The sequence below is a fragment of the Drosophila tropicalis genome, unplaced genomic scaffold (assembly GCF_018151085.1).
Source record: "Drosophila tropicalis isolate 14030-0801.00 unplaced genomic scaffold, ASM1815108v1 contig_993, whole genome shotgun sequence".
Lineage (NCBI taxonomy): Eukaryota > Metazoa > Arthropoda > Insecta > Diptera > Drosophilidae > Drosophila > Drosophila tropicalis.
The window spans coordinates 368329-440417 of NW_027173497.1; the positions used below are offsets into that span (position 1 = coordinate 368329).

The window sequence follows — 72089 nt, forward strand, 5'->3', positions numbered from 1 at the left end:
GTCAATATAAATCGGCTGCCGGCAGCGCTGCTTGCAGCCTACTACGTCATCATCAAATCAACAGAGCACATGCATACACACACAGACGCAACCCATCATAAACTGTACGTGTATGCGTGCGTTGCTTTGCTTAGGGAATGAGGGAAGAAGAAGAACAGTAATATAAAGAGTAAAATTGTTTTGCTTGTATATTGATGAATTGAGCAGAAAACAAATTTATAACATGCAAAATTATTATTGTCAAGGACTGAAAGGGTATATAAACTTCGGCATAGCCGAAGTTAGGTTCTTTGATATTTTCTACCTTCAATCGAGTACTTGGTTAACAATAGAAAAAATAGGAAAACACAAAACAATATAAATGAATACAATGAGTACTTCTTAAAACTACATTAATTTCGACTAATTGTTTAGCTTAATTACTAATAAAGAGTTTAGATTTTCGGTTCCTACTGAACTCCGACGTTCACTAACAAGGGGAACTTCAGGTATGCGAATCACCGATTTGGATGAATTTTGGATATGTTTTAGAATACCCCGTCATTTGAAGCTGGGTGAAATATTTCGGCGCACTATTCTATATTTTCCTGAAAAATCGCGTTTAAAGTTATAGCTTTGCTGACTTATAGGTAAAACGCCGAGTGGTCTTCAAGCAACAAGGCGATGTAAGGGTTAGAGTTCCTGCCTAAAAGTGAAGAAATCCTGGTTCAACCCCTGCCCGAAACCAGCTAGTTTTGGTTTTTCATAGCATAGCATTTATTTTTCGTATTTTGCCGCTCTCGTCAAAAACGGGTGCAGTAGCGAGAGCAAATAAAAATACTACGTGTTGTTTCGTAGTAAAATCAAACCCAGATTTTAACCTTTATGCTTGCTTTCCAATAAAATAAGCACATTTCAATCTACTTTGGAGATCATCTTATTCAGGGAATTATTTTCACGTTGACGTCTGCTAATCCAAAGTGAAATTTTAAACTGTTTCACGTCGGTCAAAAATGTTCTAAATTCTATTTCTGTGTCTCAATTAGACATCTGCATGAATGTCAAAAAAGTGACATTCGGATATACTACTCTCAAATTGAGTTGAGTGAATATGAGTGCGAAATGGAATAAGTATTAGTGAGTGGATAGGCTCGCTTTATACTCGGCCGCACAATGTTAAAACAGAGAGTATAAGTGAGTATGTTTCGAATGTATCCGAATGACAGTTGCCGACACAGCATTTTTGTTGTTTTTCAACGATGCAAAGAAAATAAATACACAAAATATGTACCCTGATACTCGAATAACTCGAATGTTTTTAGATGTGTCAAATTTGCCACTCCGTTTTACTCAGTACTCAGTGTCATTCAATTTGCTTTGTATGAGTACCAAAATATACTAATACTCATACACACTCACTCATTGTGCGTCTGTCACTCACTCTATTCAATTCTATCCGAGTATACTCTATTTTACTTATTAAGTGAATGAAGTCATGCAGCTGTCTAGTCTCAATGCATCGATATCGTACATATCGTGCATCCTTAACCTTCAAACTCTCACTCTATTGCTTTCTATGTCGCTATACCCTTCGTTCTTCATCTTTTTGGCGAGCCCTTGTGCCTGTACAGTGTACACTAAACATCTGCACTCAATACAGTGTACATGCATATAACAGCGGTCCTCACGCACACACACACATTTATGTTGCTCTGGTGATTTCGAGCAATGAGATGGTAGGCTGCTGGTAGCATTCAAGTAGAGCTGATTTTTATTGACAATAACATGTGTTCTGTTTTTTTCGATCTTTTTTAAATTTGGGGATATACATACATACATATGTACATTAAAACCTATTTTAGTAATTTTGGTAAAGATACTCCCTTTGCGTTCCGGAAGCTTTTGAATGCTTTGCATTCAAATGCAGGCGTGAAGTTGTTTTCCACCGGCGGCTATATGGACTTCGATTGTTATGCTGATCAAGAATATACAATGTATATTAAACATATATATTTACACATATATGCGGTCGTTCTTTGCGTTAAAAACAACATCTGACCAATTTTAAAATAACCCCTGCACTGTTATAACAATGGTAATTATACCCTTTCAACAGCGGTATATTATAATTTTGGTCAAGAGTGTGCATCACATAGAAGCCCACATTAAATACATATTCGTCTGGATCGACGCAAAGTTACAGAGTTGAAATTTCGCATGTGAGCTATTGTTATAAAATATAAACTATTTGTCAGTTTGACATGCATAATTATGACTGTGTAATATTTGATCAATAACAGGTGACTATGTTATGAAAGCTGTCATATAAACATACGATAACTTCATTTATTTAAGTCGTCTTACCTGCTACCATGCGCCAAGTGACCAAAATGTATGTCTATTAAATTCTTTTCTCATTGCATATACTGTCTCGCTGACTCTTCCCAACACACGTCTAGCGCCGCCACTACCCTACGGCCACCTACTTATTTTCTGGGTAAGTAGAAATAAATAAGATCAATTAGTCAGTCAAACTTCATTTCGATAGTCGAATAATAAAAATTACTAATCTGCACGCATACTAAACAAATCTAAGTACTTTATTTAATGCTTCTAGTTTTCGAGAAAAACGAGAGGGGCGTGGCAAAAATTTTAAACAATTAGTGTCTGTGCGCTTACTAAACGATTATTGACACTACATGAGTCAATAAGGTTTTTAATTTATAGATACGGAAGTAAGCGTGGCAAAATTTTGTACATACCATACGAGTCTACAAACTAAATTTGTCATTTCCAGCTCTCATAGTCTCCGAAATCTACCTGTTCAAACACAGATGAACGGACGGACAAAGGGACAAGGCTGGGTGTATGATAAAAAGCATGCTACATTGGCCATATTGCCCCAGCGAAGATTGTAGGCCGTTCTTTCGGGAAAATAGACTTTTTAGATAAAACGCCTTTCGCTTTGCTGGCTTTATTATAGGGGAGACTAACAAAACAACTTGCAAGAGTATCGCTGTTAAAACACTAACCAAACACTGAGGATCTGAAAGTGTAAAATATATGTACTTATGTATTTAAGACAACAGATAGTAAGTAGTAAAGTAATTGATAAATTCTTAATACATATATACACATATAATATATCGTATAGTTTAAAACGGATTTTAAATAATAAATATTTGTTTATTTTCCTTTTTTTATGACTACGCAATCGGTCGATAATTTTGTTTACCTCGTTCAAAAACCCATAAATGCGCTTTTTATTAAAATATCAAATAACTTACAAATTGCGATTGTCAGAAAATTAACAAATATCAAATTGGTGCCCGCTTATCCGGGACGGTCGGGACCAGGGCCATCACAGAAAATCGAAAAGCCCGGTAAATCGAGAGCAAAATTTTCACGTATTTCGTACTTGAAATTTTATAAGAAAATACATATGTACATATCATTAAATCAATCCACAAACAAATGTTTTTTAGTTCTACAAACGTTTATTGATGACCATGCAACCATTCATAAAGCAATGCAACCAAAATCTAGAAATATGTTTAGCCTTTAAATTTTCGTTTGAAATCACGGATAATAGAGGTAATCACGGTTAACAGTGACAATGGAACAAACTCAACATTATCCTGGATAATAGGGGTGTCCGGTTAATGGGAGTCTGCACTGAACTGTACTTAATTATCTAAGCTCCTGTCAAATTTGAATAAAAATCATGATCATGTAGTCTTGACTATATCATATAGCCGAAATAACCTATGAAGTTGGAATTGTTTTTCGTTGATATTTTCAATTCTATTTAACTCCAACATATGTATGTACATATGTATAGTGCAAAAAAGGAATACTTATCTTGCCGTAAACAGCAAGGCCAATTCAGTTTAGAAAGAAAAAGTTGCCTATTATCTTTCGGTTTAGGTTTTATTAAAATATTTAAATTTACAAATAAGGTGATGCAAATATTTTACATGTACATACAAAGTTTCCAAAGTTTTATTAATTCATGTGACTGCACACATTCATGATAAACAAGTGGACTAATGCGTGAAAGACCATTTTACCCCTTTTTTACCCTTTTTTTTTTTTTTTTTTGCTGCACTTCCTTTAAGAATAAAAGGATTTATCTGCTGCATGCAGAGGTAAATATGTATTTGAAGTACTTAAGAATACAGTTTCCACCTGTGACACCAAAAAATATAATTTTTTCAAATGTATCTAGCAAATTTTCCCCCACTGAGTATTTTTTTTAAAATAAGCAAAAACCCAAAGTTTTCTATAATATTTTATTCGGGCGATTGTTAATCTCAATCGCGATATTACTATATTTACATTTTATAAGTAGACGCACATTTTTGATGTTGTTTCTTTCGTTCAGTGGTAAAAATTATTGTTGTTGATTGTACGATAGTATAAGGTTTTAATATTTTAGCCTACAGCTTATGTAGCTTTAATATCTGTTTCTCAATCGATTCGTTAATTCTTTTTCATCGGAAAACTAATACAGCCCACAAACCCCAAATTCAAAATTAAAATGTTGTACTCGTAGGCTTTTGAATTCAATCTTCGGCTGTAATGTATAAAATCATTTAGTAGGTTTTTGAAAATCAGAACATGAAATTAAATTATGGATGAAGGCAAAATTGTCACTTCCCATCTAAATGATTGTTAAATATAATTTATATATTTTTCATAAGACCAATTTAATGTCTTTATTATTTGTATGGGTTGATCTATATTTTATATACAGTTGTACTAATTTACACTATTTGCTTAGGTCGCTATAATTATGCAAGCTTAAATACGATTTGTGCATAAAGTACATCAAATACAATATATAGATTACCAAATATATGATATACATAAGTACTTATATTAATACAAAAAAGAAAAATTTAATAAATTAAGTTTACAAACGACAGGAACAAATTGGTAACTTAAGACGATAAAAACAATAACAACTAAATCAAAGTTCTTGTTAATTATTTTTTTTTTTAATTCCTTTTTTTTTTGGTTTCGGCTACAATTGAGTCCAAGAAGCGATGGAGGAAGGAATAGGATCTGACGTTTGGGTTGATATGTTTTGTATCCTCTCCCACGTCCTTTAAGCTATTTAATTGAATGATATCAATGATAAAACAGGAAAAAAAAAAAACTATGTATATGTATGTTAGAGTATGCTTGTTTGTGCATAAACCAACGTTAATTATAAGTTAAAGATACCACCGTCATTTTATTATAACCCAAAGCATGAATCAAGCTGCATAGAAATCGTTTTGCTTACGTCCTAGTCCGACATCCCATACTGGTCCGAATAGTGGGCTATGGCCTTGCCGGTAATCATTGTTGATTTTAATTTATTTCACTAACTCTTTCAAATTTACATTCTATAAGCTCTGATTGCATATGTTGTATGTGTTACCAAAAAAAAAAAAAAAAAACCTATCTTCATTAGTTTCAGGATTTTCATTCTCACAAAATTGCACAAAGTCATTGGCAGCGGTTGGGTCTGGTTAAGGTCCTCGTGAAAGGGAACCCGCTGCGGTCTGCGAATTGGCTTCCTTTTTGGTATAAGCGGCGTTAATTAAAATACCGAATAATCACATATAAATTATTGTCCGAAAGTGTATACCTTTCTTTGCCCAAGCTGCGAAATTTATAGTGGTCACGGCCGAAGTAGAGCCAGTTTGGGGGATTGCTGTTTCAGGTGCTGCTCGCGAAAAGCGACCAATGAACGAAACGCCGAGATTGGGGATGCCGTCGATGTATTTGAAACAGCAGACGGCTGGGGCGATGCAGAAGCCGATGAATGTCATGGATTTGCACTAAGAGATGTTACATTTACACCTGGTGAGATTTTTCCTGAATTGGAGGAAGAAGATGAAGCGGTGGAATTGCTGGAAATGGGTCCCATTAGATTTTGGGCGGACGTTTGGGCACTACTTGTCGGGATGTGGACGACATCACAGCCCATTGACGATGATGAACTAGATGCCGACGGCGACACAACCGGAGGGTGAGCCATTTGCTGTGCAGTGTTGCTCGTTGTAGTTAAGCTTAGAGGAGCAAAATGGGGACCACTTGTCGCGCCTGATACAGCGGCTTTCCACAGCAATGGATTCATGCCAAGACCATTGTGAGCTACTAAGCTAGCGCCAAAAGATCGCTGATGTTCCAAAAATTCCTGCGTCGGCGCACCTAAATGAGCCGCAGCTGGTCCGTAAAAGCCCCTGTAGAGGTCGGGTCTCACATATGGCGCATAATTGGGGATCCGAGCAGCTAATGGTGACATTATCTTACCAGGCGAAGAATGTTGACTCGGATGAGCGTAAAAACCAGGATGCGATTGTGGAAGTTCGCTGGCAGTGCTGTCTTTGGGCATAGTGACTGGTTCCTTGCTATCTTTAGATGCCATATCAGCCAGAGACCATATGCGCGGCTTAGATGTTCCTCCTACCGATGTCTGCTGCGACTGTTGATGCTGTTGCAACAGTTGCTGCTGGTGATGATGATATGCGGCAATGTCTGGTGGCGAGCCAGCCGGTGGCCGAAAGTGATGATGAAGTGCTGCTGGGTGAAACAACGGATGGGTTCCAGGTGGCATACTTCCAGGGCGGTCAAATAAGTCGGGGGATCCGTTCGGTGAACCTGGCCGAGACTCCGACCATTCACTGTTATTGCTTTCACCAGGGCGCTCAGTTAACATATCACCTAGCCTGCCACTACGGTCCTTGTCCTCATTAGATCCAAGACCTGAGTCTTTTGCATCTGCAATCAGTCCAAACAACATTTAAAATGTTAGTTCGTGGGGAAAAAATTGATAATCACATCCAAACGAAAAGGCTACATGCATTTAGGTAATTTTTAAGCAAAAAAATATATCTAACCACTAATTAAAAAATTACTGAAAATATTCGATCACTTCGATAAAAATTCAGTCTTGTTTTTCCATATTATTTACATTCTACGTATTTTTAGAACATACATATGTTTGTGTTTGTTACCTAGCAAATCGTTATCCTCAGTGTTTTTGTCATCGTCATCATCTATATTTGCCTCATCGTCGTCGACACGATTTCGTGGCTCCCAAGTCATTTTATTCTCTTTTTTCAGTCTTCTTCTCGCATTGGCAAACCAGGTTGACACCTGAGTGAGCGTCATTTTTGTGATAATGGCCAGCATTATTTTCTCTCCTTTAGTGGGATAAGGATTTTTCTTATGTTCATTTAACCAAGCTTTAAGGGTAGATGTAGTTTCGCGTGTTGCATTTTTTCTTCTAGCGCCATTTAAATCCATACCGTAACTGAAAGAAATAAAAGTTTTAACTTATTTAGAATTCATGATGCTTTCACATTGTATGAAATCCACTCCTCCCCCTCCTCTCCTCTCACGATCGCTCTATAAAATATATAAATGCAAATAAAACAAGCTCGTCTAAGAATGTTTTACAAACGGGTGAATGAACAGAACGGGAAAACAGTAAATTGCATTTACTTTCGCGAAGCAGCTGTTGTCAACCATTTAGAGTTCGTTAATATACCACCACATTGCAACTGCATACATATACGACACTATGTACGAGATATTCGAATGCATGTTGATACTTTTTGTTCTGAACAATTGTCGCAATTTGTAAAAATATTTGCGTTTTCCTGAAGTGAGCCTCATTCATAGCTTCATGGGGCTATCGTTGTGCCTCAAATTTGTTCATCATAAACGCATTTGCACGGCCTGCAATGTCCGCCTATGCGGTCTGGCACATTCGGGGTCTTTTTGCTATGGGAGCTGGAAAGCAGGCGGCTAATGAATGCATGTTTCAAGAGAGAAGAAATGGACAACAACTGTCTTTTATCGTTTTTTGTGGGAAGTTAACATATGTATGTACATACATGTGTTTGTGTCTCCATATGCACATATGTACATACATACGTACATAAATAATGAATACAAATGTATTTGTATTCGTATTATGTATGTATTTATATACATACATACATACATACCATCGCATATTTACGCCCATATATACATACATATGTAGGTACATGCATATGTTGCACTTATGTACCTGGCTCGTTTGGCTTCCAGTTAGCTGTCTGTACCACTCACGTGACGATGTCAACTGATGCTCTTGCAGTAGAATTAATTAATTTAAGTTTTCATTCTAAGTGTCACTGAGTGCGAAACACCTGCGCTGACAGCTATCATGCCTTTGATCATTTGGCAGTTGAATTAATTTTTTTAGTTTTTCACATTTGTGTATATTTGTATACATATACATATACATATACATATACATATACATATACATATACATATACATATACATATACATATACATATACATATACATATACATATACATATACATATACATATACATATACATATACATATACATATACATATACATATACATATACATATACATATACATATACATATACATATACATATACATATACATATACATATACATATACATATACATATACATATACATATACATATACATATACATATACATATACATATACATATACATATACATATACATATACATATACATATACATATACATATACATATACATATACATATACATATACATATACATATACATATACATATACATATACATATACATATACATATACATATACATATACATATATTGTGAATATTATTGATGAGTCAGGTTTCAAATATGTATTCTTTTTAGCATAAGAGTGGAAACAATAAGAAATGAATTGTAGCTGAATGAATGTACAGGTGACGTGACGGGATGTTGTCAACTGTTTAATGTTTAATCACCAATCGTGTTTGGAAATTTATGTCAGCGGCAATGGGGTACGGCGGAAGCAGCAGGTAAAGTGCACACAACCAATTACAAGTTAATAAATTTTGTGGTTAAGGAAAAAAATTCGAAAATGCACGACTGCTAAAATGTATGACTACTTCAACGCACTCTTGCAGTTGGAACGATGAAATAATGTACATGTGCATTACGCAAACTTGGTTGGCATTTGAATGCAGATTAATGCTCTGAACTGACAAGGGCTGACCATCCTGGATTAGCTCGACTGTATGGTAAACCGTGAGTAATTTGGCTCACAGCTCACGTTTCGACGCTTATGTGCCGGACAACGCCTGTCGGACCACCGTCTAAGTTTTGGATAGATGGATTCTTATTGCTTTCCAAACCATTGATTCACAATGATTAAAAATCCAGCCCTACTTATTCACATACGTATATATGTACATACATGCAAATGTATTTAAATCTTACCTATTGAACGGGTAGCCAGCGAACGCTGCGTCATATGGGTGATACATTGACGGGTAAGGCCATGGTGAAGCGCCCGCAACAAGGTTTTCCTTCAAATCTATCCCAGCCTAAAAAAAAAAAAAAAAAAAAAAACATAAGTTTTGAACATTGAAATACATATATGTACATATAACAACATTGCTTAATATTTTATTTGAACTGACCGAACAACAGTCAAGACCTTAAACCCAACATTATTAAAAATCATGTTGAACAAATCACTTATACATATTTTACGTGTTGAGTTTATTTTCGGAAGAATCGGATGTGAATTTGTTATCAATTGTCGAATGGCTTTGGTTTGGATTTTAGTTTGAGTGGGGTGTTACGTTTCAGTAGAATAGATAGATGAATTGATGATCTGAATTTGAATTTTAGTCCACTGCGACAGCAAGTGATAAGGGAGCATCGAAATGACTGGCCACTATCAGTAGGCCATGTGGCTAAGACGTGGCTTCAAACTGACGGCAATCATACGTTCTCGTCTGCATCGCCTTAAAGAATGCGTTGGTTCCATGTTCTTGGGTGCAATTGAATTGCTAATAAGCCATTATGTATGTATGTACACAATGTATGTTGGTATGTAAGCATATGTATGTGTCTCTACATTACATTTAATTAAAATCGTAAAATGAGGAAGACGCCCGGTCTTGCATACTAAAAAGAACTAATGCCGGATCATAAATAAGTAAGTATGTATGTACATATGTGCATATTCACGAATATAAATACATATGTATGTATGTATGTATAAAGAAACTTACATACATATGTACATATGTATGTACAATTGCAATATACATGAAGTTATAAACTCAAAATGTCAAATGGGTCGTGTTGATTTGCAAAACGTTGATTAAGTAAGCACAGCAATTATACATATATGTACATACATACATACATACATACGTATGCATGTATGTAAAATCATTTAGTTATTTAGTCTTGTTTAAAAAATACTTCGACAGATGTCAGCTTTTCGTTATATAGTAGTAAGTGATAATGATGGTAGATTGCACACAGAGCATTGTCTGTGAAAAAAGAAGCAGTCGTTGCAATGATAACACAATTTCACACAATAAGTACTCAGTGCTAATTGTAAGTACTATGTATGTACATATGTACATATGTATGTATGTAACGGTGCGCCGTTGATCAGCTGCCTAACTGTGGCCAAAATCTAAGACAAAATAATGCCCAGAAACCTTTCGAGGGCTTGTTAAGTTCTCTGCGCATTGTCGACCAAAACCCAAGAATCCGCAGGTAAAATTTAATCTACTTAAAGGTCAGTGTTAGTCTTAATGATGCACAACCACAATGCACTGGTAATGCCATGGTTGCTGACACCACAGGACCCTTGTTGCAATAGGTTCCGTGGAAAACAAAATCAATTGTCTGCAGTGGCCATACACATAGCGACATGGTTGTATTGATGTCTGGTAAGACTTTTGCCAAAGCGGAAATATTTTTGCGTCGCCAACAAGGGAATGTTGTTATCAAGAGGACATATCGAAAACTCGCATTCGCAGCATGGGGTAAGTGTGAGTACTGCGATAGACTGATAAACTTGGATCAGTAGAATAAGAGCCAAAGTCGATGTTAAAGCTAGTTGACATGTTCAGATCTGATGCAAACGAGAGGAAAAATAAACAGCAAACAAAAAACAACACAAAAAGTATAAGCAATCTACAGCAAAAGCAGTTCGCAGAAGTCATTTAACAAAACTTTTACAACCTTTCCGTGAGGGGAGACAATATTGAATTACAATCTTTGAATGTGTACAAGCATTGGGATTTTTATTTCTCAATGAACCCAACAGGCCGTAGTCAAACGGAACCGGTTTGCCTCTTACCTCCACAATTATCGTACGGAGCTATCAAACCAGCTTCTTTGGATATGTATACATCCATATGCATATTTGGCTAAGGATCGGGGTCGGGATCGAGTTGGAGATCAAGGTCTGTTTTCGCCAAGTGTAATTGAAACAAAAGTTTTGCTTTAAGCCTGCTGCTTGTCGTGCGTGTATGTAGCGTATGCAGAAAACAAGCAATATAAGAAGAGCCAATTGACCATAATAGACCATAAATTGTAGGTACTGCTTGGGTTTACAAGCAAAAACTTGTAAAAATTGCACCAGCACAGACACTGACATTGTCACCGAATCAAAACCTCTCTTACTGCCGCTTGCCACCGTTGTGACTGTCATTAGCACAATAAATATACCCATAGCCATTCGACCCATGGCTTGTAGCATGCCGTGGTGTTATCGGTATATGTACACCACTAGGAACATTGAACATGATCTAGACTGCTTTTGAGTTTGATATTGCGCAGAGCAGTCAATGCGCACTTCATTGATCACTTCACACCGAACTTGTTTGCAAGTTGAGTATAATTTCACCAGCAGAGATAACGCGTTTGACTGCAAAAAAGATTGCATCACTCGAACTTGCACAGGTAAGGTGAAAGATAAACCGCAAAGCAATTGGCTCATGTAAAACTATATATTTTGTTGAATCAAACTTAAATTTTTTAATAAAAAAAGAAAAAAGAAAAGGAAAAAACAATATCACTCATCTGTGCCTTGCCGATATGCTGCTGCCACTTTTAAAAAACTGCATTTCAAATTTTTTTAACGGAATATCAAACAAATTTTCCGGATCGTGATCAGCAAGTTTAAATATGATAATAAGTACATATATTATAACAAAACGTACTTTTTATATCTTTGCATTGGAATTCTATTTAAGTGACGTCTTGTCGGGTGTGTCTCAGGATAGTCATCTGATTTCAAAAGTTTAAGACATTATTTCAAATGGCCTCAACCCTTTCGAGTTTTACATGCATATCTTCTAACTAAATATAATGACCATCTAAGTAGTTTAGAGTTCTTTCTTTCTTTAAATTTTGTATTCTTGATCAGCATCAAGAGGCGAGTCGATCTAGCCTTGTCCGTCTGTCTGTATGAACACCTAGATTTCGAAAACTAGAAAGGTTCATCAAGTTTGCTTCGTAGAATCCTGTAGTACCTTCGGGAATATTTTTTTTTTTTTTTCAAATTTCTTCCGGAACTTTCGGATCCGCAATGCAAACAAAACTTATTTTCTCAGCAACTATAATGGCTAGAGACATCAAATTCGGTATTTATAAACATTTGGAACGTTTTTTAAGTAAGCCATAATAACAAGGTTTGCCGTTGGAATCTAAGCGTGTCCGTGTGCTTGTGAGAGTAAGCGCGATACATACATACAAACATACATACAAACATACATACAAATGTATGTATGTATGTATATGTACATGAATTTGATATGTTAAATTTACTTAGTGCGTTTGCCTTTTGTTTGAAGGTTCTAAAAACATGCTCCCAACAAATAATACCCCCTCAAAACATAAAATAATTTAAATTAAATTAAAACTTTGTCTTCATTTCAATGCAAATTCAAAAACTGTATACAATTCACGCCAAACGTCAATGAAGACTTATTGAACGTCGATGTCGGCTCTGGGCTAGGACTGCACAACTGTGACCGGCTCCTGTGGTCTGTTGCTTTGATACGATACAATGCGAACAATGCGTGTAATGACGGGTCGAGTTAATTAATTGCTGCTTCGATTTAAAAATAAATTCACGTTTTCACTGTGCATTCCAGCCTGTACTCAATGACTGCGGCCCCATTGCGTTGAAAATGAATCGAATCAGAATGAAAACTTAAATTGAAATCGGCAACCACGAGAACTTCGACTTCTAAAAAGAATGTGTGAAGAACCTTTCTAGTGACATGGAGAAATGAAATGAGCCTTTTTTTGTAGACTCGGTCACAGCAAAGTTTACATATGTACATATGTACATACATATGTATGTATTTACATATGTATGTAAGTATGTGTATGTAGGCATAATTCACAGCGCGATGACAATTTGTGCTCTAGATTAAAAAGTTGCGTGAATACAGTATTTCTTCTCGAGGCTGATGGTCTTACTACTGGTTGTTTGTGACTTGTTCGTTTGCGTTGCCATGACGACTAATTTGCTTGTTATAGGCAGGCATTCACACTTGCACCCTTACACAAACACCAACTCTGACGCCGTCCGTGTTCTCTGGCATTGGCTTGATACTTGCGCCTGCTAGCCTGCCTTTGTTGCTGTTATTTTTTCTCTCTCTATTATAGTTGCTGTTTATTCATGTATTTCTTTCTTTCCTTGCTCCAAAGTCATGGCCTTTTGTGTACATGCGAAAACCATATAAAAGTGCAAAATTTACTGTTAACGAACATTTTCAACTTTGCCAAAAAGCCAAACAACAACGGCAGCAACACAAAAACTTTCCATAACACTTACAGCAACAACAATGAAATTGGCAAGAGCAGTAAATGTATTTAGTACTTTGGCTAGGCTCATGGCACCACGACAGCCTGCACGAACCCATACCGGCACTTATACTCCACCCCCCATCTCTACGTTGTCCCATCAGCTTGCCATTAGAGGACCAACCCCCAAAATAATACGGCAACACTTCGACATTTTGAAAGTTGACAAATCAGTGCATGTATCCTGGTGGTTTCCACTTCTAAATTGAAAGGGTCTGGTGCGTGGTTGGGTGGTGGGTGATGGCAAAAGCGTGAGATGGGTGGGGGAGGTCAGGCATTATCGCTTTTGTCGTGAGGGTTGCTTAGTATCTAAAGTGAACGTAAGCGTAGGTGTGTGCATACATACATACATACATATGTGTATGCGAAAGTGACAGGCTCGACTTTGAGTGAATGAGTGAGTGAATCCTCCTATGCTAAGTTCATTTTTGCTACATTTTGCAGTTAACTTCCCAGCGACAGAATGTATAGTATATCTCAAAGGAAATGAACGCACATACATACATACGTGGCGGTTGCCGATTCGAATGCAACTGAGAGGCATGTTAACCTCAGTGTGTTGTTAAATGTAAAATATAGTACATATGTATAATATATAATAGGAGAGTTGTTAATAGACAAGCATCTGAACTAATCCTAAAGATAAAGGAATTAAAAACCCGTTCAAGAGGCATGTGTGTACACTAAACAATGCACACACTTATTAAAAATAAAAGTGTTCATTTAATGTCATCGATATCAGAATTTCCGCTTATGATACATTTTTATGTTTGTGTTTGTACCTTTTTGCTTTCGAAAAACCTTTTACCGTAAATTCCATATTCGGTCCTCACTCAACTGACTAATGGAATAATATTAAGGATGTAGCATATGGGTCGACTTCAATGCAAACGTCGACCCTTAGGATAAATAGATAAACGGATAGACTGCTGGCAGGCGGGTCGCAGGCGGACAGCCTGTCACTCGCGTGCTGACAAATTTATTAATAAGATATAAGGCAGCAGCCGTCAACGCCCTCAACAAAAACACCGGGCGTTGGTCTAGCCCGGCCTATTTGTTAGCGGGCGGTGCTGTTCAAATGTTCTATGCCATTCGAAATGACACCAGTGCCGCATTACGCGGTTGCACCACCATCTACTTTCAACCATCCACCATTTGCAGTCACATCCATCCATCGTTTACCATGTGCATGTGCCGAAGATCAAGAAATATATTTCAGAGTTGCGTCAATGTGACAGGCGCCTGACAAGTTGCGTCAAAGTAATGAATCTGCCGCACCGAGCAGACACTTTTACAACTCTAGTTGAATGATATTTACCGATAGATGCAAAGAAAAATTGCTCAAGTTTACGCGACACTAGCGCCGTCGGCACTCCAAAGTGACTAATTACGGCCGCCAGATGATTTATGCAGCTGTGCGGCATTTAGAAGATCCAAACTCCTACCTTTTAAATGAAGACATTAAGTACATGTTTAAAAAATTTTCCGTATGAATGCTACATACATACATACATATTATTTGTCGTATGTTGGATAAAATGCATTTTAAATGAAACTTTTTGAACTTCTGCTGAGCTACCTCAACGTATTGAAGAAATGGAGCGCGTCTAGGAAAATCGTTTTCTTTTGTGTTTTCGGCATCAGATGATAATTAGATCATGATCGAAAAGCTTATATTTGTTGTTAGGTAGAAGCAATTAGCATAAGGCATAGGCAAAAATAACTAATAGCAGCGAACACGCATCAAAAACTAGACAAAAACTCCACAAAGATTCAGCTAATCAACATAAAACAAAAAAATTAAAATGAAAATCCCTGATCTTTACGTTTTAAATACCAAGTTGTATAATTTTTTAAAAAATAAAGTCTAGATCTCGAAAATAACAGTTTCTCTATGTCTGCAAATTGCCGATTTTTTACAGGCTTTTAGATAAAAGGGAACAAAAAACCGATTCAGCCACAAAACTTATTTTTAAAATTGTTTTTGCATCTGGGTTTTTATGCGTTTAATTGTAATAATAAATAAATAAGTACATACATATACATGTATATGTATACATATACATATGTATGTATATATGTATGTACATGAACTGAACCGTGGAATATCTGTATGATCTTGGTCTGAAAAGTTTTTTCGACTTCTTTCGATGAGAGAGGAGTGCTTTGAGATATTTTCAGTGCTGGTCTGATAAAATCGGCCCAAAGTCACCGAAATTTTAAGGTGTCAAATACAAAAAAGTTACCAACAAAAAAATGCCCGCGGTTCAAATTGAGTTTTCAGGGTGACATGTCGAAAGTAATAGAGTTTAGGTGCTTCTATTGGCTGAGGTGATGACGTAGATTGACCATAACTACCATAATTTTTGGTCTTCGCTGTTTTCGGCCAAGAAATAATTTGGTAAGAAAAACCTTTTTGCCTCTAATTCGACTATCAGCAAATTAGGTATGTAATTATCTTAAGCAATAAATTAATCTATCTGGCAAGTTTGTTCAAAATCGAATAAATATATAGTAAACCTGTCATATAAACACACGGTAGACAAGCATGCTACATATAAGTGCCGAATTACTCCACCCCCAGATTGAAGGGCGGTCTGTCGCAGAAGTTTGGCCGTTTAGGCGGACGGACGGACAAACATGTCCATGTGTTGTATCGTCGTGCTGATCAATAATATATACATATACATATATATTTTTTTGGTCGGAGATGCTTCCTTCTATGAGTTGCATACTTCTGACCAAAATCAATATACCCGATTTTGCAAGGGTGTTAAAATGTATATAATTCTGTAATTAGTAAGCAAGAAACCATAAAAAACCAATCTCTATTTCTTTAAATATCAATGGTAAATTCAAACACCCAACTGCGAATTTATAATTACCAGCGACAAGACGAGCGAAATACCAAATTTCATCACCCCAACCATGTTGGAAGTGTTCTACTCAGTTCCAAAACTAGTGTGTTTAATTTTGCGTTGTGTTCCTAGTCAAAGCGACTGAGAAAAAGTGTCAACTATTATTTAAGAGCTCTGATAAAGGCACTACAACAAATTTCTTCACTCAGCTTTTAAGCAAATAATTTATATAGGGGTTAATAAAATGAACGAGAAATCGTTACTTGAAACGATCTAAATGAAAGCGTTTTGTAGACTTTGCTAAATTTAAAACTACATCGACAGTACTTTCATTCATTATTTCTCTGCTCCGCTCTTTGCATATGTACATATATAGAAAATTTGACTGACTTTACTAATCGTCATCTGGTTTTGTATTAAATTCGCTGCTCTTCGTTATACGGTACTTTGGAGTTCTACATTTTTGTCTTTATGATCAAATCAATGAAGTGGATTGACACCGCGAAGAAATAATTATGTACACACTTTATAATAAGAAATAAAAGCCAATAAATTATTAGTGTTTTTTTTCTTTTCCGTTCTCTTATAGGTTAAATGGCACGCATTGCAGAAATTAACTATTTCTTAATAAGAGTGGTTTCTTGGAAACAAAATGCTACAGCGGGACCGGAACCTGAAATTCTGAACAGAGCCCACATTGAACCCTTCGCGCGGCATGTGGTCCTGGCATTGTAACCAAATAGAATTGTTTGCAAACAAAAACAAATTACACGATGCTATTAGAAATAATTCGACGAACAATGGACCAGGAGTAAAGCGCTGAACATGCGGCAGAAGACATGGAGTAGATGGTCCATTGTTGGCCTACCTCCGACCATTCCGTTTCCTTTCCCATCTCGGATCCAAGCTCAGTGCCAGTCCAAAGGCGAGCCAAACAAAAAATACTCTTGATGTGGTCCCTTGCTAATATGACTTGAAATATTACAAAGAGCATTCCAGCCGACGAAAGGTCAGGTATGGACATATCTTATACGTATTTGTGTAGCTTACTGCCTGGACTTCAACGCTTGACAAATCTGTTTGGGAACGCTTCTATAAAAACAGCAAAGATTTTACAGTGTGACACATGTTCAGGAGCAGTGTAGCCGTAGATTTGTAAGCGATCAAATGCCCCATCTCGACCCCGAACTTGATGCCAACGATGGTGGTCTTTTGCTTCAACGCTGGACAAATTTATGAATTTATTGCCCCATTGTCTCCTTATTGACTTACAAGCAACACGCTTGATGAAAATGCCACAGTAAAAGGTAAAATTAACGTACCGTATTCGAGTAGAATGGAGGTTGTTCGGCGCCGATTCCAGAGAGATATGCGGACATTCCCTCGGGGTAAACTCCTAGTGGTACACCTCCAGCTGCCGCAAGTCGTTGATAGCTAAGCATATCGTATTGGCATGAACAAATCGACTGTCCACTAACCGGATCCGTATAAATGGTGCGGCCTGTTTCACAGCATCGACTAGGGTTCGAGGAAGCGGATGCATGCGACGCGCTGGGCCCTTGGACTTGAGGACCTGTAGTTGGTCCACCCGGCGAAATAGAGCGCTCACCTTGTGGCACCGTAGATGTAACCATCCCACTGTGGCCAGGCCCAGTTACGGGCACAGTCAGTGGTTGGTTTGAAGTACAGGGTAACGTTGGCAGCGTTGACGGTGGAGTTTGTGGGGCGTTGGTGGTAGGCGTATTCGGCGACGAAGCGGCGAGGTGAGTTGAAACGGCATTCTGTGAATATGTAAAAAAAAAAATTGTTTAGATTAATACCACAAACACACATCATTGTTTCACATACATATGTACATACATATATTCTAATAAAACCCTACACAACACAATTTTTGGCTATTTGGTTGGTGGATGGTTTTGAAAATTCTAATCCTAACATTTGTGTATACAGATCCTTTTTAAAGTTAAAAAGCATTATGGAGCACTTACCAGTTAAAAACTCTTTGCCTACTGCACCGTATTCCCCTACCTGGCAGATCTAAAATTTAATTAAAAACATATCAAATTGATAAGCCCGATACCCACTATACAAATATACATTTAAACTTCCGAATTTTCTGGTCGGCCTGTTAAACCCACCAATACAACGATAATCTTAATAAATAAAACTCTCAATGGACTTCCAGGTGATCTTCAAAGTCAGGCCGCCATTACCAACAAATCATGTTTTCGATTGACAACGTTGATTTAAATTACACAGCCGATTGCTGCAAGCAACGACAGCGGCAACAACAGCAATAACCGGCAAACAACTAAAAGCAACAACTGCATCGACAATCGTCAACGACGGCAACCTCCTGAGATCAATTTGATTGTATAGTAAGTATGTCCAATGGCTGGTTGCTTCGAGATGGAGCCACAAATATCGAATACTCTTTTAGTGTTCCCTACTGTCTACATACAGACGAACTCATAAGTATGTATAAGCCTATCGGGCACCTTTGTCGACACTTTTATTCAGCCAACTGCATCGCCAGCAACAACTGGAAACAACGGCAAACGACAACAACCACAAACTACATTAACAAAAAAGGTATGCATACATACGTTGTTGGTGCATATATGTAGGTATACGTACATACATATATGCATACATATGTATGCATGTATGTATGTACATACATTCATACACATGTATGCATAGGCTCTTGCATGAGAGACAAACAAGTTTCAGGTTTATTTATCGTCGTCGCTTTAGTTGTTTTCGACAACTTCTAGGTTTCGGATTCCTTGCAGTATACATACAAGCACTACTTTTCTCATTTAACGTTTTACAAATGATCCATGGTCGTAGACCATAAGCCTTACCTTACCCCAAGGCATTGAAATCCCCTTTTTGCGCGCGGGTGAATGATTAGTAAACACTTTCATTGGTATTACAGCCAAGGTTAGGAAGAACATTTCAGTCCGGAAATGCCGCATCAATTAGGCATAGAGGCTATTGCACCGTGATCATTTCTAAATCACAATTCAAGTGGCCCCTTTGCGATTAAAATTTAATTCCCGGCGTTTGTCTTGCACACAGGTAATGTAGATAAACCACCGATTGTGTTGGCCTGGTACTGCAAACGCTGTTATCAGCTAGTGCTTTGAACTAACCGCCGATCTGATGATTATCAACCACGGATAGGTACATATATGGTGAAACTTATCTGCCCATTCTTAGGCTTCATAACTTTATTACCGCAACTAAATTAAGTTCGGAGTCAAATCAAAAGTAAATAGCAAAGTTTATTGGACATCACCCCATCTTACGTGGGGCCCTAAGAAAGGAACCACTTAAAAGCTGAGAATTGCCTTTCATAAGGGTATTAGCGTTCGGAAGGAATTTTAATCTCAACGCGAGGTTATGACTTCTTTTGCTTTTTGACTTCTTTCTCTTTCCTTTGTGATTGAATTTGCTTTGTTTTCGACCATGATCGACATATGAATGTATGTACATTTGTATGTATGTATGTAAATACATACGTATGTATATCATATGTATGTTTATACAAACTGTTTTTGTTTATTGTACTTTTTTTTAGGGAATTTTTGTGTAGGTTCCTAGTTTCAAGTATGAGCTAATTCAATTACATTTGCCAGAAATGTCTTGCAATATTTCCATCAGATCAAATTACCAAAAGTGGCCAAGAATGCACATATGAAGAATGCATACATGTGCATACATTCATATGTCCATACACATATGTATTTGTCTTCTGTTATGCACATACATACATATAAAGTTCTTTGCATATACCCGAATATAAAAGAATTAGGCAAAGACTAAAACCATATATGTATGTAAATATTTTGATGCACATATTTACATGTGTACGTACATACTCTCTTTGTTGTCTGGTGATGTTAGCATTTTTACCGATCTTATGAAATATACACTTTCAATGACCTTGCTTGCCAACATTTTTTCTCTAATCACTAAATAATATACAAACGAACGCCCCACGTCTGAAATCCTGACATTTTGAGATTTAAGGTACATACATCGATTTGGCAGACATTAAGTGACTAACGAATGCAAAATTGTACAATGTACAAATTTAAAATACTCTTTTGTCGCATTATACAGATTTAAAAATCAGCGTGTTGATTATTTTTTACCGATTTCTTTTCACAATAGATGTGCCAATTTAGAAAACAATTTGTTAACTGACTGTATACAAAAATACATGTGTATGTACATACATTCATACATGTATGTGTATACATAGGTATACATACATGCCTATGTACATATGTATGTACATATATCCGTACATGGGTAGGTGTCTATCACAGCTGCTGCGAAGCAATGTCTTTCGGCAGTCCGGCTCTAGTTTTTTTTCCCCCATTATTAAATGTTTATTCGCTTACCATTATACTTTGTTAATCTTTGTAAACAAATGGAATTAAGGTCCACATAAAACAAAAATTAAAAAATATACATTAATACCAGGAAGCATTGACACTTAACTGTTTGGACATTTACATATGTGTACATATGTACATATGTATGTATGCATGTACATAATGTCTCAAATAACAACTACAACGGTTCGCAACATTTTCACCTCAAGTTACTTAAATACTTTTTTCTTGCCGAATATTGTTAAAGAGGGAAAAACTTGCAAGTTTAGATATCGATATTTTACATCGATTACGTAAAAATGAACACTTTGAATTTAAAATACATATTTAGGTACATCTGTGTGTGTGAAAAGCTTATGTATACTTTATATACGCACCATTACTAAACAGACACCGATTTCATTACTGTGCACTGTCATTTAATTTAAATTTCTGTTTTTAACACGAATAAATCCTAAATGTGTTTGTTTGCTCGGACGAATATATGTAGGTATATGTGGTGTATGAACATATGTATATATTGTATGCTGCGGATTATATTAAAAGTCACTTGAGTATTGAGGATCGTTTATAAGAGAATAACTTGCAAACTACGCAAAACGATAACTTTGTAGTCTGTGCTCTCTAATTTTTCACATAAATTATTTATTGTAATATTGTTATTAAAATTATCATCAAGCTTGTTTAAAAAAAAAAAAAAAAAAACACTTTTAATTTACTGAATTTTCAAGAATATTCATTTCCCGGCGGTTTATTTGGGTTTACTATTTCCGATGGAGCGTAAAAGTAGCGCCAAAGCGCCTGGCTTTCGTACTACGGGGACTTATCGTTTAGTTTCACGTCTACCAAAAGCGAATCCGCGACGGCTATCGCAATCGGTGCGACGGAAGGCGAAGTCGTACTCAAATACGAGTCAAGGCAAACAAAAGAAAATCGAGCTCGAAGCGACGAAGCAGACGAATAGAGAACGGCAGACACAGGCACGGGCACGAACGATACGAACAATCTGCGTAACAGTCAAAAGTAGACTAACATGAGTTTCTTGAGCAACTACAAAGTGTACGACAAATGGGAATTACACGACAACCGACAATCGAAAACAGCGAAAACAGAAACAACCACAAGCGGCGCAACTTCATCCACATCTGTAGCAGCACACACAGATACGCGGCTCGAAACACACAGATACGCGCAGTGTTGTTGTGTTAGTGACTGCGCGGTTGGCAAAACTTGTTTCTCCCCTCATTTTCAGCCTGAATGCATATGTATATTTACACAAATACATATTTACGTTTGTTTTTATACATTCATATATCTATATGTGTATAAATATGTAAGCATGCATACATACATATATATATATATATATATATACATATGTATGCATGTGTATGTGCCTTTATCTGAGTGCCAGCAGAAAAAGTAACAAACGATGACGACAACGACGACACAACGGCGACTACGACGAGGCACCACACCGAGCGCAACAAAGGCAATAATGATTATCATTTTAAGAGGGCTGGCGCTGGATTTGGATGTGTGTGGTAAGGCCGAAGCATGGACCCGAGTCGCGCGTGTGAGCGAGACGGCGTTGCCGGAGAACCGGTCGTGTCATGGGGGCACGAAATAGCACAAGCACAAAAAGTATCTGAGCTGCTGCTGCTGTGACCATAAATAAAGTATCTGGCAGCTGCGGTGGGTGAGAGTGAGATAGCAAACAAAGCTAGCCACGAATCGCATTCGTTCAGTTTACGGGGCTAGCAAAAACGGCATTCGACCCGCCAGTTGCTGACTGCTAGCGGCCCTCGCCTGTATACTGAGTGCGAGCGAGCTAGCGAAGGAGAGAGAACATGAAAAAATTAACTTAACAACTAGAAAAATGGCTGTTATTGCGTGTTGTTGTAAATGCCAATGTATGTATTTGTAGTCACTGTTGTTGTTGCTTCTGCCGCTGCTACACTGCTGCTACTTTCTACTGCTGCTGCCGTGGGTGTTAGTACTTGTATTTGTTGCCATAAACAACACAGCGACACAAACGTTCATAGTACGAGACCAAAGTGCTTGCGTTGTATGCTCGTTGATTTTGCCGTTGAAAATAAGAAAAACTTGATGAACAAGAACGAAATTCGTAAAAAAGGGTGGGCCAATGTTTGAGCTGTGCAAGTCTTTATCATTTGCCTCTCTCCCGATACCCAGCCCTTCTGATTTCCCAGCACCACCCGTACCACCACGCAACGTCGCGATGTTGGTGCTTTAGCTGCTGCCGCTACCGCTTGCTGTTGCTGACCGCTCTGGCTGTTGCTGGATTGGTATTGGTGGCATCTTCTGCGCTGTTACCGCGTTAGAGCTACCGCAGCTGCTGCTACTACAACATGCGCTCTTACATTTTATTATGTAGGTATTTGTTTTTCTTTCTTTTTCCCCCTTTTCCGTGGGTTTCTTTAACTTTTTCTAATTAATTGAACGCCACTTTATGGAAGTGACGGTAGCTTCAACGCGACGTCGGATTGCAAGTAAATGAAAACTCTGTCACACTGTTTCCACTGGGTAATATGTCCATATAGAGATACATATATGTACATATGTACATACATACATATGTACATACGTATGTGCATACATACATATGTATGTATGTATTACATTATCTTGAAAATGAACTTTGGACGATAAAATAATACATGAAAAAAACAATAGGAAAAATAATCAAAAACTCAGAAACAAAATAAAAATTGCACCGAATCACAAAGACAATTATTAAACGTAAGCAATGTGTCTCGATTATTTTTATTTCATATTTTTAGAATAAATAGCATTTAACAAATTCAAAAGTATAGAATTAATATTAGAAATTGAAACATATTGTTTTGTATATACGGCGTTTGAAAATCAGCGATTTGATTGAGACACGATTTCAAAAAGTGAAGCTTCAATCAAAGAAGCTAACCGCATTTAAATGAATTGTGATTTGTACATATGTATGTACATACATTGTCTCAGAATTAAAATATGGGTTTCTTATTACGTTGTCCTGTTATTACGTTGTCCTTAGGTACACAATTGAATTAATTTGACGAGATTATTTTTATTAGTTCGAAGTTCTCTAATTTCTCGGATCTGTCGGATAACATTCTTTTTTGATGCAACTATGTATTTTTTAACAATCCCTTCATTTCTCAAGAAATTGATTAACTTGAGGTAAGAACCACAGAATATTTCAAAGAAAGCCAAGTTGCCAATTGTGTAGGTTCATTTTATTTATTTACATATTTGACCGTAAAAGCGATAAAATGATAATATCGCATTGCTTCGATGTATCATTGACAATAGTAATTTTCTATAATTAAATCATGAGTGGAGCATTGCTTGACGCATATTTCCCCGATTGTGATTGGATTGTGGGCAGAATACAATAAGTCATTGGTGCGGCGGAATCAATGCCATTGCCTTAGTTGCAGGAGCTTGCAGCTATGTATGAGACCGCATTAGTATTGCTATTGTTCACTTCAGGGGCTGGAGATTGGCCACCAACCTCACCCAGCTTACCCTTATGGGGCGGGTTCTGGCGTTTACTGGCGCTAAGGGGCGCGTGAGCTTGCGTAAGCGGCAGAAAGAGAGAGACATTGCAACGGTAGCGCAGGCACGATAAAGTAGCGCAAGATACCGCATGCAAAAGCAGGAGGGCAAGATAATACGCTGCCTGGAGTCGCAGCCCAGCGTCGGCTACACCGACAGCGACGGCCGCAGTCGTTAGTCGCAGTCGATCCAAATTCAGAAACAACGTCAGACTTTGTTTAACGATTTTTGTATTTCGAACACGAGTTATATTTGTATCCTTTGTGTATGCTTCTTGGCACAATTGCACTTTATATATACATACATATGTATGTACATACATTACATACATCAATACATACCATACATATGTATGTATGTATTGTATGTATGTACATATCTTTGAATATAAGTATCTGTATCTCTATTTGTGGTGGCCTGGAGGAGTATCACTTCGCTTTGCCCTCCCTTTGCCTTCGGATGCCTTGTAACAGTATTGTTGTTAACTATAAGCAGCAGCTAAGATTATTTTTGTAGTTAGCATTTTCTCCCTTTCTGCCTTTTAATTGGAGTATGTGTTAGCACAAAGCAATTGATGATGGTGAATTTGAAGCTGCGGCTACAACGATTGGAAAAAATATATACAGACATACATACATATTTATTTGTCTAGGTAGAGATTCTAGACACAGATATTTCGGATGTACAGAATGCGTGTAGCAGCAGTGCGTATGAAACCGCGTCTATAAAGGTCGACATGTATTTTAACCTAATAGAAACAAATGAAAAGGTGTTCGATTGTTTTGGTCTGCTCTAATCGATGTTATTTCCCACGTACATTTGGCAAAACAGTTGCGGTCTGTGTCTGAATTGGACTCCCATGAGGGATGAGATTGGAACGAGACACTGGGTTGTTGCTGTCGATTAGTTCCATTTGCTTAACAGCATGTATTGATTTATTTCTAGCTTTCTGAGTATAATGTATGTCACTGAATTTTCTAAGTCGCTAAGAACTTAAGAAATAAAAATGCGTAATCAAAATTGACATGAGGCATAGACAATCAACTGTTATATAATTATACCATGCACCCATAGGATGAAATGGTATACTACAGCCGCAAAGATGTATGTAAAACGAAGAAGGAAGCAGACATATGCTTTCTAGTTCACTTTCACAAGCACGTGAACATGTTACCGCCGCCACCAGTCAACGGCCAACTCCGCCTCTTAATTTGTAGTTTCTCTATTTTCAGTCTGACTTTTTAATTATATTCGATATATTAATAGCTATTAGAATATAAAATCAAAATGCAAAGTTTGATTGCGAAGAAAATACTTTTTAGGTTCTTATGTCGTGGGCGAAACTAGCTCTATCTCTTGCAGTCTTTCAGATCTAAGTGTTCATACGGAGGGACAGACAGATATAGCTTGATCAACTCGGCATATACATATTTAAGTATGCCCGTTATTGTTTCACCCAACAAATAAGCAAATAAGCTTTAAGTGTACAACAAATTTTGGATGTACCCACAATGATGCTTGACACCACTCTCATCCAGTTGGTGGTTTCTTGGATGCAAAAATGTTATACATTCTCAGCTTTTTGACAACTTTCCACTTTCCTATATGAAATTGTCAGTCATTCTTAATCAATAAGGACTACAATTGGCAAAAAAAAACAACTGCAAAGTGATGCGTAAAACCATCATCGGCGATGAAGGCAGTAATCGATGAAGGCGGAGTAACTACAAGAGCACTTGCTTTTCTATTAATAGCCGAGCATCAATCCGCAAATCTAACCAACCAAACCAACCAGCCATTAATGAAGAACATATAAAAAAAAAACAAAGAGAGAAAATATCCGCAAAACCGGACAAAGGTGTGTTCAACAGTATCTTTGTGAATTGAAGGTATGTACATAAGTTTTAACCTTATGTACACTACATACATATGTATGTATGTATGTGAGCCTCGGGGGCAGGGTTTAACGCTATAGGGAAAGCTGAAAACCAAATACATAGATGCTTCTTTACACACAACAACGATCATGGACGTCGACATGCGATGAACACAAAACAAGTTGTATACAGATAATCATAAATAAACGAGGCAGGCACTAGCGATGAGAATTTAAATAAGATACAGCAGTCGCAAAGAAAAGGGCGAATGCACAGATTCAGCTTGAAGCTAAGCCTACTGCTTTTCGTCTGTGGACTCTGTTAGCGGATACCGAATAGCACGAGCACAAGCACGGGCACGGGCACGAGCACCAAATCTAGCGCCACGGTTACAATTGCCGAGCCTAGCACGATTCGCCGCGCAGGGGTCCACGTCCATGTCCACACTCACAGTTGCAGTCGTAATCACATTCATATCATACTGGCAATCATACTTATACAGCAAAGCAGATAAAAAGATACTTGCTCGGCTACAGCTACATCGGCTACACATCGTAAGCATGATTCGTTGGTCTCACTCGCACTGCTTTTAGCTGAAACTATCGCGTCAGGCAGCTACTTACAGTGCCATTGACTTTAGCCTCTGCACGAATAAGATGCCGCTTACACTCGATGTCAACAACTTAAAACACTTCTGGGACCGCCGCTGATGCTTCTGCCAATCTAACATTAACTAAAAGCACACACCCTAGAAAAATGAGATGGTTAAGTTTAAACGACTACGATTTCTGTTTTAGATTTTTAAAACGGCGAAATATCGAAATACAAGCGTCAAATTTTACCTTGGTAGTGTGGATGAAAAACCCTTCTGTAACCTTTTCCCCTTCTAACTTTGTTAATTTGCTCTCTTTCTCTCTTGCAGTTCTTGTGCTTGTGCGTACATGCAATAAATTGAATCATAAACTGAAATAAAGCGCGTTCAGCTGCGCTATCTTTTTATGTCGCTCACTGTGAACGCGTGCCGACTAAAAAGGGCACAACGAAAGTAGAGGAAACCAGAGTTGGAGTGGAGAGAAGGTGGCAATCACTCGTTAGCTACAACCAATTGATAGATACTAAAATATTTATGTATCTACGTGCGCAGTTACGTATACGAGAAAAAGTACATACACATGTAGCTTTAATTGCGAACACCTACATCTACATACTTTCATTGAAAAGTAAATAAGAAAAATGAAATTATGGTTTTCTGTTCTTGCGGCCTAGCGCCTTCGAATTCCTTCTCTACCAACGTTTTTGCCAGATTTCAATGTTTTTACTTCATTTTTATCGCGTTAAGTGAATATTGGACATGTGCGTCCTTTTTAACTCCCCGAAGTCCTGTTTCTGGCCCCAAATATCGGACCTACATATGTACATACATATATACAAAAATATGACAATACTATATGTACATACATTCGAACATACATATGTACATATGTACATACATACGTACATACATACTAGAAATGTACATTTATATATACATATGTACATACATACATATTTGTGTGTACATATGTACATACATATGTATGTATGTGTGATAGACGAAAAGTTTTATTTTTGTTCCTTTTTTCCTGTTATGTGTCTTTGTGGCTGTCCTATCGTTTTTCGTTCGGTTTAAGTGTTTATCTTGTGCTGTTTCGTGCGACTCTTTTCGCTTGTATCTATCAGTTGTTCGTGTTGTTGCCGTCGCGTCTACATGTACTGGGCGTGGCTTATGGTCAACGTAATAAAAGAATAACGAAAACGAAAAATTGCTTCGGGAAGGACCCGGAGAGCGCGCAACTTTCGTGTACAATAGCGCGGCTGAGGTCGAGCCCTAAGGGGGTTGAGAGCACCCCTGCTGCTACTGCTTTGGCCATTCGCCATTCTCACATCAAAGACAAAAAGGAAGAGACTGAATACATAGTTAGATACACTTAATGTATACCCATATACATATGTACATACATACATACAGATGTATGTATCAAGACTTTGTAGCTACAGTTCGTGGCGAGACGGACGTGGAGAAAAGCGTGTAATTATGAGTACTTGCCACCTAATGCAATACTTTGGATTGTCCTTTCTGAAAATTGGATTTGACAAATTTAGGTTAGTCATGGATTCCAGGCGGTAGTTCGCTTCCGACATAAGCTTCACTTTTTATCTTCGTTTTTGAGGGACAAATCGAAAAATGATCAAACCACTAAAAAAAGTATTCACCTTCGTAATTATTTAGTTTTAAAGTTGTGTTTTATTAATAAAACACTGAAGTTTGTATTCCGTATCCTATCCTTCAGCACTACTGGAGACAATTGGTTCTCGCCGCCCTTTTGCCAGACAAGAGTTAATTAATTATTTAGATGTTTGACAATACATTTATGTATGTACATAGATATGTATCTTATATATACACATATAATGTGAAACAATTTCTCTAAATCAACTACGTATACATACATAGGTGACTTATTTAATATTGTATATGTATATACATATATAAACGCAAATTATACGGTTATTTTTCCAGCTAATGTATATAAACAAGAAGCATAGTCCTTGCGTTGTGAAATCTGCTTGCTTTTTAATAGACTTCCAAGAGCTCTACTTATCATCAATTGACAGCGGCCAAGATTTTAATTTCACATGTTGACTGCGCGTCTCTATTTATTTTATGAACTTTATTAACGCTCTTCGCACGTTAACGGCTTCACGCCGACCGAGCCATCCCCCTTGGGCAAGAGACAGGGCCAGGGATGGATGGTGGTTGGGGAGACCAAGTATAATATTAATAACAAGCTTGAACCTAATTCCTTATGATAAATTGTAGAAGTCAACAACCCTCGAGTTGCTCGCGATGCTCCCCCGTTTTGTAACTGTGGCTTTGGCTGCCGTTTCTGCCGGCACAACCGCCCGGACGGACGACCAGACACAGGGAATTTCATTTACACGCGGCGGGATAATGTTCTGATGATGGCATGTTTTTTTGCATACAAAGTATGCAAACGCAAAGAAGCGGAAAATATTTATGAAATTGCCGCAGAACTGGCAAGCGAATGTCGTAAAAAGTTGGAAAATTAGATTTTTTCTGTGTTATACATAAGCGAGGGGTTTCTATCTCAAATATTTGGTAGATAATAATGCTTTAAGCTAGCAGTTGGGGCGAGAAACGACGCTGGGATGTTTTTACTACGTTAAATATTTGCTAACACTCAACTCAAGCATAACAACTCAACTTGAATAGAGAAATTCACCGCCATCGCCATTGTCCAGGCTGCTGTGGGATTTTTTGACAGGGGCGCATTTTTTTTTTTTTTTGTTTATACACCATAAGATGGAAACAAAAATTTAATTCCCAAATTTAAAAAGGCATTTAATTTACCATTTTCTTCGGCATTAAATGTTTGATTTGATACAGAATAGCTTAGTTTTAGCACGATATCTGTGTGCGTATTATCATTTTTTTTCTGGTTATGTACTCATCTCGATTCACGTTGCCATTTAGCTTCCGACGCAGGCATCGTTTGTATATTAAATGTTGGCCTAGTAATACGAAAAATACACCCATTGACATGTTCCCTAAGTTCTGTGTTCCAGTTTTTTCCGTAGAAAAATTGCTTAGCATATTGCAATATTGTCTTTTAAATCGAGTATTATAAGCTGCTTTGAGGTATGATATAAATGAGTTATATGCTTAACACACTGTGGTAAACCGTTTTAACCGGCATCCATTGAATTAAATCTATATTTTAACATCCAAGAATAAAATAAAAACATATACTTAAGCTTTTTTAAACAAAATGGATGAAACAGGGACGAGGGAAGCTTTTCGATCCCCAGAATGTACAAATATTCTTGATCATCATCAAAGTCAAGTAATATGTGCGAAGGTTTTGGGCTGCTTAAACATGCATACGCAACGAAACCAGTGAAATTCGCCAAAACGTATCTATGTATGTGTATATGTATGTACGTATCAGGCAGGGGGAAACTATTCCAATCCCATAATGTATATATGTTTTTGATCAGCATCAACAGTCGAGTCGGTCTAACCAATAATTTTGGTCAGATGTGTGCAACGCATGGAAGGAAGCATCTCCGAGCTTATAAAGTATATATGTACATATATATACTTATTCTATATCAGCACGACGAGACGATAGGCCTGTCTCTCTGTCCGTCCGTCTGGATTGTCGTAAACTCCTCATGGACCGTTCAACCTACAGAGATGAAATTTGTGAGCTTTATATTTGTACGTATGTCTTATATTGCAGGGGTTATACATATGTATATCTCGGGTTCAGGCTCCTATACCAATTAATGACTTTACCAATTTAATCAGGATAGTATAACTATATTTATATAGCTGCCACATGCGTCACATTGCTTGAGTCTAAGATTTAAGACCGTTTTTTTGCGTAAATTCGAATTTTTAGGTAAAATGTTTTGCCGCTTTGACGCCTGTAGATAGCGAAAGAGTACTTACAAACTTTGGCGCGGTCTAAGTAAGCCTCGTCTTTTTGGTTTCATGAAAGTCTAAATAATCAAAAATTGGGTTTCCACATAACAAATGAATTTTATTTATTTATTTATTAAATTGAAATTTACCAAAATTCAGTTTTTTAAAACTTCGTCTAACTAAAGCAACCCCGGTATATGTACATACAATATTTTTTTGTAAGGTGAAACAAACCATTTCGGCAGAAAAAGACAGATAATAATCGCTTAATCGCAAATGAGAGGGACACATGGCTCGTATCATGTTTATTTTAAAGATTTTTCAAATAGAGTAAATGGTGTAAATTTAAAGTATAGGCTCTTGATTACAAACACTATGAAGTGCTCTATGAAGGAGTGGGAGTATCCGTATTAAACTAACTAATCCCCATATTCTAATAAGATTGGATACACAGAACACGAGTTAGTTACACTGACGATCAAAACTGTAACTCCACCTGGCATTATTCAGTTGCGTAGCTCATAACTTTTTCTGAGTTAACCTAGAATGATGATTTTTCTACCATTTGATTTTTGTAACTATTTAACTCTCTTATCCAAAATTTTGAAGTCATTTGGTCACCCAGACTAGAAATGTTAAGCACAATTGAAGTAAAAGCCACTCTCTTAGTTTTTAGATAACAGTTTTTATTTTTATTTATTTTAGAGAATATCAAGCGTTTTTAAAATTTTTGTTGTACAAAATATTCAACTCGACATATGTTAAGGGCATCATCAAATAAAATTCCCCTTAGCCCCTATATATGTATGTATGTATGTATACTTTGGTGTTGTCTTAACTTTATCAAGCCAAAAGATGGAAATTCTTATTTAATTACTTGATTTTTTTTTAACTTTTAGTTGTATTTATTTATGCCAACATAAAATCCATTTTCTGCTTTTATAATATTGGTTTCTATTTTAATACTGGTCCAAATAGTGTTAAAAAAAAATTGATTTATAAACGCCAGGACCTATGTTTTACACAATTTGAAGGGGTGTTTTTCCTGCAGTTTGTGAAAATATGATTTTATGATAAATTATGAAAATGATTACTCTAACACTTTTCCCTCGGAGAGGAACGACAATTCGAAAATTCATAAGTTAGTTTCTTATATAGGTACTTTTATCTGGAATCCCTGATTTTGAAATAAAATAAAAATAATTTTTCGATTTTTGTTTTCGACAATTAAGGTCACAAATAACTGCTATTTACATATATCAGGAGAAGGAAGGTTTAAGGAAGATCTAACGAATCCATATCCGTGCTCAGTAGATCTCACGAATCCATATTCGTCAGTCTATCCGTTCGTATGAACACTTGGGTCGCGAAGACTATAAGAGCTACTGCTACCAAATTTGGTATACAGACTTGTGTAGTATGTACACTCATCAGGTTTATTTTACATTAAAAGAAAAATAATAGATACATGTAAGTCGTCTCACCGATTTAGTACACCATGCAAAAAGTGAATAAATATTTTAAACTTCAAAGACCAAATGCATTTTTGTTAAATTCTTTTACATGCCTCATTATAGCGTATGCTATTTCGCTCACTCTCACAGACGAGATGACTTACATACTTATTTCATTTTCTGGAATGTTTTAACTTTTGCCATCATATTGATTCGCATACTGGCGTTTTGATTTTATATTATAATATAAACTCGATTAATAAACCGAATCTTTTTTTAATCCGAGCGTGTTTAACTAAATTTCTCCGTTTGCTCGTGGCAAACTACCTATGTATGTACATACATATATGTATGCATATGCAGCATGTAAAACTATAATTAAACCATACCACTACTTCGACACTAAAACCAGTTGGGAATTGCAACTGCACGAAGCATAAAAGCATGGCATAGCGTACAACTACCAAATTGATTTGGGTTTTTTTTTTCTAAAGAGTAAGCTCGAGGTATTTTTGGAACAAGTAAAGAAATAGTGAGCAGGTTCTCTGAATAGAGCTAAGCATTTGTATGTGAACACACATATGTATGAACAGATGTATGTATGTATGGATGGATGTATGGATGTATGTATATACATACATACATATACATATATGGAAACATGTTGGCCAATTATGGAAAGATTTGCTTATTAGGTAAGAAAAACCATCCTTTAAGTGACTAAATAAAATATTTATGATGTCTCCGTATCTGCTTATTACATAATCTTTCAATACACACACATAGTTAAGTCTTCTCTAATTACGCGCTGCTTTTGTTTATTTTTGCAACAAACGTCACCTCAATTATTTGCTTTCACTTATCCCAATGTATGTTTCCATAGAGTATACATTAGGAAAGCATCATACAATACATACATATATGTATACACATACACATACACATTTAGATAGTGTTAGTTTTGGGTATCGGGATCTACATAAGTATAAACATCTGCGTGTGTGTTAATGTATATACAATTTGGTAAGCTTGCTTTCTTCGTTGAACACAGTCCGACAATGACTGCGGCATCTGGTGATTAGTGCCTGGTGTCTGCATTTCACGTCGTTTAGAAACCCCTTTATGCTGCAAGCGTACTTCAGGATTTAGTAGTCTCTGTATGTTTCCGGTCCCATCCCCCTATTCAAATATGACGACGACACATTCATACTCGCACTTAGCTATTTAACGTGTTTTCATAATTGATTGCTAAACTGTTTTGTTTAGACCTTTGCATATATTTTTATGCAAATAATTACCAACGAGCTCATAATGGGTTGCTGTCACTGCCGTTGTCGTTACTGCTGCCGTCGATGGGCGGTGGTGAATGTGGATAGGAAAGCTGTTGGTTCTGGATTGGCCATGTAGCTGTAGCGATGGCAGCCAGCCCATTATATTGCTGGTGCTCTGGCCTACGATGCAAGCTCACTTTGTTTTCGCTCGTTTGGGGTTCGGTAGGTTTTGGTTTTGTCATGAAAATATTTTGTTTTGTTTTGTGATTTTCCTGCAGAACTCGAGCAATGCCCTATCACATTTCGGTTTATTTTATTTATTTTGTTTCCCATTTTTTGCCTTTTCACTATAGCTACCAACTTTTTGGATCTATTCTATTTTAATTTTAAAAGCGTCGAGTTTAATTATGCTGCAGCTTGAGCATATTCGGTCTGTCTTTATTTTTACCATGCACCCATAGGGTAAAATGGTATATTAAAGTCGCCAAAATGTATGTAACAGGCAGAAGAAGGCTTTTTCGACCCAATACATATACATATGTATGTATGTACATATGTATGTATATTCTTGATCAGTATCAACAACCGATCGATTTAGCCTCCGAAATTTAAAAAAAGAGTTTAGTTCAAAGCCACGCCCACTTTTGCCTAAACAATTAAGAAAAAAAAGTGTTTTACTAGACGGTCCAAGAGGCCGGAGTTGGCCGCAGGCTAGTGCCGGTGCTAGAGTGCACGTGTGTTTGTAAGAGTGAGCGAGATAGCATATGCTATAATGAGATATGTATGTATGTACATACATACATATGTAAAATAACATACATTTGGTCTTTAAAATTTAAATATTTGTTTCACCTGATGCATGGTATACCGAAGTCGGCGAGACGACTTATGTACTTACTTCATTTTTAAAATTTTTTAACTAAAAAGGAGTGATGGTACTGCACGATTCATATTCAACGGATGTACGGACCTGTATCTGCATATATATATCTGTACGTATGTATGTATGTATATATATGTATCTGTACATAAATGCATTAATATGTGTATACACACATATGCATATACACGTGTGGATGTTTATATTAAAAAAGTTTTTTACAATAAGATTTTCTATATGCCTGTTTAGTATGAGAATATAAATCAATAGAGTGTGAGGAGCAGGCCTTAGCCCTCGCAGGCAGACAGCAGAAACATAGTAATGCTAGCATAAATTTGAGAATAAGATCAACATAATGAATTTAAACAAGAGCTTCCCCTCTGCCTGTTACATATACTTCGGCGACTTAAATATGGTATAGGTTTATAATATAAATTCTATCAAGTACAAAACAAATTTTTGAAAACTAAGCTTGTTTTGGTTGACTTAATCAATCTATTAAAGCCCTCCAAAATTATTAGCTCATTACTAGTATCTGTGAACTCCAAGACAAAATAATTTTTCTTACCAAATTAAACTTCGGGCTGACAGCTGAAGCTGAATATCTATCTATTTACATCTGAAACAGGAGTGCCACAACATATGCGGAGTCTTATGACGTTTGCTTGTAAGGTTTTATTGTTTTAAAACTCAAATAAAAGCATTTATAACAGGAACCGTTGTTACCCGATAGCAAAATAGCTTCTACGATCGCTCCGAAACCACAAAAACGATTTTAGCTTGCTTTGGTTTTATTGTGTAAGGGTAAGGACTACGTGTGGTAACTCTAGTACCTGTTAGTCGACGACCTCACTGCATGCCGAAGTCGTCACCAAGTACATATATTTGTCAAGATGAGCCTTTTTGTGAGACTTGCCCTTGACTCTTCATTGAATTAAATGTGTCATTTCTATTAATAAGACGTTATCAAGTCTAAAATAAAATTTCTTGATAAACAATCAGAAAGAAGATGTACACCAACGGGCTGGGGCTAACTTCGACAGCGCCGTAGTTTGTTTACCCTTGCAAGTTTTTTGTTACTCCTCTTACTCTATGTAAAGTAAAAATCTTAAACTGAAAATTTGCCTTCAAGTTCTTTGTGAAAAAAACATAGAATGGTTCTTTATTTACTTTCGACTACATTTAAATATTTGAATGATTGGCACAACTGAGTGAAAAGTAACAGAATTATTGATAAAAGTCACTGTTTCCCAACGATCGAACGAGCCAAATGATATCGTCATCCGATCTTGATCAAATTTGGTATAATCATTTACAGTTGCAAGAAACACATGGTACGTGTAATAGTTCTTGCTGCCTATAATTATATAGGTTACAGACATTATTCCAAACTCATCAAACTAACAGGCAGTGTTATTTGGGCTTTAAACACAATAAAAAACTATGACTATGTAAATCCATTACTAATTAAGTGGTTTCAATATTATACTTTGGATTTGCATCTTGCTGTTTCTCGTCGAATGGCCCAATCTGCGGCAGAAGAGATTACAAGTGTGCCGATGCATCTACGTTCCGGAGAAAATCGGCTTAGAATAATTAAAAATTAGGGAAATTCGATTGCTTGAATACAGCGTAAACTAATCGGATTTGGCCTTAGTTGCAGACAATAACCAAAATAAATGTCCAGCTGACTACGTCTATAGACCATGCAGTGACGATGCCTTCCCATGCAGGAAAAGACAGAGCATTTACAACTACATATGTCTGTATGTATAGAGCAGATGGAAATTAGCAAAAGAGACATCGCCGGTGACAATGCAATTATGAAACGGATGCACACAAACAATCTTTTACAATAGAAGTGATGGGATACAAAAAAAAAAAAAAAAAAAAAAAAAAACAGTAAAAGAATATGGATTATGGGGAATGGCAATACTGAAAGCGGCTAATGACAATAATGAAACTGTGTGAAATGAGCAGTATGGAATCTCAAATGAGCATCCTTTATTTAGGAACTTTTAATTGAAAGCTGAGATTGCCAATACAAATTTGGGATCCAAATGTAAACTTTTTTTAATTTAATAATATTTTAGATATAATAAAAGTTAACTTAAACGTAATCTCTTTTACCCGATATCGTAGTTATTCGGGACCCATAAAGCCGATTTCCTATTTTGTTCGACTTATTTACTTCGTTACATGTTGAAATATATTTAAGATTATTATATATAGTCGTCCTGAAAAAGAACAAACACTTGGCTCTTTATCCTTCCTGTCGGATGTGTTTGTAACACTTATCATTGATTTCCATTGAAGAATTATAACCTTAATAGGATTAAAGTATTTTGCAGTTGTTTTGACCTTTTTATCGCCGGCTGCCGATATTGGATTTCAGCACAGCTCATGATTTTCTTTTTTGTTTCCTTTATTCATGTGCTCATTGGCAATGACTTAGTGAATTCTGACAGCGCAGCAAATTCGTTCTAGAGATAGACGCAAATACATATGGGAACGATATGAGTCTGCCTCTCCTAATCTAATTAGTGCAGAGCCAAATTCGAATTTTGTGCTAACATAAATTTTATGCCGGTTATACATATGTCCTGGTACTGAACATCAATTCTGTAGTACACTGTGACAAAAAAGTGCAGCGCATCGGGAGTTTGACATCGTGGTAAATTTATTATATGCTGAGATCCGCCCATAGATAACTTACAGGTAGTGGAAAACGGGTATTATTTGAGTCAAATTTATTCATGTATTACCTATCTACATACATATGTATGTACAGTGATGGACATGAATTTATGATGATAACATGACCATTCTAATCCGATTTTCAAAAAATTCAGCATGTTGACAAATATTGGTAACAAATACTACTGTAGCTTACTAACTTTCATGAGTCAGATAATAAAGTTATTCACAAAGATCAGCTTTGCTTTGTTTTTATGCCATGCACCCATATGGTGAAATGGTATATTAAAGTCGACAAGAGGTATGTAAGTGACAGAAGAAGCTTTTCCATATATTTTTAATCAGCTTCAACAACCGAGTCGATCTATCCATGTCGGTCCGTCCGTCTGTACATCTAGATAAACTCGTAAAGTGTGTGGATTGATCGAGTTTAATTTAAACTTTTGCCACACCCAACTCTTCACTAACATAATGGAAGAATCGCATGAAATCAGAGTTTAAGGTCAAAAAAATGTATGTCTCAAATTTTTTGCCGCCACTGTACGCATGTACATACATATATACCATATGGGGTCGCAAAAACATTTTCATGCCTGTTATATACATTTTGGCTACTTTAATTCCACCTAGGTTTCACCCTCGAGGTGCGTAGTAAAACTACACATTGGTAGGGACGAAATTTCATCCCTAATCAAATAGAACCCACCCCGTATGCATATATGTATGTATGATCCCTGTATTTAGCACCCTGCCGGTCATCTATAATAAACAAAGCAATAACAAAGTTAAAAAATATTAAGCGGGTATCGACTGTTATGGTTGTGTGGGGTAGAATAGAAGAGAGAAATACAAAAGTTCATACAGCACCATCGATCAGAGGGCCATAAACCTTGTGAAGCCATTTTAATTTTTGTTGCAATTGTGCTTGTGTGTATCGAAGTGGGAAAGAAGATGTAAATTGAAAGATTTCTTTTAAAATGTCGGCCGTTAATTAATTTCACAAATAAGTTGTTCACAATATAACAATCGGCCCCACAAGTGATGGTTCCACATAAACCTGGTTTAATCCGTAGTGATGGCGGATGGCACTGATGATCTTTAGCATAAGCCAGCCACTCGTAGGATGTTCTTTTAGACGTCTCTTGCAGGTTCCAATGCCCCGTCGTAGCCAAACCTAACCAGTCACAGTGGTGGTGGCTGACCGCCTTCTTATTTCTAAGTTTTGCACTTGGATTATGCAGCATTGGCCAGGTAGCTTAAATGAGAGTTAGATTGGTGAATCCGAGACGTACGCGGCTCTACATCCATCAGGTATCCCTTGTCTATAGTTCGCACTCTCAGTTTGTGCCAGTATTCCTGTGCTTTAATCCTTTTCGAGGCAAGAAGACGCTGTGTTGTCTTGCGATGGGGATGCTTATGGCGTCCCCAAAGGCATTAACCCTGCAATAGATTTTAAAAAAGTTATTATCAATATAAGCAAAATGGAGAAAGAAAACATAAAAAATATTGGGTCAAGATTTGATTTCTTTGACATTTTGGCCCAAAGCCCCGGAACGGAAATAGGGACTAAATGTCTGCCAAATATTTGTAGCTCAATCAAGTCTAAGCAACTTTGTCAAAGAAAAACCCAAAATAGGGTGAAAAAAAACTATCACAAAAAACTATACAGCATTTTTTCGGCAGGTGCAGTTTAGATGGGCTTGGCCAGACCCATTTACGCTAAATGATACGTTCGATACTTTTTTAAGGGGGTATTCTCGATTGGGAGTATTTGAAAACAAAAATAGATAGATATATTAAAGTCGTTGCAAAAATTTGAGATGAATTCGATCACTGTACATACTGCACGAGTCTACGTACATCTAAGTACTTATGTACGTACCATTTTGTGGCTCTATCTCTTATAGCCTGCGAGATCTAGATGTTCATACGTACGGACGGACGGACATGGCTAAATCGACTCGGCTGTTGATCCTGATCAAGAATTTATATACTTTATCAGTTCGGAATAACTTCTTCCTGTCTGTTACATACATTTTGGCGACTTTAATATACCATTTCACCCCATGAGTGCATGGTATACATATGCACATATTTATTTATATGTAAGTCTGTCAAAGCATTTGAAAGCGAGGAATCAGTGGATTACTTTATATTGGCTTAAATGTATATAATCAAAGGAAAGAAGTTAATGTACTACATGCAGACCTTTAGCAGACAGAAGTTTCAGCAGGTGCAAAACATATATTGGGTCTACATGACCGCCCGATCAATGTCAGTTACGCAGAAGCCCTGAGACTCAACTCCAGATCCTGTCAAAAAATAATGTGTTCCCGGTGCTTAAATATACATATATAAACTATAGGTTGTTTGATTTATTTCATCATTGCGTGCTCTAAGCTGTGGTTATATAGACATGTGCTGGTCTGGGTATAGGTGTGGCTGGTGCTGTTCTAGGTGAGTATAATTTTATTTGTATGTTTGTAAATGCAGTGTAATTGCAGGTTCTCGAGCAACGCGATTCAAGATAACTACTCCCTACACATGAAATTGCAGCCATATATTTTTGTGTCGACTTTTTTGACTTCTGACACTTTTATTTGCATAGAACAAATGTAAATATATTTTTGCCAAAAATAATAATCTTTGGAAAAAATCATGCCGCTCGAGTGAGTTTGCAAAGTATCAAAGGCAACTGTGCTAAAACCTACTGTGGCACACTCTGCACAAGGTTAATTCTGTTATTGCAGTAGCAAATCACGGAATATACAGCTGCGAACTTTAAAATAGCACCACTTGCTGAGGTAATGTATTTATAGGATTCCTAGACTTTTTTTAAAGGTTCAGGGAACATGTGAATATGTTTTTGAACGTAGAATATTTCCTACTTATGGATGCCAAAAAAAAATTCTATCAATATCCAACGTTTTCAAAGATTTTTATAAAACTTCTTGATATAAACATACATCGTATGTATGTACATTTGGTTTTCGCCTTTTAAAATATTTGGTTCTCGAGGTGTATAATATACCGAAGTCGCCGACACGACTTACTTCATTTATATTATTGTTGCAAATGAGCAGAGCAAAGTAAACAGACGTTACACACACATATATAGAGTCAACGATATATAAACTGTCTGTGTATGCGTGCCAATCAACTATAGTGATTTATAAATAAGTATGTATGTCGAGTTGTATGTACATATGTACATACTTACATTCATACAATGTGCTTGCGATTATAGCGAAATAGTAAGGAATAGAGCAGAGATCGTCTTTCATTTCCCCCGGGGAACCGAACACGTTCGCCATCTCTTTGGAAAAATTTATAGCTGGTTTGAGTTTTCTATCTTTCTCTTACATCAGATTATCCGCTGTGCTCGTTTTCTCCATTGAGGCAACATCTTTAAACTTTTGTTCTTGCACTGTGGAGCAACTTACTCTAACAAGCAAGCGCACGAATAGATTAACAACTTCTTTTGGACCATTTTGTGCCGGACCCTGGAATAATGTTGGGTGTAAATTCGAAGTATATCGGAATAAAACAGACAAAGGTATGGTGCTTGAGCTGACTGCCCTTCAATGAAGCTGTTTGAGTATAAACCAGAGGGCCGGGGCTAACTTCGACCGCGTCAAAGTTTGTATACCCTTGCAACTTTTTTGGTAACTCTTTTCTTACCTATTGGCCATCAATGTGGAAGAACGATTTATCTAAAAAAGGCTTATGTTTGCGAAAGAATGGCCTACAATCATAGGAAATAACGAAGACATTGATCAAAGTCACTGTTTTCCACCGATCGTTCCTATGGGAGCTATATGATATAGTCACCCGATCTTTATCAAATTCGGCACAGTCATTAACAGATATATCTATATATATCTAGTCTAGTCTAGTTAGTCTATATATATATAAACTAACAAATGTTTAATTTGAAAGCAATCGCGGTAAAAGTAACGAAGTAATTTACAAAAGTCACTGTTCGTGACTTGGCCGTTTGTATGGGATCTATATGATAAAGTCATCCGATCTTGATCAAATTTGGCACAGTAGTTTATAGGCGTAATAAACTCTCTAATATTAAGTTAAACGATAATAGCATAGAAAATAACGAAGTTATTGAGAAAAGTCACTATTCGTGACTTTGGGGTTTGTATGGGAGCTATATGATATAGTGGTCCGATCCGGCTGAATCCGAGATATACAACCCTTGCAGTATATACAAGCCTATGTGCAAAATTTCAGCTCTGTAGTTCTTACGGTCCAGACGCACAGACGGACAGACGGACGGACGGACAGACATGGCTATTTGAACTCGTCTCGTCGCGCTGATCAAGAAAATATATAATTTATATGGTCGAAGATGCTTCCTTCTATGCGTTGCATACTTCTGACCAAAATTAATATACCCCTTTTGCAATGGTATAAAAAATATCAACAAGCGAACCTCGGCTATGCCGAAGTTCATATACCCTTGTAGTCCTTGGCAATATATATCCTTTATGGGGTCGGAAACTCCATCTTCTTTGCGTTACAAACATCTGACCAAGGTTATAAACATATATATTAAAAACATACATCTACGATGCCTAAAATGAATTCGCATTTGTCATAAATGCCATACAAACGTATGGAAATATATAGAGCTGATAAATATTGTCTTAAAATTGATAAGGATTGAAAACTATAAGAATTGTATACATATGTATATATGTATGTATGTATGTACATACATACATATTTTGAGTTTTGTAGTCGCATTAATAAAATTATGTACGCATTGAAATTGAGGCACTAAATTATAAACTGATTTTGAAATGGCTGACAAGACTTGGTGTGCTATGCTGGTCTTTATATGTATGCATGTATCCTATGTAACAATGGCATCACGCATCAAGCATTCGGCACCGATCAACAGCTTTAATTTAACAATAAAAAAATCGTAATTAACTTAATAAGCTGATGATGGGGGCTATCCGTCGCGTGCCCCAAATGGCTGCCATGAATTGTTTGTGTCTGCTTTTAACTACAGTGTAGAGTGTGGCTCGTCATAATTGAGGTCTAGGCGCATGAGTTAAATGGATTACTCGACGCACTTCTCTTAAGAACAAATTATGGCGTTTACTGCCCCGCAGTAAATTGAAATTTAAAACCACAGCTCCCGGTCGGCATTGACTGTGACGACATGTGTATACCCTTGCAAGGCTTTATGCAACAAAACTCTTTTTGTCTCGCCGATTTCGGTATACCATAAACAAAATGCAACAAATATTTTGAATTTCAAAGACCAACTGTACGTTATTAAAATAATTAAAATATGCGCGAATACTGAACAAATTTGAGTATCAAAATTGGTGACGTTAACTTTGTTAATTTTCGAGAAAACAAGTTTTATTTCATTTTCGAAGGCGGAAGTAGGCGTGGAAAAATTTTTGAACAGCCAATATTTGCGCTCATACTAATCTAGTACACATGCCATATTCAGTGTCTCTAGCTATTAGAGTCTTTAAGAAAATAGATTTTGATTAAATTGCGTGGAGGGAAGGGGGCGTGGCGAAAATTTGAAATAAACTTTACTACCTTTGGTACTACACGAGTCTACGTACCGAATTTGGTAATACTAGCTCTAATAGTCTTTAAGATACGGACGTTCATACGGACGGACAGACGGACATGGCTAGATCGACTCGGCTGTTGATCCTGATCAAAAATATATATACTTTATCGGTTCGGAATAGCTTCCTACTGCTTGTTACATACATTTTGGCGACTTCAATATACCATTTCACTCTTTGGGTGCATGGTATAAAAACATGAGTCGAATTTCTGCCAAAAAGCGGCCAACAAACTTAAGCTGCAGCAATGCGGCGCATATGTATGTATATACATATGTACATAGCATGGCCCCATAAAACCATTTCGTTGTGTTCATCAACGACATACATATGCATATGTACATATGTACATACAAATGGTCGATCAACCATAACCGATATTTGGCATAAATGTTTGCATACACATCTAACAAAACTTTCTGAAAATCCTGTGGAAACCCTAAAACTTCATTTCTTCCTATTGTTCATAGCAAAACTATATGATATAATAGTCAGTTTTATTGTTAAATTTTTAGTACTGTAGCTTTAAAAGTCTGTAAGGAAGATGTAGTTCGAAGGCAGTTTCATCAATGCGCTACACACATTTGTCCAGGTAAAGTGAGCCTGTTTAGGTGGGTCTTTTTTTTTGAAGAATTGCCATCTCTCTTGAGTAAAAAGTCTTATTGATCGATGACACTGACTTTCATGTACGAAAGAGTGTCCCGATCCAGTTGATCATGACGGTGCAAGTGAAAGCGAACGATTTACCTCTCTCTATCAAATTCACACAGACGAGCTCGTGGATTCTGAATTGCCGAATTTGTTCAGATTTGGTGGAAATTTTAAGTTGAAAAATGTACAACATAATAAATTACAAATATTTTGATTTCTTTTTGTATATACAAAATATTCAGTTAACCTAGATATCAGCTTTATACTGGTTAGAATCTCTTCCAAAACATTTTTAAACTACAGTACTTAGATTCCAATAAGAATAGTATTCTTTATATTTTGGTGTATGTTTCAAAATATTAAGTTGATTGATTTTTGACGATTCATTAACGAGTATTTTTATAAGCTAGTCATACAAATTATTTATCAGTTTCGTATACCTATTATTGACTGTGCCAAATTTGCTAGAGAGCGGGTGACTAACTCATAAAGCTCTCATAGGAACGATCGATATTTTTGACTCGATGGTCTTCAAAATAATATTTGTCAAGTTAACATACGTATTGATGACTACGCTTAATTTAATCGAAATCGGTTAACTATTTAATATAGCTGTTATATAAACAGACGATAAAATATCATGCTACATCCCGATCTTTATCAAATTCGAAACAGTCATTAACAGATATATTAAACTAACATACGTTTAATTTGAAAGCCATCGCGTCAGACTTAACGCAGTTATTCATAAAAGTCACTGTTTTTGAGCGATCGTTTCTATTGGAGCTATGTATGTGATATAGTCACTGTTCGTGACTTTTCCGTTTGTTTGGGAGCTATACGATATAGTGGTCCGATACGGCTGAATCAGATATATACAAACTATACAAGCCCACATGCAAAATTTCAACTCTGTCGCTCCAACGGTCTAGGAGGAGTTTGCGTTGATTCAGACGGACGGACATGGCTATATGTATGTATATACTTTATATGGTCGGAGATGCTTAATTCTTTTGCAAGGGTATAAAAACTTAAAGACAATTTCCTGACGATCAGCATTTCCAAGTCGGTGAGCACTCTAGCGGGAAAACCATTTGACCGACCGTTTTCAAATTCACAAAAATTCTACACGTAAATGAACTTATACATATACATTTATGTACATACATATATAGAATTCAACATTACCAACAATAACAATAACAATAACATGTATATATGTACATATATAATAAATAAAAATAATAGTCCATTTGCTAGTAAAAAGGTTGGTGGAAAAATAATAGACTTTATTTAGTCCACATCTGTTACTACTTGTTTCATTCAGCAGCAGTTGCTTCACTTGGAACATGCCATTCCAAAGACGGCCAAACGATTTACTTGCATCATAAGTATCTCCTCTTACGCATTTTTAGCAAGAATAATCTTCACGATATTAGAAAAAAATAACAACAAACTGTAGATTTTAGGTACTGGTTGTATGTGCTCTATATTGTTATATTTTCTTGTCCTTTTGCTTAGATTTCTTTTATTCGAGCAAACATTAGGTTGCCATTGAAAAGCAATTGAACAATAAATTATTTAACCAGGGGTGTATTTTGTGATCGGTCAAAGATAAATATGCACACTGAAAAAAAATTGGTATTGAACTACAATAAAATTATAGAAGGAACGGAAGAGACCGTGACATCATAAATTATCAATAATCACACTTTGTTTTGACAGGCTGACGACTGTTGCCTGCATTGTTATCCTTCCCTATATTGGTTCATATGCCCAAATTGTTGTACATAGAATGTACGTGTATGCGTTTGTACATACAAATATCAATGCACAAAAATACATAACTGAATAGGAGCTAACTGGGAGGTAAATGCATCTGTTGAACTCCCATTGTCAGTAACAATGACTCAACAAATGGTCCTAATACAAAAACCAACTGCACGTCTTATTTGAAGAGACGTGTAAATAAGGATACAAAAAATTGCAGGATGCGGATGTGAATGTTGTGGCACCGCATTTTAGTTTATATGTACATGTGTGTATGTACTTCTACCCTATAGCTCGTACCGTAGCTGTAACCACCAGGCCACCCAAATAAACTGTCAATGCAATTAAATTTATGGCAAATCAAAAGAAAAAAAAAGTAAAATAACTTTTTGCTGGTTTATGGTATATCATGACTCTATGCTAGAAGTAGTCTTTAATATTTGAAGAAAACAAATAGATCAAGAATACTTGCATGGTAAGTAAATGTAAATGTATTTAGACAAGCTCTTGGAACGACTGCTAACAGTTCGTTAGTGTTAAGAAGAAAGAAGAAAAACATCAACCTTGTAAATATAAAAACAACCAGAAAGCCCATTCGTTCTATCGAAATTTTAATTTAAATATAACTCAACTAAAGATAGAACAGGTACTTATCAATAAAAACGCCACAAAATGAACACAAGATCGATTTCCGTTTGTATCTATGTACATTTGTGCTCACACATTTTCGGATCTCAAATAATGCAAACCCTGATAAAATGCAAATCAAACATTCGTTGATACCCAATTGCTTTAATTTTTTGTCGGTTAATCAACAACGACGACAAACCTGGTAACATCAGCAGCTACGGCTATGAATTTGGAATTTGAGTCCAATACAAAATCTGATACAAAAATGACAACAGAAGACAAATGCAATAATAACAACAACCATGCGAGCGGTAACAGAGAGCTTTTTAGTCAGCGATAACACTTATGAATGTATTGTACACGTATTATTAAATGTCATGTTTTGTTAACGGTCGAAACCATACCGAAACCAAAACCGTTCCCAAAATTGTCAGTCTCTACATACACACAAAGCGCTCGTACAAAGACGACAACAACAACAACAACAAAGTGTGTATCCGTTGTCATTGTTAGAATCAGTGTTCAGTCTGTTGCTGAAGGTGGGGGTTTGGGCATAAAGGCTTTTATGTGAAACCCACTGTGTTAATCTGCTTTGTGTAGATACATTCATACATACAAAGGGAAAACTGAATAAACAGGCGTGGATCAAAATTTAAAGCTGCCACTGGTTTTCCCAATCGATATATAAGATTTAACGAGTTTGAGAGGCCCTCTGAATGGTATTTAATAACAGCCATATCGGCTTACAATTTGATCGTTTCAACAAAACGTACGGCCTAAATAATAGACATACATAAGTAACACATAAATTAATAGCCGTTGGTATCTACATACATATAGATACGTGGGTATGTATGTATGTCGATTAAAAACCTACTGTAAACAAAATGCCTTAGGCCTAAGGAAGCAATTCACTTACACTTCAACCTTTAAAAATAAACTTCAATTAAAAACCTAGATTAATTAACGTTTTAGTTTTATTTTTTGGGCCAAGAGTTTATAAGGGAGTAAATAGCCTTCGGATGTACATATGTATATAACACAGAAATGTTAATTACTGGGACGGTAGCTTGGAAAATAACGAAATTACTGTGCTAAAACTCTATGTCCAAATAATCGATTCTAGGGAAGGTACTTGACATGGCAGTCCGATCGTCATGGAATGGGGCACGAACTTTTAGATGTATAATAAACATACATACATTTACACAATGAAGTAAGATAGTCGTCTTTTCATATCGGATATACATATGTACCGTGTATGTATATGTACAAGTGAAACAACTGTCGTTAATTTATGTCACCCAATTTGAACACCATGTACTATCTCGCTCACTTTTACAAGCACATGACCACTCCACCCTTTTGGCCAAGTAAAAAAACTTCATACGCATAACATTACTATTTTTTATCTGAATTTGGCATGATGAAATATTGATAACAAATATTTGTGTGCCAAACTTGATTGCGGTAGTTTTTATACCATACACCATAAGGTGAAATGGTATATTAAAGTCACCAAAATGTATGTAACAGGCAGAAGGAAGCTTCTCCGACCCTATAAATATATATTCTTGATCAGGATCAACAGCCGAGTCGATCTAGCCATGTCCGTCCGTCTGGATGAACCAGTAGATCTTGGAGACTGAAAGACAGAGCCACAAAATTTGGTACATACATATGTAGACTCGTGTAGTATGGAAAGTGATCGAGTTTCTTTCAAATTTTTCTAATAGTAATTTTCTACCTTGTGCAATCAAATTTAGCACACTTACATTTGATACTAATATCCAGCAAAATATCAAATTTAATAAAAATTGGACTAAAAACAGACAAGGTATGCATTCCATGAGGCCGGAGTTGGCCGTTGGCTGGTGGGGGCGCTAGTGTGCTCATATGCTTGGTTGAGTAAGTCGTCTGGCCGACTTGGGTATACCATACACCAGTAAAACAAATATTTCACATTTATAATAACAATGCATTTCAAATTACGGGGGCGAAAAGGGGCGTGTCAAAATCTTTACACATACATTAAGTGCGCATTTACTGAGCAAATATACATACCAAATATGGTGTGGGGGCGGAAAGTGTCGTGGCAAAAAATTAAAATAAACTTCATCACTTTACATACTATACGAGTCTACATACCAAATTTTGTGGCTCTAGCTTTTATAGTCTCCGAGATCTACTGGTTCATACGGACGGACAGACGGACATGGCTAGATCGACTCGGCTGTTGATACTGATTAAGAATATATACACTTTGTGGGGCCGTAAAAAGCTTTCTTCTGCCTGTTACTTACATTTTGGCGACTTTAATATACCATTTCACCTTATGGTGTATGGTATAAAAATTGGCATTCGATTGGCCCTCTGCTTTTACTAAAACTAGGTATGTATATTCAATTAAACGGATAGAAGCGTCGCGTAGTAATCTAACTACATTTTGGATAAATTCAAATATCAGATTAAAAACAACTAGAAAGCGATTTCTCTTCAATACTAAAATTGGTTTTTGTCATAACTGTTCGTAAAACTTAAAGTCAAGAGGAGCCAGAGTTATTTTTAAGCCATCGACTGAGGTATGATGACTGAACTGGGACGCAGAAAGTGACTTGCCCTTAACATAAAACTCTTGCAACGTCAGTTCTCATAATTGTGTTGAGTGTCAGCCGTTGTTGTTGACTCTTAATGTTGTTTTCTTTGCATGCTGATTAGTTGAGCTCGGGGAATGCCCGTGTATCTGTATCTCAATAGTGTTTCAGTTACTCGACAGGCTGCAGAACAAAAATCGTTTTATGTGTATGTGAGTATGTACACATATATAACAACAATGAATATACAAATGTATATGGAAAACGTGTACAGAAATCACCTTTTTTTAACATACAGGTACTCCGGCTCTGCCAGTTTGCTAGCGAGTGTTTTGATTAATGATGATACATGAAATTAATTTCAATTCCCACTCTGCGCGATTGTTTGCGTTTGAATTGAAAGCCTTTTCACACCGCTCCTGGTTGAGCCCAATTGTGGTACCTTGTTGTGGACTCGCATTCAAATTCATTTTGAACCAAATACACTAGGCTTCTTATTTATACACACTTCTTTCTACTTGTATCACTTCTTCACCGAACAACGAAATCAGAATCCGACTACGGCTAATACATTAAAGGAATCGTGCATAATGTCATTAGCGCTGCATCATCCACGTCCACCATACTCTTAAAAATGTTTAAAGAATGGCTTTGTTGTGCTTACATTAGCCTCCGTAATGAGCTGTTTTGGACTTGAGAATACCACTACTCTTCCATTGCACTCTTAATCATTGGGAAATGATGCTTGAAAAATTGTAGTTACCAATATGGTTCAATAATAAATAAATAATAATTTAAAATTTTTTAATAATTAATACAAACTAAGAGTCGGACAGCATCACTTACTGTGACAGGCAGAAAAAAGCATTTTTGACCACATAAAATGTATAAACTTTTGATCGGGATCAGAAGCCATGTCCACGACACTTACCGTTTCTGTCTTGTAGTCCGAATAAATACTCAAATTTCAGACATAATAATTATGCCGAATGTTTTCAATCAAAAGTTACAAATTTTGTCAAAGTAAAATGAAGTAAGTCGTCTTGCCGACATCGGTATACCATGCACAAAGTGAATAAAAAAATATTTTAAATTCCAAATGTGTGTCTATTAAATTTTTTTACATGTGGCATATATGCTCTCTCGCTCACACTTATAAACACACGAGCAGTCTAGCTCCGTCGTTAGCCTATGGCCACCTTATAAAGCACCTATTTAAGCACGTTTGTACATATATTTTGAATGTTTGTAATCCGATTTTATAAAAATTTGGTTCGTCGGAAGGAATTTATAAGACTAATTAGCGTATCGAATTTCCTTTAGCTAGAGAACAAAATGCGGAGGCAATCCGTTTTTTTTTTTTAAATTATGGCGGCGGAAGTGGGCATGCCAAAAATTTTAAATAATCATAATCTGCGCACATACTAAACATACTTACATACCAAGTTTCGTGGCTGTATCTCGTATAGTCTTCAAGATCTAGTTGTTCATACAGACGGACAGACGGACAGTTGATGCTGATTAAGGATATACATATGTAAACAATCTTCTTCCCGTTACATACATTTTGAAATTTTTAATAAAGCATTTCACTCTATGGGTGAAGTCCACCATAGGTTATCGCCTTTAAACTTGTTCCTTTAATCTGGCCACAGCACAAAGAGAGCCAAAGGAAGTTCACCCTGTAAACGTGCGCTTGCCTGTGTGTTCGTACGTTGCATTTCATAGCGCACAGTGAAAATGTTCAACTTTGCCTCCATTAAGATATCCTGCATAGTCGAAGAAACAAACAAAGCTAGACTCATGTGCAGATATTTTGTAATTTATCGACATAGATACATACAGATGTAAATGTGAATATACTGAAACTCAAGTAATTCGAGCGTTTTCTAGCTGTTGCCAAAAAGTCTCTTTCCGATTTATGGCGTATTCATTTTTAGCTAACTCGCTGAATTTGCTTTGCCTCTTACTTACTCAAGTGAAGGAAACTACATATGCAGATGTTTAGTGGCTGCCCCTGGCTTATATTACTCTTCAGTACCAAATTGACACCGACGCCTTTGTTGCCGAGCTGTCCTATGAATCGACTTATCGCGATATCTGCAGAAAAAAAAAAATTCTAATGGGGCATTTCAAGCTGATTGTGAGATTAGCCGACGGCGCCCGTACGAGCTAATGTTGTCCACCGAAAACGACTTGCAAAAACATATTTATACCCTTGCAGAGGGTATTATAAAATTGGTCAGATGTTTGTAACGCACAGAAGGAGACGTTTCCGACCCCATAAAGTATATATATTCTTGATCAGCATGAGAAGCTAAGTCGATATAGCCATGTCCGTCTGTCCGTCTGTCCGTCGGTGCGTACGCGTTTTACTCAGCCATCTTAAGAGCTATCGGGATGAAATTTTTTTGGGAGCTTTTTTTTACCCGGGTGAGATAAAGTATGAAAATCTTTGGGATCGGACTACTATATCATATAGCTCTGGAACAAAAATTTTTGCAAAAATTGGAGTATCCCCATGAAATTTACCAATATAATAGAATTTGATATAAAATCTCAGATCCCAAAATTTGACCCTGATCGGATAAATAGAACACAAGTTACAGTCTATATAAATCGGTTCAATCGCTGCCGGCAGCTCTGCTTGCTGCCTACTACGTCATCATCAAATCAACAGAGCACATGCATACACACACAGACGCAACGCTACATAAACTGTATGTGTATGCGTGCGTTGCTTTGCTTAGGGAATGAGGGAAGAAGAAGAACAAATTGTACATAGTATGAAGAGTAAAATTGTTTTGTTTGTATATTAATGAATTGAGTTGCAGAAAACAAATTTTGAACATGTGAAATTATTATTGTCAAGGACTGCAAGGGTATATAAACTTCGGCATAGCCGAATTTAACTTCTTTGATATTTTTTAGTTTGTTTTGGTCAGAAAAGTGCAACGTAACCTTTTGTTTCAGCAAACGGTAGTCAATTGGCCCCAACACGAATATTGGGGCTAAGTTCATAATTTTTTGTGTTCAGTTAGAACTTTAGATCCACAACTACTTCAAAGAGATTAATTTTTTTATTATTACTAAACAAATTTCTTTATTAGGTTACTTGGGAGTCGAGAAATCAGAGTTGAAATTCGCAAACACCAAACGCGCTAACAGAGTGGCCTCCACTGTATATGTACATATGTATATATGTAAGCTACTTAAAGTTTTTGGAGTGTATATATTTCGTTAATACAACACATATCGCATTAATCAATCCATTTTATTTTTAAATATATGTACCTATCTTTTATATTACACATATCAAAAAAAGCTTTACACGGATTGTCCAAAGTTCAAAAATATATTATTTTAAAGAATTATAAGTCCATTACAACAAAATATATGTATGCATTATTAAAAATCAAATTGATTTTTTTAGGAAACCCCCAACGTGAGTAAGCATATTCTTGGAAGTTTTATTAGATATTAATAATTTATTAATTACTTAGTTGGATGAAAAAGAAACATAAGATTTTGATTTTTCAAAATTTTCCCAAATGTAGAATTAAATACATTGCCTAAGGCGAGATAACATTGATCTATGTAGGTACATTCTAGACTGAGACCCAAGTAGAGAGCTAGCCCGAGATATTACCTTCCAGGCGATGCTCCTTTCAAACAAAATTAAAAAACTTTTTGCAAGCAGCTTTTCTACAATAACGAATAGTGTCGAGCGCAGACGGCCAATTTCAAATTTTCATGCAAAACTAAATTAAATTTATCGAAAATTTATTACTAAGAAACCTTTAGAGCACATTTGCAACAAAGTGATGTGTGTGTATACATATGTACATATGTTTATACGTATGTATGTATATATGTATATGATTTATGTGGCCGGAAATGGTTATCTTTCCTTGTTTTATACTTCTTGATCTTTATATTTGTAGGTACATACATACATACTGTTGTATGTTATGTGTGCAGCTACGAAAAAGTAGCTCTTTACATATGCATACATACATATATGTACATATGTATGTATGTGTAATGGACCAGTACGTATGGTAAAACTATGTATGTTTTAATGTCCAACCAAAGTTGACGATAAATGTTCTTGCAATAATACACATGTATGTATGTATGTATGTGTGTGTGTTCATTTATACGTTGTCCAAATCTGTTTAAATTCTTGTGCCCTTCACAAAAACGATCGAAGCGTCGAATCTGTTGAAATAATCTCTTCGAATCGAGCCAGAGTCACATGCATTTAACTGAATATGTATCAGAATTAATGTCCATGTGTGTATATCACAAATTTAAAACGTTAACGATACTACGATCTAACATTGAAAATCGTTTAGCGGCAATTACCATCAAATGTTGGAAACTCTTTGAAGTGTAGCGATGTTGGGACGCCAGTAATCCCAACTCAGTCCACACATTTCATGCATTCCTCTGGCAGTCCCGCACTGGCCACACTGTGTTTAGTGGCTCCGACAGAAACACCGTTGCCGAAGTTCTCGTCCCAGTCCCTAGTCGTACTGAACCCGCACACGCGCTATAAACAAAACCAGCGTCGTCTGCTTCTGCTTTGAAAACTGCAACAGAGCCGACACAGCCATGATCCAACTCGAATGGCACCTGAAGCCTCGGGCTAATACGCTGTCACCATATGCAGCAAAAGCATACGACTGTGCACGGTGCATGCAAATCGCATGCCTAGTCGATGCGTATGTTCCAATGCAAATATGCAGTTCGGTAGAGACAACAGCCAGAGTAAATGAATGAATGAGTAAACAAGACAAATGATAAAAGGCAGTAAAAAGCAGAGAAAACAACAACGGCAGCGGCAGCGGCAGCATGGTTAAAAACGTCAGTTGTCTCGTTATTTGAAAACATTTCGTTCAACGATTCGAAACAGCTCAGACAACACGATGGTATGAGGCTATCACATAGGCATCGATCAATGGGGTCCTAAGTAGACATCGATTTCTATTTGCTATACGCAGATGCTACATAGGAAAACAGCAAAAGCGAATCCGATGCTGCCACATATTTGCAGTGGTTCCATTGCAATGGCGGTCATCAAACGGTTACTCAAAGACCATGACCGTGGTTTCTCAATTTGACGCTATTTATACCTTGTATCCAGAGGGTATAAAGGTATATACATAGGTATATAGTAGTCGCCAAAATGTATGACGCAGGCAGAAAAACAAATTCTGACCCCATAAAGTATATGTACATATGTACATATATTCTTGAGCAGCATCCACAGCCATGACCGCAGGTCTGTCCGACGGTAGATACACCCAGATCTTAGAGACTATATAAGTAAAGCCACCTTAAGAAATGTTATTTGCACGAAGATCAAGTTAACGTCAAATTTTTGCCACACCATCAGTACCATCAATTTGAACGAACCTTATTTTCTCCTGTGGTATCTAAATTTGGTACACTAATATTTGTTATTAATTATTTGCATTTACCATTTAAATTAGTTGTTTTACATGGTGCATGGTACACCAAAGTCGGCTCGACGACTCACTTCGTTCAGTTTGTTTGTAAAACGCATCTGCTGCAACTATCCACTCTTAATCAGTAATCCGTTAAATGTGAGCAAATAAACACATAGTGTCAAGTGTCATATTCGGATGATAACCCCAAAGCGGCGAAGATTCTGTATACGATCTTTGATAGTCAATCACACACTTATGAATATAGGTACATAAGTTAAAAGCAATGCAAATATTTGCTAGGGGTCTCTTTATTAAAACGTTAAAGATACAAATAAGTAAACGCGACGGGCGGATATGGCTAGATCATTTGCCCTAACTATGCGATATATTTTCCCTTAAACGAGACTATTTCGATGTGGGCATATTCTACTATAGCAGCTATCAACACATGTACCTATTTCTGTACATTTCTATAAATGCTCGTAGTATCTCAAGCAGGCGATAGACGTTACTTTAAGTCCCTTATCAAAAAACTACCTAATGTAAGTGCAATTATCGACTGAGCATCGTCAGCAGCTGTGCAGAACTTTCAATCCAAGCGCATGGAGCTCTATGTCGGTTTGTATGATTCTGTTCCAGGAAAAGCCATAAAATTACTGCGTAACAACTGCAACAAGGTGTTTCGAAAATGTAAAGTGCTTAGTAGAGTGGCTACCGTGGAAACTGTCGGTAACATTGTTTGTGGCTTATAGAAATAAAATTGTTAATAGCCAAATGCTTGACTTAGCTTTCCTTTACTGATTAATACAGTGGACCTTATGAAAAGGTAGCACATTTTAATACTCAGTTCCCAAGATACTATACTAAAATTTATGTGATTTATTTACAGAAAAAAAGCGTATATATTCGATCAACATTAAACAGAAGACTGCAGATTTTATTGAATCCCGTCTGCACAATCATTTATCTGTCTGTATAACTGATCAAAGAATTTGATTCGACCTGGTGATACCCATAATTGTTGCAAATACTTTGAAAGAAGCAATCGATTTTACTTTACGACAGAAGAGGGTATATTGCAGTCTACAATCCGTTTATGTAGGTACACATCTTGGTGTGTGCTTAAATATTGTATGAAAAAGGTCGTGGGAACGTCACGGGCGACATTTTGAAACTAATGTTTTAACAGTAACACTTTGCCAACCAAACATGCTTTTTGCTGATACTGAATTTAAAATGCAGTTTTAAATACCGCATGCAAGCAGACTCCGTGGAATATACATATATAACATTTATTTAATTTCTAATTCAGATGCAGCGTGGTGACTAGTGTGCTACGGTTAGCCCAACAAAGGATATTGGCAGCTGAACTACACATGTTTTTGCCCAAATCTGAGCTACCAAGCTATTATCACGTACATTGCCAAGTATGCGACATGCTTATGGACACATGTATATTATCATGGAAATCGTATTCTGTGGTGCGATCAGACTCTCACAGTCTTTAGAGACGCAGATACGATTAGGCGACTAAATGGTATAATATTGTCATTTGTAAAGATTCAACGGGACCTTTTGAAGGTCTTAACCTTCTTTAGATCTCTGTCTTGCAGTTCGGGATTCGTTTTTTGCATTCCCTTTACACAACTAAGTGTTTTAAAGCAAGTAATTACATTAGCTTTATAATAAAGTTTTTTTAATTTACCATTTTTATGCCAAGTACCTAGAAAAGTTAAATACCAATTTACTAAGTACATGTATTCAAGTCACCCAATAACGTATGTTTCAGGCAGAAGGCTCCTGATTAATTCATATCAATAGACAAGTCTGTTTTAGCATGTTTGTCTGTCCGTTGGTAACAAATGGTAGCAAAATCTATCTCATTTTGTTCTGCAATGAACGTATGGTAATTTAAGGTCGCTAATTTCGAATATGAACTAGGATTGACTCTAGTTTTTGAGAAATTAAAAAGGAAATATAATTCTGGAATATCAAAACTCAATTTGAATGGTTACTAAAGGTAGCAGTTACTTTAAATAACAAGTATAGAGTAAAGAGAACGGGTTAGCCATTTCAACTCGAGAATTAATTCATTACTTTGCAAATACAAGAATATTTTGTAGGCAAATTCTTCTTAATCCATGTAAATGCCATATATTAAAAAAAAAACAGTGAAGCTAATATTGGCTATTCCCGAGAAATATTTATTTATGTGTGAAACATTTGCACAGTACCAATCATCGAGGCACAATTACCTGATGTCTAATTCGCATAGTGGTCGAAATGTTCCGAGATGTTGCTGGCGTAGATCAAATTTTTTAGTAATTGCAATTTGCGAAAGCGTTTGCATTTTTCAATTGAGAATTGATTCTAGAATTTCATGGAATCTTTTTTATACGCCTGCAGAGGTTATTATAAAATTGGACAGAAGGAGACATTTCCGTAAAGTAATATATACAAATTATATAAAACCTGAGATCTCAAAATTTAAATCTGACCGGATAAATAGAACACAAGTTACAGTCAATATTAATCGGCTCTGCCCCCAGCTCTGTCGGCAGCGCTATGGCATTGGCTTATAAAATAAGCCATAAGCTACTGCTAGAGTCTACGTTTTGGATGGGAGCTATTTGTCATAAAGGTTTGATCCGGTGAAATCGGATGCACATGGTCAAGTTTAGCGAAGAACATCTTTAAGTGCAGTGGAATTTTGGTGTGGAACAAACTTTTCGCTCAAAGCTTATTTTAAATCTTAATATTTAAACAGAAACCAGAGGGCTGGGGTTAACTTTGACCGCCCCGAAGTTTGTATACCCTTGCAAGTCAACGACAAGCCTCTATTTGGAAAGCTATTGGGACATATGTTTGTATATTCATTTAAGCTATTTAAAATCCGAGTAAAAAATTATTCCATTAAGTAATTTAGGAGCCGAGAAAATCAGAACAAAAATAAAAATATCAAAGAAGCTAACTTGGCCATAATATTTTTACTTGTTCGAAATTCTTTTTCTGTATCAATGCACAGACAAACCCTTCCAAATATAACTTGTGTTGTATTTTTCCGATCTGATTGAAATTTCGGGATCTGAAGTTTATTTGCACAGACGGACGGACGGACAGACGGACATGGCTATGTCGACTCAGCTTCTCATGCTGAATCGTCTCCTTCTGTGCGTTACAAGCATCTGACCAATTTTAAAATACCCTCTGCAAGGGTATAAAAAAACGTCTTAAATTCGTGTCCGCCACTGTATGTATGCAATTAGGTTTAATTGGAACCGTGGTATTTATTATTATCTTTTCCTATTCATTATTCTGCAGCTAAATTTTTAGTTACTGTGTAGTTAAAAAGTGCAAAGCCTAATCTTTGGATGTGCATCCTTAACAACAAAGTGCCCGTCCCTAAAGATATTCACAGGTGAAACCTTTCAAGTGTGGGGTTTTTTTGATATCAAGTAACCACCAGGGGCTGTCACAGGAATCTCCAGAGATTTAAGGGCAGTTTGTTTTAAAAATTTCCCAAATAAAATGTTGCTGTCATGATTATCTCCGAAATTTCGTTTTGGGAAGGAACTCTATTTGGTACCTCTTAGTGGTACCGATTAGCAAATCAGCAACATAGATTGTCGATAGCACCGATTGGCGATTGGGCTGTGTGAAGCTAATAGATTTAACTTTTCTATATGTTTTTGCAAATGGAAAGATATAAGACATGTTACAAAAATATGTTAATTTGTATAAATAATGAACGCAATATTAATATATTTCAAATCCAAACATTTTGTTATACCCCGAGCAACAGTCATTGGCATATTGGTGACATTTGAGATCGAATTGAAAATTTCATTTAATCCAATTTCGGGAAATATTTATATATTATATTATAATGTTTCTTTTACTTTTTTTAAAGAAAAAGATTTTTGTGACATCAAGCAATTTCTTTAGGATTGGTTTCAGGTCCTTGTCGATTTCCGTGGCGCACTATTTCCATAGCATTGTGTCGACAGAACGTGTAAATTAGGTGCCCTGAAATTTTTTGATTTGAGAAGGGATTTTACTAAAGTGTGACTTCGACGAAGTTCCTTTACATGTTTTTAGCATCAGTTTTTGTAGTGTAATAGAATTTGGATTAATAATAGCCAAGATGTTTTAATTGTAGAAAGCTATCATCGCTTATTTACTGTAAGTCATTAAGAGTACTTAAAATTCTTCAAATATTTCCAGTTTTACATTAAAATATCTTCTTGCATGCACACACATATGTATGTACATATGTACATACATAAAGAAAGATACATAAGTGCCAAGGTAAATGCTTATGTATGTATATACATACATACTATACATACATACATACTATACAGTAAACATGTATGTATGTATGTACATCTCGTTTGCTTTAAAACTTTTCTGTCTTTTACGTCCGTTTCATATTACGCACGCAAAATGTTAGTAACTGTAATTATCACATTGGCAGCAAGTTTTACACACAAAATGTTAATCCTTGTGAATTTTACTTACTACACGAAATAATAAATATATGCACATAAAAATCACATTAAGTGCAACGTGTATTCGTATGCAGTAACTGTATACTACTTACAAAGAGTAAAGAGTGGTAAAACGTTTCACGTGCCTAAGCCTAGGCGGGAATTTAGACCACAAAGCACTGCAATGACCATTCGCGTGCATTAGTGCTAAATTGAAAACAGTGCCAAGCAATGATAACGTCTGCAGCTGTTGCGACTTTTAATAGAACAATGGGAGTTTAACAGAATGCATGTACACGGAATGGAAATATTTCGTTAAATCGTTTCAATGCGCTTCGTTTTCATTTAATACGACGCTTTTATAAACAATCTTGTTTGTGGCTTAAGCTGACCACAACCAAATGTATGTATGTATGTATGTATGTATATGCCGGCATACATATACATAGATTTGTATATGTGCATATGAATGTATGTTTGTATGTATATACAAAAGTCGTATAAAAGATGTGAATGGCAACACTGGCACTGTACCTCCCACTGTGCTTCGCATTGCTTTCATTTTTGCTGCATCTGCAAAATTCAATAACACAGTCCATAGCGGATCAACATAGAATGTGAAGACATTGTAGATGACGGGGTGAGTCAGGGAGGTTGAGAACTAACTGGAAAACGCGAATGCCAGAGAAATGATTAATAATTTGTGCTGAAACAGAACAAAATGTAAACAATTAAAATACACTTGGGCTCGTCGAGGAGCGCTGTTGCCAATTTGCAATTCCAAGCAACAGCGACGCATTGTGGGCGTAGCAGCAAAGTCTTTTCCCTTACACTGAACACAAAACCGGTAACTGTTGTTAACTATGTATGTATGTATGTATGTATGTATGTATGTATGTACTTATGTAGATTGTAACTACAACGGCTCCCCATTTATTTGTAAACAACTAAAAGGTCATAACCTATTAATGTAGAATGCCGACCTCGGGCGCTTTGTATTTCGTTCACACACATACATACATATGTATGTATGTATGTACAGATGTGTGCACATGTATGTATGTAAATACATAGTTTCATTATACATATGTGCATATATGTACATACATACATACATTGAAGTGAATGGCAGCACTCTGATTCATAGAGATAGAGATAGCGTAGCGCGTTTCCAGTAAGTGTTTTAATTACAGCACAAAAGCAATTAATTAATTGGCACTACCATCACACATGCATTCCGCCCACATAACACGACGAAGATCTGCATACACGCACACACATGCGCATACACACACAGACACAAATATATTCAACTTTGTACATGTGTTCATGGAATGTTGACACGTGTTCGCATATATGTATGTACGAGTATGAACAAGCCACCACACAGTCAAACAACCACGGGCAGTTTCTGTTGTCATGCCCCAAAACATCAACCCCACCTCACCCTTACTTTCCACCGTAGACTCACCATAACGTACATCCCTTGTCTATGCAAACGAGAATCGCAACTATACAAATTATCCACAAACGCACTAACAAAGGTCTGTGTAGTGTCAGTCTGTAAATAATCAAAATCGACGATCTCATCGACATCGGACTCCTCCAATGAATGCACCTACATGAGAACATGTGTAAGTTAGTTAGTTAGGTGCTAGAAATAAAAAAATATTTAAAAATGCCATCCCACTCAAGAGAGTAGGACCAAAACCCACAGTTGATACCACTCAAAGTGCTTTATAAATAAATTTTACTTTAATCTAACAACAATATAATAAATGAATAAGATGACAACTGTATCATGAATGAAGTAATGAATGAAGTAAGTAAGTCGTCTCGCCGACTTCGGTATACCATGACGTGAAACAAATATTTTGAATTTCAAAGACGAAATCTATAGCATATGCTATTTCGCTCCCTCTTACAAACACACGTGCACTCTAGCGCCGCCACTAGACTACGGTCAACTCCGGCCTCCTAGTTCGCCTAGTAAAACACTTTTATACGCATATTTCGCGCGTTGGTAGTACTAAATAAGACTAACTAGTGTGGCGAATTTATTTTCGTTAGTCAAAAAATTGCTGTTGGTGACTTTAGCTTTGTTCGTTTTCAAGAAAACCATTTTTAACCCTTGCAAAAAGGGGATATTAATTTTGGTCAGAAGTGTGCAACGCATAGAACGAAGCATCTCCGACCATACAAAGTATATATATTCTTGATCAGCACGACGAGACGAGTTCAAATAGCCATGTCCGTCCGTCCGTCCGTCTGGATAAACGCAAACTCCTCCTAGACCGTAAGAGCTACAGAGCTGAAATTTTGCACCTAGGCTTGTATATACTGCAGGCGTTGTATATCTCGGATTCAGCCGGATCGGAATCCGAGATAAGCTCCCATACAAACGCCAATGTCACGAACAGTGACTTTTCCCAATAACTATTATATTATTACGCCCATAAACTACTGTGCCAAATTTGATCAAGATCGGGTGATCATATAGCTCCCATAGGAACGGTCGCAAACAGTGACTTTTGTAAATAGCTTCGTTACTTTTAACGCGATTGCTTTCAAATTAAACATTTCTTAATTTAATATATATGTATGTTAATGACTGTGCCGAACTTGATAAAGATCGGTTGACTATATCATATAGCTCCCATAGGAACGATCGATGGAAAACAGTGACTTTGATCAATATCTTCGTTATTTCCTATGATTGTAGGCTATTCTTTCGCAAACATAAGCCTTTTTAGATGAAACGTTCTTCCACATTGATGGCTATTAGGTAAGGAAAAAGTTACCAAAAAACTTGCAAGGGTATACAAACTTTGACGCGGTCGAAGTTAGCCCCGGCCCTCTGTTTTTTTTTTCATTTTCGGGGGCGGAAGTGGGCCTAGCAAAATATGAAATACGCTTTACCACCTTTGGTACTACACAAGTCTACGTACCAAATTTGGTGACTCTAGGTCTAATAGTCTCTGAGATCTAGGTGTTCATCAGGACGGACGGACGACCATGGCTAGATCGTTTCGGCTGTTGATCCTGATCAAGAATATATACATATACTGTATGGGGTCGGAAAAGTTTCCTTCTGCCAGTTACATACGTTTTACCCTATGGGTGCATGGTATAAAAACGTAAGTATCATTATTATTGCGAGTTTTATTAAATGAAATGGAACGCGAATTCACTTGGTTTGCGAAAAGTTAATTTTTTTTTTTTATAAATAAGAAGTAAAACATTTTGAGCAATGACATATTTCATCTTTTCCTATAGGAATTGAGTAGACAACTATGTAATTGTTTTGTTGATTAATAATATTATTAACAATAATTGAAGCAAACGTAATTTGAGGAAAAAATGATTCCTACCTGTCCCATTTATTTTGGAGATTTCATTTCGCAATATGGATTCATCGTATGTATGTACATACTTTATTTTAGTTAACTATATATCAAAACTACATATGTATGTATATTTGTGGTAATCTGCGTTTGTCATTAGATATATGTATGTACATATATTACTTTGATAATAGTTTATAAAAGAAGGAAGGCGGCAACTAAACGTGAAGCGTTCAACAAATGTTTGTACAAAAATACCAAAGATGATTACAATGTGCCATGTCATCTTCAGTTCATTATGTGTAGATACATACATGCATGTTGATGTTCTCAAATAAAGTTGCAAGTAGTGGACAGCATACGTTATAGAAATAGCCTACCTGTGTATACACTTATCACCGCATCTAATCTAAGTGAAAAACAAAATTGAATAAAATTACTCATTTCCACTTCCAAGTAAACGTTAAGTATGCCGCTAAACAAGCGACTTGCACACCCGGTCGCAGCTTGCCCACGTATCTGCCGTGTATCTCATACCCATTCCCATTCCCAATCCCCATTCTTATTCTTATTCACATTCATAAATTTGAGTTCGCTCGCTTACTGACTGACTGCCTGTGTGAGTAAATGAGCTGAGCTCAGCTACTGCTATTGCGTCTGCTACTGTATATTTGGTGTTGGCTCTGACTGCTTTCATATATTCGACGCGACCACCCGATTCGACTTTGGCCAGCAGTTCGCGCGTTTATTTGACTTTTTTGTGGACTTGCTTGGTTCCGTGGCTTGAATTCTTAAAAACAATAAAATAAAATTAAGCAAAACGGCATTTTAATAATGCTGCTGACGTTCTTTCCCTTTGTGTTGGCTCACCCGATGGTTGACGTTCAGGTTCAGGTGTAGTCAGCCCAGGCCGGCTGCGGCTACGGCTACTGTTGTCTGCTGTTGATAGCCTCTTTCTTTTGGTGTTCGTAATGGGCCATAATGGATCTTCCTAACAATTTGATGATTTATGTTCTGCACCTAGCGGTTGTTGTTTCGTTTTGGTTCTTTGTAGTAGTTTTATTTTATTATGTTTATAACGTTTCTGTGTATTTATCGCCAAACACCACACTTCTCTCTATACTTAAGTCGTTGGCGTTGGCGTTGGAGTTGGCGTTTGCGTTTGCGTTTACGATGACGATGACGATGTCGTGAGCCAGAAGGGATCGTTGTAGTAGATCAACTACAACGTTGAAGCTGCCGTCGCCGCTGCGCATGAGCCGTTGCCGTCGCGACACATTGTCATAATAAACCACTAAAAGGAGCAAATAAAAACAATTTTACGCACCTGTCTTTTAAGGTAGTGAATGACAGCGGTACTTCAAGGACCATGTCTCCAGATAATTTACGACCTGTCTTTATAAGTGAAAAGCTCACAATGTTGCTGTTTCACAATTTATCTAATCATATACATACATATGTATGTACATATACTTCGTAAGAAATAACAGTTCGAAACGAAATACATACATACATGCAAATATGAATACAAATGTACACAATTAATTTATAACGAATAATATAATAAAAATAAAAGCTGAATCCATCAGATCTTATACATATACATACATACTACATATATGTACATATAAGTATTTGTCGGTAAATATTTTCTTTTCACTGAATCAGAATCAGGAGACAAATCGGGTCCTAAATCTTGAAAGCTGTAAGATCTAGAGCTAACATGGTAAATACCTAATTTGCCATGCATGAATTCTCGTATAGTGTGTACGGAGATTACACCCACACCCCCTTCCGATCTAGAAATTCGAATAAGAAGAATTTTCGAAACAACTGTAACAGCTAAAGATGTAAAATGTCTCTCGTTTAGTAAGTACGCACCGTAAATTGGGGAAAAAACAAATTTTTAACAATTGCTCTCGAATATTTGTTAATAATAACTAGCAACGCACCAAGCAAATATGTTTATAAAAATGAACATGTATAATTGAATTTGCTTAATGGTTATTTCCTCAGTATCCATACATTCCTAACATAAATATTGTACGCACGAAAGTGAAAAATTTTGAATATTGGTGGCAGGAAACGGCTAATGTATGTATGTATGTATGTACATGTTTGTATGTACATACATACTCGTGCATTCTTAATCACGACATGTCGCGCATAAAATATAAACATGTGTATCATTTTTAAAATTCCATTGATAGACCGTATGATCGACCCAACGTTCGACAGCTTGGAATATCATCTGAATTTAGTTGTCGTCGCACACAGTTGACAATCGTTTTAGAAGCAACAAATGTGTCAGAAATATTGTCGTGAGTCTTTCTCATTTCTTTGTGGTACAATAGTCGTAATTTGGGGCTTTAAAAGCTTTCAATGTGTCGTTTCGGCGTGCGTTGCTGGAATTTTAAGTTAATTATTTTTTTGACCCCACACAATGTTCGTCGAGGTGGGAAGTGCTCCATCCGTGCACATTGGGCCCAACGCCGTTTTTTTTTTTTTTTGGCATTAAGTCAAACAAAGAAATCGAATCAGAACCCAGTTTTAGTATTATAGGAATAAAGTACATTGTCTATATATAATCAATTAAACAATAATGTAGTGGTTTGGACTGATAAAACTGGATAGAAATACATATGCGCTTGCAGTTTTCTAATTGTAAATGTAAGCTATGAGTATTGAAATCAAATCGAAAAACAAATAAATGGTTAAAAATTTTTATGGGTTGAGCCCCGTGTAATTTGTATACATACATATATATTTATGTTAGCCTAAAATAGAATCCATGTATAAATGCTTGCTAATAAGTGGCTATTCGGCTTTGGTTGTGCCAATATCTTGAAGATATTCGTAAATGCGCCAAGTTAATGAATCGTCCGAAGTTTTTCCATTTTGTACATAATGTGTTTTAGCCATATACATATACCATATATGTATGTAATACCAAAAGTCGACGATTCGGCAATGTGCAAAGTGTACAAGCTACATACAGAGACATTGCCTTATAAAACTTTTGATAATAATTAAAGGCAAATTTGAAATTTGACATAATTTTCGATTACTGCAATGAATATTTAATAGATTATTCAATTGAGAATGTAATAGCCTCTCAAGAAGAAAGTATCCAACTATCATAGCCTTTGTTAGTTCATTAAAGATGTAGCATAGTGCTGACCTATGTTCGCGGAGACAAAAAGCCTTAACACACGAGCTTCGTTCGTAAGAAACAATTTGCATACTTTTGCCTTGTCTTTTAACAATGGATTGTGAAGGTGTGAATTAATTTGCTGAGCACGCTGAAAGTCAAAAGCCACACAGAATGCCAACCGAGCCATTCTGCCAAATCGCTGCCGCTACCACCACCCTTTAGTCGTTCAACATTCTGAATATATTTATATGTACAAAAAGTGTACATTAGCATCCCTTTAGCGACACGAACAATCTCGGATTTTAGCACTGTGGTCGACTTATCAATGACAAATCTCCAAAATTGTTTCCTTTTGGTTTGGGCTGTCAATTTTGCTTGCTGGCACTTCTTCGCCTTGCGATCCGGTCCTAATACTACAATACCAGTGCCCAGTCCCAGTGGCGGTGCGAGTGTCAGTGCCAATGTTGCCAGCCAGCATGGTTTTTGGATGCCCCACGCCCGCCAATCAGTGTTCAACTTTGGTTTAGCCGCACTCATTGGTATCTCCACAAATACCACACTTTTTTGTGATTTCGTGCTTTGACTCCTTATTTTCCCGGTGGGATTTGAGGCTTCATGAATGAAAGGCAAAGCCCCAGCGGCACATTTTTCTGTGCATTCGCACGCAGACACAAAGTATAACTGACGAACGGAAGTAGCCGTGACTGTCTGCCGATATCAAGAGTTGCCATTGCCGTTGTCTTTGCCAATGCCCTTGCTTCAATTGAGACAATAAGCAAACCGTCTGTGATCCCTTGAAAAAAGTACAGTGTTTGTTTTATATATGTACATATGTATGTATGTACGTATGTATGTATCTACATCACAATCCTCCCTCTTGTTACTTCTAATGTCAGAGTTAAAAAACAGGTATTAGATTGGGAATTGTTTTCCTATATTAAGTGGAGTTGCATGTTTGTTCTATTATTGTGATTGACTGGGCCTTTTCCCCGGTTATAAGCAATCAGGCCAAGCCAGGCCAAGTACTATCAATGTTCTAAACAATTTCTAGTAGGATTGAATTAATCCATTTAAATTGGTCCTTTCTATTTTCATTTGTTAGGAAGAAATATGAAATTGTCTTACTGTTTGTAAATATATGTAAGTATATATGTACAAATGTGAGTGTGTGAATATATGCGTCAGTGTCAAAAACGATTAGATCTTCCAGCTCCATTGAGGAATAGGATCAGCATCACGGCCTGTGTTTCCAAACTGCGACGCCAGTTGCCAGCCGCAATCGAGACACATTTATTTAATCAGCACGTTGCTCGCATTGCAAGACGAGGCACTGATTGCCCTTGCCTTTTGGTGCTCCAACATTTCGCGAGGCAAGAGTAAAAAGCAAAGAGCGACACAGACACGCTGACAATCGAAATTCGAAACGCTGAATGAAGGCGCAAACTAAAAGAATATCTGATTTGAAGCATCCGGTCGCGATTGTCATTGCCACCTATACCTATATCTATACCTATACCTGTGCCATCGACTTGGCGACACGCGTGGGGGAGGAGATGGTTGCTGCAAAACAGAGACAGGCCCATACCAAATTGTGGGCCCCAAACTCATTCACTTCCTGCGAACGTCTGTCCAGCAGGTAGTCTGTCCATTAGTCTCAGTCCTGCTGCTGTGTCGGTTGTTACTGTTGCTTTGCTGTCGCCATTGTCACTACTGTTGTTGATGGTGATGCTCACGCCGCTACTCTATGTCTGCCTCCCCGAGTCAGCTTCTATTCCTCCACATCCTCACAGCTCCACACATCCGTTGTTCATGAACTGTTTGCCATACGACCGACCCATGCCTATGCCAACACCCGGACTCTCGGATACATTATGCCTGAGAGTGCGAGATCAATCGTATTTGATTGTAGAATGCGCGGTAGGTAAGCGTTAACGATGTTTTTTGAAGTTTTTGCTCTGTTCAATGTTGCTCTTTTACTGTTGTTTTTGGAACGAAGGAACGCAGCGACAAAAAATTGCGACACGTTATTTCAATTTAAAATGTTTATAATTCAGAGTGTTCGTTGGTGTTTTTTTGTAACCCCGCTTGTTGCTGTTGTTGTTGCCATTCACGGGAACAGAGCTAACTGTCGCCACTTCTGGTTAACAAAAACAAAAGCGCTGGGAATCAAGCCAAACAGAATTAAACAAAACAAAACCAATCCAATTCAGATCCAGCTTTTTTACAAGATCAAGTCTCTACCCCTTTATACGTTATATGGTATTAAAAGTTTAAGCACTGATAATTTGTTGGAGTGATATCATCTTATTGTTAATAAACTACTACACAAATACCGCAATCTTCTAGTATCGTACAATACAATGCACATTGCAATGTCAGGACTTACTCAGATAGGGCGTTGTATGCATATGCTTATTATTCATACATATACATATTTTAATATGTAACTGTATCTACACAGGCATCACTGTTAACACAAGAGGTAAACTTTACACATTGATTAAGAGAAATACAAATTAAATGCAGTCTCAAAATCTTATTGAGTCGTCCTTCTCTCACCAATGTATACATTTCAAAATATCATTCTGTACATATGTATACTTGTATATTTGTATGTATGTTTGTATGTGTATACCTGTCATTTACGAACAAGAAAGGGATGCACCACCCGCCAGATGCCACCCAATAGCTGGCAACATTGTATGACTGAGGAGCGGTGGTCAAGGACCCATATAACTTGAATTTGAGCTTATGCCAGGCTGTTTGACTGATGCTGGGTCCATTAAACAGCAAATACATTTATGACCGTAATTATACCCTAAAATTCAAATTATATCCACAAACCAAAAACCGCACATTGTGTCCGTGTCCATGCTGTGCAAGGCTCCATTCGAAGGCACAGACTCGCCATGGTCTTGTGGCTAGCCCAAGCCCTGGTCAAGGTGGGTAGGCAGTTTAATAAAGCTTCTGAATCTACTCTGACTTGAATACCACCCTCTCTATCTCCACACACATACAAACATACACACACACACACACACCCCAGTGAACGCATTTATTTTTACAAGCTTGTACCAGAATAGTCGTAGGCTTTGTCGGCACGCCTACTACACTCACCCTCACCCTTTATATGCGACCTGGCCGGGAATGGGCAAGTCGTCCTTGACTTTGAACAGGCCTGGCCGGATAATCCAGCAGTGCTAAAAACTTTTTAGAAGTCATTAAAACCTTGTAGTGGTAAAATTAATTACTTGTAGTTGCAAACAATGTAGCCACGCCGCAAGCAACATTCCATTTTGTCTTCTTCTTCTGTTTCTTTTTTTGCGGCAAACTCTGTTTGCTTTACAAAGCCGCCGACTCCATCCAGTAGAATAAGTATAAGTATAAGGTTCTGTAAAAGCGGGGCAAGCACTTAGTTGTTGAAAACATATTCACTTTGAAATTTATTAACTTTGCGTGTTTTGTTGAATTAAGAACCTAAATATAAAAGTTTCGACAATGATTTTATTTAAAGTCAAAGACCTATTCACAGGTCATACATATTTATTATTTTCAGCACAAGATACATATATAAGTTGATTCACAACACGATTTAAGTAACCAATTAAAGTACTGCGCTAAAACAGAACTTACTAAACATGAGCTAACAGTAAGGTGAATGAAATTCCAATAGTCAACAAATATTAATTGTTTTTTATTATTCCATCGTTTCCTAACAAAAATCCACCCATTACGCCGTATAAAAAATTTCATCGGATCAGTGTAAGAAAAATACGAAATTTTTTAGACATATGTAAGTAGGTACATATGTACATACATATACATATATGTACTGTAGACCTGTAGTTTGTGTACTCTACACTACTCCGGTGACTGATGCAGTTGCAAAAACAGAATGGAACCAAACGTGGTTCGTAGTCTTGCAGAGGGTATTAAAAGTTGGTTAGATGTTTGTTACGTAGAGAAAGATAAGTTTCCGACACCATAAAGCATATAAAATTTTGATGAGTATCCGTCCGTCCGTCTGTTCGTATGAACATTTAGATCTCAGAGACTTTAAGAGCTAGAGCCATCAAAATTGCTAATTATAGTATCGTGTAGTATATACAGTGATCAGGTTTATTTAAAATTTTTGCCGCAGACATCGTTTATCGTAAATTTAGAACAATGCAAAATATACGTAAGAGCGTGTTTTACTAGGCGGTCCATAACGGCGGTGATGGCCGTAGGCAAGTGGCGGCTCAAGAGTTCTCGAGATAGCATGCATTTGGTCTTGGAAACTTAAAATATTTATACCCTTGCAATAAGGGCTTATTAACTTTGGTCAGAAGTGTGCAACAAAGCGACGCGACGAGTTAAAATAGCCACGTCCGTCCGTCTGCATCAACGCAAACTCCTCCTTACATTTTGCATATTGTATATACTGCACAGTTTGTATAACTCGGACTCAGCCGGATCGGACCACAATATCATATAGCTCCCATACATACGGCAATAACTTCGTTTTTTTCCGAGCTATTGTCGATATTTAATATTGGTGAGTTTGCTCCTATAAACGACTGTGCCCTAATCGATCAAGATCGGGATTGTTTTAAGTTGAATATACCTATGACTACGTAATACATACATACATACATATATGTATGTACATGTATGTAGTACATCTGTATGTCCAATTTCATCAATAACGAAAACCTATTTCAAATAGCTCTCCTACACACATACGATAAAATGGCATGCTACATCCGCCGCATTGACCCAGCCCTGTGGTTTTCACTTGGTGCATGATACACCGAATTCGGCGAGACGATTTACTTTCTTTCCTTTTTTTTAATAAATTTGCCAGAGTAGTTTGTGTTAATTTCTGTGAGCATACCGAATCTCTTCTTTTTTAATCGGACTAGTAATAGCAACGTTGTGTAGGCCGCAGTTAGCCGACGCTGGTGTGCTCATGTTAAGTATAAACATGCATTTGGTGTTCGAAGTCATGATTGTGGATTTTCATTGCATTTATAAATTGCTACCGATTGAAAAGAAAAAGCCTTTCTCTTTTCGGAACGAAGTTCCTTAACGCGCGTTATGAACAGGGGGCTAGACGGATTACACCGTAACGAAATCAAACCGTAAGAAATTTAACGCTATGAGACTGTGATTGTGTGTGTAAGTCAGAGGCCGGCACAAAGAGAGCGCTAGAAAAATGTAGTGGTATTTGTGCACTTGCTTGTGGGCGTATGTTGCTTAACACTGCAAAAAATGAAAATTGACAAAATGTTGCCTCAAATCAAAAAAACGAGTACAGGAGATAATCTGATGCAAGAGAAAGATAGAAAAACCCAAGCAGCGATCATCTTTTTCATTTGTCTTCTTTCAACAAAGCGACATAAATCTGCTTGCGTCGAAATGCTGAAGAAAACTAAATCCACCCTCATGCTCTTGATTCTTTTTTTGTGTGAGGTGTCGAACGTGTTTGTCCCCCGGGGGATATGAGTTCCGGGCCCTGGTGTAAGGCACTCTCTCGAGGGCACGAACACACAAAATAAGAGTGTCAGAGAAAGAAAGAGATATTATGCAGCATCGATTTATTGCTTTAAGGAAATTGATTCATAAGTGTAACATAAAGTTTAATAATAAACTAAATCTAAGTTAGTTCAAAAAAGTGTATGGAGAAAATAGTGAGTTATTTTCGTGCAACGGATAATCTTGCAAATAACGGAAGTTTACCTTAAGTTTCTCGAAAATGCGAGCGAGTGAGCAAGATCCGATCAGCTGTCGCAACGCTGCCGATTTTGTGCCTAACGTTAAAAATCTGTTCAACACGATCTTTTAGCATTTTCTTACACTGTGATGACAATTGCTTTTATACCCTTGCAAAAAGGGTATATTAATTTTGGTCAGAGGTGTGTAACGCATAGAAGGAAGCATCTCCATGTAAAGTATATATATTCTTGATCGGCGAGACGAGTTCAAATAGCCATGTGCGTCCGTCCGTCTGGATCAGCGCAAAATCCTTCTAGACCGTGAGAGCTATGGAGCTGAAATAGGCTTGTATATACTGCACAGGCTGTATATCTGGGATTCAGCTGGATCGGAACAATCTTTTACAAACGACAAAGTCTCAAACAGTGACTTCGATCAATAACTTCGTTATTTGGCATGCTAAGATTGTAATCCGTCCATTAGCCACTTAGACGGCTATAGGTAGGAAAAGATTAACAAAATAAATTTGCAAGGGTATACAAACTTCGGCGCGGTCGAAGTTAACCCCCGTCCTCTGGTTTCTTTTTGTTTTTCTTCCCTTACCTACAGGCGTCAGAGTGAAAAAAACGTTTCATCTAAAAAGTCTAATTTGCACGAAAGAACGATAAAATAGATTTAGGTATTAATAAATAATTAAGCTTACAAATATTACGTTTAATGACAATAGCTTAGTATGTATCGAAGTTATTTAGAAAATTCACTGCTATTGATTTTACGGTTTCTATGGAAGCTACATAAGTATGTACATATGTATGTACATACATATACATATGTACATATATGGAGTAATGGTTCGATCCGGCAGCATCTGAAAGATGCAACCCGTGCTCACTTGCAAAATTTCAAATTTTCTCTAGCTCTTACCGTCTAGGAGGAGTTAACTGTGATTGAGACGAAAGGACCGACAGACATGGGTATCTGATTTTGTCTCGTCGTACTGATCAAAATTATATGTACTATATACTTTTTGTAGCCGAAGTTTGTTCTTTCTATGCGATGCACACTTTAAACAAAAATGAATATGCCCTTTTTGCAAGGGTATAAAAAACTGAACTTATTCCAAGAATTCATTGTAAAAACGAATGGCATTACGCTTTCTCGTACTGCGAAACTATGTAAATTCCGACGCAGCCGATGTCAACATCTTGACTTTTCATTTTGGGTCTAATGAATCAAAACATTTTTAGAAGGCATCGCAGTTATACGTTTTTAACAAAAAAACAAACAAAACTAAGTATGTTGTAGGGCTCAACCAAATTTGAAAGAACAAATTTCTTCAAAAATGACTAAATCTGTGCAATTCTTATTTTGATACAAATAAATAGTTGCGAAGCATGGTCTTGAAATATTTCGAGAATTTAAAAATTTGTCCAGTTCTAAAGAGTTTAGGATCAACCAAAGCTCTGTTATGCCTGAAATTGTTTTGGTTC

At 36.7% G+C, this 72089-nt stretch overlaps 1 protein-coding gene across 2 annotated transcripts; it reads right to left on the reverse strand.

Moving 5' to 3' along the window:
* Positions 1-4743: 4743 nt before the first annotated feature.
* Positions 4744-21958, reverse strand: mirr (mirror). 2 transcript variants are annotated; one of them, XM_068302416.1, is made up of 5 exons: positions 21332-21958; positions 17865-18323; positions 9275-9381; positions 6990-7288; positions 4745-6753 (listed from the first exon to the last, which is right to left on the reverse strand). In XM_068302416.1, exons 1-5 carry the CDS (start codon positions 21371-21373, stop codon positions 5798-5800), a joined length of 1863 nt encoding a protein of 620 aa, XP_068158517.1. In that variant the 5' UTR covers positions 21374-21958; the 3' UTR covers positions 4745-5797. The 2 variants fall into 2 exon arrangements, with proteins under 2 accessions (XP_068158518.1, XP_068158517.1); XM_068302417.1 differs by lacking the exons at positions 9275-9381; positions 21332-21958 and having other exon boundaries at positions 4744-6753; positions 17865-17972.
* Between the last annotated feature and the right edge of the window lie 50131 nt (positions 21959-72089).

Excerpts from the sequence above, each read along its gene's own strand:
- mirr (XM_068302416.1), bottom strand. The coding sequence starts at position 21,373 with ATGACAGTGCACAGTAATGAAATCGGTGTCTGTTTAGTAATG. Across the intron at positions 7,289-9,274 it reads GCTGGCTACCCGTTCAATAG|TTACGGTATGGATTTAAATG; the intron begins GTAAGATTTAAA and ends TATTTCTTTCAG. Across the intron at positions 6,754-6,989 it reads TGAGGATAACGATTTGCTAG|ATGCAAAAGACTCAGGTCTT; the intron begins GTAACAAACACA and ends GACTGATTGCAG.